General features: G+C 38.6%; 1 protein-coding gene across 1 annotated transcript; it reads right to left on the bottom strand.

The window, feature by feature from the left end:
- Positions 1-25437: 25437 nt before the first annotated feature.
- LOC137287421 (glycine N-acyltransferase-like protein 3) lies at positions 25438-49484 on the bottom strand. The gene is made up of 5 exons (XM_067819691.1): positions 49410-49484; positions 48272-48388; positions 46155-46257; positions 28526-28643; positions 25438-28283 (listed from the first exon to the last, which is right to left on the bottom strand). Exons 1-5 carry the CDS (start codon positions 49482-49484, stop codon positions 27881-27883), a joined length of 816 nt encoding a protein of 271 aa, XP_067675792.1. The 3' UTR covers positions 25438-27880.
- Positions 49485-50706: the final 1222 nt, after the last annotated feature.

The raw sequence follows: 50706 nt of genomic DNA, 5'->3' as shown, positions 1-50706 counted from the left end.
ATAGGTTTTTTAAAAGAAATTGATTTTTTGGGTGAATTTTGAATAGTATGTTTCTGTAAATAGATGTATTTTAATGATTGGTAGTTTGAATTAGTAACTTGAATTGTTGGTGGCTGTACCCTCAAAGGGGGTTGAAGTATTGTAAAATTATCGTCCTCCTGAGAGGGTACGTAAGTCCACAAACATTCACAGTAAATTTAAGTCTACCAGGTTTTTAATCGTAGTATTCATGTTGTTTTAATTTTGGCTAACCTTTCGTACAATCGCCAGCAGCTGAAGGGATGATGTAAATCCAACTAGGGTCCATGTAGGTAGCAAAGGTACTGTAAGTCCCCATGGTCCCTAGTGTGGTGATCTACCTTCACTTGTTGGCGATCTATAGTCTGTTTTTATTATGTATGGTCTAAATAGTGCTATTAGTTTTAACTTTCCATACTAGTTTTACTTAAAATTGTGATATGCTAGTTGTTTTACTGTCCTTCGTTGACAGATTTTTCCATATGCATATATTTAATTTAAATGTTCTCGTCACGATATGGCTGAGATATTGCCGATGTGACGTTAAACATTAACTCACTCACTCACTCTACGGGCAACAGATGGTCAAGGGTGGATGGACGGAAATGGCCACATAGAGATTTGCAAGATGACAGGACCTCTTGCTCCAAATGTTGTTCCTGCGTTCGTTTCTTGATAGTAGACAGCTGTCTGTAAACTGCCAAGTTGTCAGTGTCTTACTTATGGACTCAAAATGCACTGAGACATGTCGGAACCAAACTGTGAGATGCCGAAGAGTGGCACTGATGGTTAAGCTAATATTTATGATTCGGAACACTGACTACCACGAACCACTTTAACTTGAATGTGCTCTCACTCCTTATCTATGATGAGGTTAGAAAAAAAACTTCTTTGAACTTTAAATTTCGACACTTACAAAGTCAGAAAAAAATATTATTTAAAGTATCAAATAACACACCTTGTTATTACTTAAATAGTTCATTAATGTTAGCACAGTTTTACCTCACATTTTTCATTCCTACCCACATGTATTTGTTGAGCTTTACTCATGATGCAAATTTGGAATTCACATTTGACAATGGTTGATTTTGGCTAGACTTAATTTGTGTTTCTCTCTGAGTGGTACTAAAAATGTCCGGCTTATTAACAGGTCCATGTTGAGAACAGGTCAAACGCGAACTTATCGGGTGATTGACGATATAGCTTACGTTATATATTCTTATGCGTAAGTACTGCGATTTGCGTTCATTTTCATCCACGGCAAAAATATATTTATAAGAATAGTACCTGAGGTATGTAGGCGTCTTGACAGTTTGGGCGTGGGGGTGGTTTTGTACTCTGTACTCACAGCTGGGAATATATATACTTAGGTAGAGAGGGCTACATGTAAGTATTAATTTTGATAACTGTTTTTTTGCCAATCAGATTTTGCAATGCTCCGTGTTTCAAAGATGCATGTGTGGTCAATCACGTTTTCACAAAGTTTTACATTCAGCCACAGAGCCTGCCCAGATAGCTTTGGTGTTTTTCAATATTCATTTTGAGGCCTGACTCTTCATAAAATGTATTCAAAGTTTCAATAGCAGCTTTCAGGCTTGAGTCAGATCCGTCAAATAAAAGTAAGAGTATCATCTGCACAGTGGCCTAAATCATACTCTTGCTCATTCAAAGTGATGTCTTTAATGTCCTTATTTTGCTTAATAATACTACCCAGAATTTCGGCCACACATAAGAATACGTTGGGGGATACACGATGGCCTTGTCTACAACCACGATCACTTAATAACTTTGATGACAGATGGTCACTTCGTATGAAGTAATAACTGGCATTACTAGATGACACTGAGAACCATTTTCTAAACTTTGTTACGAAGCAAACTTTTTCTAGGACTAACAAAATGAAATCCGTAGAAAAAGTGTCAAAAGTTGTTTTTTTTAATCTATTAATAGTAACATGTCACATGTCTTTCTTTCCTTCTTTTCCAACAAAATATGGAATGTCCTGGTGTTGTCACTAATACATCTACCAGGGATAAAGTCTGTTTGGTTTCCATAAATACGCAATGGCTTTCGTAACTACTGGTGTTATTCCGGCAAGCCGGATGGCGTGACGCAACACAGCGCCACAAACTCGTCATAATACCCTTTTACGTAATTCATATGATTTTGTTCCAAAGCACGTTCTTGAAACAGTGCCCTGCAACGCCGCCATAGGAACAAAGGTTTCTGGCTCCGCGCGTGCGTATAAGCTCCGTTCACCTATGTCTCATCTCTACCTGCTATGTCATTGCATAAACCCACCAATGTTGAGAGTTTTCAGTAGCTGTTTACCAACAGATGCGCAAGCACCAGTTCGAAATATATTTTTCTTTTTTGACTAATACACTCATATTTATTTGTAATTGGGTGCTGAGATGATATATTTTGTGTATATTGCAGTTTTGTCCTCTAACTTAGTAAGAATTCGTTACAACGGTCACATTCTGACACATTTCATTATTCATAGTTTTGGTCAGATTAATTATTTAAATATATTTTATCTTTCGGTTTCAACGTGACTGTCAGGGCTAAATGAATTACAAATGTATATTTCATAATATACTTTCATTAGGTAATTTGTATTATTATTCAGTAAGAATATGTTACCATGGATGGGTAAACTATGTTAGTGCTGGTTTGGACAAGGTATTCTATTCATTAGGGTCTTGAACTGTCAAAATCGGAAGGTGTCACATACAGATGCTGATGCCATAAATACAAACACTGACTCCAATGTCGACGGTTGCTGCTGTTGTTTCTGATTACAGAAAAGTATTCTGATGATTCATACGTTCAGAACGTACACTGGCATAGCACACGTTTTACGTATCATACTTAGGGCCCAATGGTGCTGTGCTCATAAATATATCCAACACAAGAAGAGGGAATAGGGGTAAGAATCTGAAGGTATTTCAAACCCTCGATGGGTGACATAAGAGGCCGAATTTCAGCAGCAGTCACGAACAGCCCCAAATACTTCACCCGACATGATGAACACGCCGGGTAGGATGGTCATCATTGGTCATGATGACCCCTGAAACCCTTTATCGCCCTCGCCTTGAAAGAGCACAATACTGAAATGAAGTTACTAAATCAGGAACTATATTCCCGCAAGAACAATTTACTGATATGTGGTATGCCCCACGATAATACTTTCGAAATGGCAGCTGGAGAAACCATGGGCACTTGAAGGTTCATGATGCAGGTGAGATGTTGTTTGTCAACGTGCATTTTTTAACATTTTTTCCAGGTCCTGAATGTGTATAATCGTTTCTCATCCTTTGTACTTTGCATTTATTCTCAGTTCAACTGTTTTAACTTCATCTTGATTGATAACAATTTATACTTTGAGCCTACTACTAGAGATTCAACTAAAACGCTGTCTTGCCATCCCAATTCATTACTTTGATTTACTTCAAATTAGATACTTTTCTTAGACAATAAATGTCTACAAATATGAAGAAAATTGATTTCAGCGAACTGTAGAGGACTTGGGGGATCAAAACACAAGAACTCACGATGTGAATATTTATAGAAACCGTGTTACTGAATTATCTGTTTACAAGATCACCATTTAGCTGAAGATGACATCAGCATTGTGATAATTTAATTATTTACTGGTGACTTCAAAGTATCATAGCACCTTTCCGATCTAATGCCAGAGGCGTTAATAATGATGTAGATCTTACTATTCACAGAACCTTTGAAGATAAACATGGCAATTTCATTATTGTAGACATTACTGCTGACGACAAAAGCTTTACATTAACAAAATTGTATGGAACAAAACAATGATGATCTTAACTGCTATACCAAGCTATTTGAAAATAAATATTTCTCTTGACAATGATTCATTAATAACTGTTGGAATTTTATTTTGGACCCATCACTTGATTCAGAAAATAACACACATAGCATACGTACCCTATGCAAATATAGATAGAACTCTGTTGAAAGACTGGAGACCAATCACTCTTTTGAATGCTCTGTATAAAATACCTAGTGCATGTGTGATAAAGCCTGTGGACGTCCTTATACAGAAAACCAAACATGTTATATCCAGGGAAACTTTTAGTGAAAATAAAAGATTATTATATGACGTCATGTTTGAAAAACCAAAATATGTATTACTTATTCTGATTGATTGTGAAAAGTCAAATTTAGTCCTCAACAAATTTGGTTTCAGTCCACATATGATACGCTGGAGTAATCTACTAGCTTATCAGACAATGTCTTGCGTGATACAAAACGGACACTTATCTGACTTCTTGGAAAATGGAAGCGGTTTTAGACAGGGTGATCTCTTTTCACCATATGTATTCCTCCTTGCAGCTGAAATCTTGGGATGTATGGTAAGAAAATATGATAAATTAAAGGCATTGCTATTGATGTTAAAAATACAGGCCAATTTGTTGAGTATACCGTATTTTTTCTTGGTGGTATAGATGGGAGACACTGTGTAGCTATTGAAACTATACATATTTTGAAAAGATGTTCGGCTTGAAAATACATATAGGTATGACTAAAGCAATATGGTTTGGCTCAATGACAGACAGTGAAGAATTATGTAAAAGATGAAAATGGAAAGGTTTTTTTTCTAAATCTAAAATCTATTGGTGATTAATAGAAGAAAACGACAAGAAGAAAAAAACAGATTATTAGCAGTATGGAGAAAAAGACGTTTGACACTGAACGCAAATACTGTCACAATAAAAACATTAGTCTTCTCAAAATTAGTACATAATTTTAGCTGACTGCCCGTTCCTCCAGAAGTCTTTTTAAAAATCCCCTGACAGGACATTTTTTCAGAATCATTTGGAATAATAAAGATGAATCACAATAAAAAGATTACAGACTGAAGGGTGATTGGGTATTGTTGAAATAAAACATTTATTGATGTTTTAAACTTGTCCACTCTTAGACTCTAAAACTAGTTCTGACAATAATCCTAGTAACATACCTTATACTGATAATCTATAAAACATCTTACCTGATATTTGGAAAAATGTTATTAAAAGTACAGAATCATTCCTTCCTACAGTTTACACTTCAATATTTACCAAAGAAATATATTAAAGCTCTCAATGGAATAATGATAATTCTATGACAAACTGATTTCCAAAAGTGATAAACTTGAAGTTTATGTACAAAACCTTAAATATCCAGTGATTGTGAATTTGATTGACACAAAAAATTAAGTTCTATAGACATGGATTGAAAGATTTCTTACTTCTAGATTTTCAAGTTATTTATACCAAAAGAAATTATGGAAGAAGAACCTGACTGACGGTGATTTGGTTTGGTACATTGCATAATAATGTATTACTAAGTCAAATAATTTTCTCTGTAAAAAAGCATATGAATCTATGAAATTTTAAAATCAATTCCAAAATTCATAACTTATGAAAGGTATTACAGGAGATATTTTCTGTAGAAAAATATATTTCAAAGAGAAACAATGAAACTGAAACATTCAATCTATAATGGAATCCACTCAGCATATATCATAATTACATCTTTACAGTCATGTATCTTGCCTTTTCTGTGTTGGTTGATACTGATCAGAGTGACTGTACTGATGGAGAGTGACTGTACTAATGCATAGTGACTACTGATCAGAGTGACTGTACTGATGCAGAGTGACTGTACTAATGCAGAGTGACTGTACTGATGCAGAGTGACTACTGATCAGAGTGGCTGTACTGATGCAGAGTGACTGTACTGATCAGAGTGACTACTGATGCAGAGTGACTGTACTGATCAGAGTGACTGTACTGTTGCAGAGTGACTATTGATCAGAGTGACTGTACTGTTGCAGAGTGACTGTACTGATGCAGAGTGATTGTACTGATCAGAGTGACTACTGATCAGAGTGACTGTACTGATGCAGAGTGACTGTACTGATGCAGAGTGACTGTACTGATCAGAGTGACTGTACTGATGCAGAGTGACTGTACTGATGCAGAGTGACTGTAGTGATCAGAGTGACTGTACTGATGCAGAGTGACTGTACTGATGCAGTCAAATAATCAGCATAATCTGAATTAAATACTTTTCATTTTGTAGATATTTCAAAAATGTTTTATGCCAGATATCTGTTGTCTGGTCAGATGTGAGAGCTGAATCTGACAGAAGTCTTGACACGTGGTCATTCAAGTGATATGTACCTTAGATAAATTTGTATCATTTATATTCAGAATGTTTCTTGGACAATACTCTCATACATTCACATTTACATTACACGTTTTCATTTACATCTTTGGTCGTGTAAAGTTCAATACCATGAAAATGTTTCATTAGTGAATTTTTAAATTGAATTTAACAAATATGAAATTATGAACACATTTCTAATGTTTCTACATCTATTGCACAAGCACCATTAAAGACTCTTATCAACATGCCAAGGTTAAAGAATTGTTTGGAACGATGAATGGGTTGGCTGCAGTTTTGGGGAATCGGCAACTACTGTGTGATCCAACCGACAACATCACATGCGTTTGAATGAATGTATACGCTCCCAAAAGTATTTCTGAGAGAATGTTTTGCTATGTATATAAGGACATATGAAAATGCCCGGCATTGAAACGACGGGCAATTTATTTAAGTCGCTTGTATATACGTGCTAATCATACCTTTTCTGTTTTGTTTTCAAATCTGCCGCTTTAAATTTCGAGAGATGCACATACATTAACAGAGGGCGATGACAGAAACTGATTTTTCAAACTGATTCTAGGCATGCTCACATATACTTAGAAAACTGATATTTCAATTCACAACATGTTTTTAACTGTGTGTGAGCGCTCCAGTTTGTTGAATGCCTTATTTATGATGTTTCTATGAACATAATCGTGGTACACCTGTTGTCAGTATATTGTTGTACATTTCAGTGATAAAACAAGACGTAATTCAAATATTGCGTTAAAGTCACTCCCATACAGTTAATCGATTTTGTAACTGCGAGCTAGGTCTGTCACGTCAGAATCGTCTGTGTGCAATTTTCACGATGGAAGAAAACAGATCATTGTGACACGAACTGTCAGCGTTTCACTGTTAGTACTATAGCAGATTACAGTAACCACATTGACAATCGATCTGGTCGACCAAAGTCGACAACAGGCGCACAAGACCGTTTCATGAGAAACGTTGTTACGAAACTATGGTCAAAGTTTTTTTCTCGAATTGAGGAGTCACGGGTGTTACAGCGGTCGGGCGGAAAACTGTAATCGGCCACACAGATGGAACCGGCATGTAGGATGTCCACATGTCATCGCAACATCACTACAAGACGTCGTGGCTGTCTGGCCAATAGTCGTTGGGCAAACATTATGCTGTCGAGTTTACTTTTGAATTACTAAATATTCGCACCATTGTGCAAAAGGTATGGGAGTCTCCTCCCGTTAGCAGAAGTCAGAACAATCGTTTTATGGATGAATTTGACTTTTCGTGACAAATGACACAATAGACAGCTACGCACTGGCCAATCATCCAAAACAAAATGTGCTCTCAACATACTGATTTCTTTTAAGAGATAAAAAGAGATATATCGAGAATTGTGACAACTGAAGACCCTAACTTTGTTAGAATAGTACATTAACGATTGTACAACATGACACCAGACATATAATGGTTTTTTGTTTGGTTTAACGCCCATTTTGGCAATATTCCAGCTATATGGCGGCAGTATGTAAGTAAACACCAAACATAATATAACATTGCGGGAACATAAAGAATAAGCGTTGTTGTCCCCGTCTTACTACAGTGGTGCTGCTTATCAACCGAAGCTATTGATTTTATGACTTTAGAAAAACTAGTTATCAATTTATCAAAGGGAAGGGACATCACGTGTTGTCCGCTTCGACAAATCAAACATGAGACGCATCGTTATCGTTATATTTAATAAACATCATACTCACCAAAATAATGTATAATCTGTTGGGGTGCTTTCAAAACCGTTTGTGGGTGCTTCGTTTTTCACTATTGTCCACGCTCCGGCGCAGCGATGACTGAGCGTGACATCACTACCATAAACTGACTTGCATATCACGTGCTCTGACTACTTCCACTCCACATTTGTTGAGGGAGCCCATTCATGCGTAATTTCCATATCACATGACCGAAGGACGCTCTACTTTCCTGAATGTCAACAAGCTCGCAGGTACAAGAAAATGGATAGCTTTCAATCAGATATAGATGAGATTTTGCATTTGTGAGGTGACTTTGTTATGTTCAAACTAATCAGAGGGAAGTTCTGGACTATAGCTGTAAGTAAGAAAGTGACTCTCTGGTTTGTCTCCCTACCAGCTACAGCAAAGTTTTTATCTTTCACCTGCTTGATCCTTTTGTACGCCAGAATACAGGTTATGATACAGAATCTGTCCTGGTGATATCCTCTCTGAGCGATCACGTGATCAGCATCATAATGAATGGACGTACTGGGGTTGGGTTAAATAGATATCTTTCTCCTCCAGTCTTGACTTGTTCTTACAGGATATCAACTGTAATGACCGAGCTACAGGAGACCGGTCAAATAAATATGTATCATACACCCGACTTGAGCAGTTGTTACAGGATATCAGCCGTGATGACAGAGCTACAGGAGATATCAGCCGTTATTACTGAGCTGCAGGAGATAGGTTAAATAACTTTATATCAAACACCGGACTTGAGCAGTTGTTACAGGATATCAGCCGTTATTACTGAGATAGGTTAAATAACGTTATATCAAACACCGGACTCGAGCAGTTGTTACAGGATATCAGCCGTTATGACTTGAGCTGCAGGAGATAGGTTAAATAACTTTATATCAAACATCGGACTTGAGCAGTTGTTACAGGATATCAGCCGTTATTACTGAGTTACAGGAGATAGGTTGAATAACTTTATATCAAACACCGGACTTGAGCAGTTGTTAGAGGATATCAGCCGTTATTACCGAGCTGCGGGAGATGAGAGAAATTGATTCTTGAAATGAATAATTCGAGGCATGAACACATATACTTAGAAAACTGATTATTCAATTCACAACGTGTTGTGAATTTCGTGTGAACGCTGCCGTTTGCTGAATGCGTTTTTTATGATATTTCTATGAACATAATCGTGGTACAACTGTTCCCGGTATATTGTTGTACAATTCTGTGATAAAACAAGACGTAATTCAAATATTGTGGTAAACTCAGTTAACCGATTCTGTAACATGCGAGGTCTGTCACGTCAAAATTCTCTATGTGTAATTTTCACGTTGGAACATGATACGAACTGTCAACGTTTCACTGTTAGTAAATCCCCCTTGGTGCCACGGGGGCATATGTCTTCAACCCTCACTTTGAAGGCCAATAAAATACTAAATATTTCACGCACATAAATATACTTCGCAGTTTTGAATTCTAAGGGACATCCCCTGTTATTTGACACCATCCACTTTTATCTCAGACAAAGCTAAAGTGCTAAAAATTACCTTTCAAAATAGGCTTCATCGTAAATGTCGCCATTTTTCACACGATACAAAATCGCGATTTACAGCGTCATTTGATGTGTTTTTAAACGTGAAAATGGGATAAATACAGGGAGTACTGAATTTCAAAAATAGCATATCAATTACCACTAACATCAAGTTTTCATGTAACCAGTAATGATAATTCTGAAACGTCACCGACGAACCCAAAACCTGGTGGGTGGTTTTCGAAAATCCATCAATGAATTCTCCCCCCAAAATAGATACAATGCAATCATTTGATAATTCATAGAAAAACATGTCATTAGAAAATGTCAAAGCTTTCGTGCAGCGTGACGCCATGACTGACCCAAAATCACGCAGAACGATAACGGTTCATAAGAAAATGTCAAAGCTTCGTGCAGCGTGACGCCATGACTGACCCAAAATCACGCAGAACGATAACGGTTCATAAGAAAATGTCAAAGCTTCGTGCAGCGTGACGCCATGACTGACCCAAAATCACGCAGAACGATAACGGTTCATAAGAAAATGTCAAAGCTTTTGTGCAGCGTGACGCCATGACTGACCCAAAATCACGCAGGACGATAACGGTTCATAAGAAAATGTCAAAGCTTCGTGCAGCGTGACGCCATGACTGACCCAAAACGGTTCGGAGGACGATAACGGTTCTTATCGGTATTTCTGGTTTCTTTTGTTATTTACAATGTAAATGATAAAAACATATAAGAATACACAGATAGTCAGAATCATGCTGATTACATACATCTCATATTTATGTACAAAGGATCCCTGAATTAAGAGACGAGTCCGCCCCAAATCCTGTGTACTCTTGTCAGCGAGGTAGTGATGTCAAACGTTAACATTGTTGCACATATTAGACTATTTCTCTGAGGTGAAGGTCGATTGTACAAGAGTAAACACAATGGCCCTATCATTTCGATTGCACTTTCAGTATTATGATGTATATTTTGAGTATCGTTCAGATATATTTTCATGAAACTAATTTCAGTATCTACATATATCCTTGTTCAGCATCATACCATATGGGGATATAGGGTATGCTTTTTTATTCTATAATTTTTTTTACAGTTTGAATAATATTTACGTAGGAAATTGACACAAATAGTGTACTATACCACATTTTAAGCCTTTACATAAGTGTTAAAAGACCAAACGTAGCCATTACTGCAACATGTGCTTCAGTTCCTGTGATGTTCAATATTAAATACGTTGGGACTAATATTACATTTTCATATGAACAGGTTAATAGGCAGCGATTTCATTTAACATTATAAGTAAAACTGATAATATTAATGAAAATGATTTACACATTTTATGAAATGTATAGGTACACATATTTAAAGGAATTGTCTTGTTCATTGAATTTGTGTCGTTTATGCACAAAACAGCTATGAATATTGATTGACCAGGTGCGAGTTTGTCAAAAACGTTTTATGATCCATTATCATTGTTTTTGATAATAAAATCAATTAAAATTCGCTTAAAACATATTGTGATGGCAGGATATCTAACTCAAACGATATTTATACGAAAATTGTTTCAAAATATATAAACTAGGTCATGTCTTAATTTGGACAAACCTTACGCCCATATTCTAATAGTTCCATACTAAAAAAGCGATGATTTGTACCTTTGATTGCATACTTATGAAGATAAATAATTACATAATCATAAGAAGAAAAGTTTAAATTCTAAATCAATATTCAATAAATATTCAGGTGTTGTGAAATATTGGTTTTCATTTACTCTACATTGAAGGCAAACAGGTGCGCGTGTTGTTCACACGTAGTAAAACCGTCTAATTGTTGTTATATTCAGGACACTATTTCAGTTGTCAAGTCATGTTTTATGTTTTGTCTAAAGAGTGTTGAATTCTGATATAGAAGCAGTCAGCTGAAATTAGGTGACCAAATAAGCAAACCAGTGTCGTCTTTTTCCGACGTCACAAAATGCACAAAACATGTCATGACGTCAGGTGAAAAGTTGCATTATAATTCAATACGTTTGAAGATGTGGTTGTTACTCGGTTAATAATGACGCAAAATTTGTCAAAACACATCTGCAGAAACAAGAGAATAGTAGAATCGAAGAACTAACGTATTGTATGGGATAAAGCTATCGAAATCGCTATTACCTGCTTTCTCATATAGCATCGGCATCTTTCCTTATAAGTTGTAAAACTACCAAAAGGTATCTGCTCACGTTGGGGAACGTTGTATTGGAATAGTTGGTTCACTGTAAACAAAACATATCGAAAATATACTGACCATATCCACAACAATTTCTCACCATGTGATCTGATTTGAACTGACCTAATGTAAAGCTTAGCGGAGTTATGCCCCTTATTTTTTTTTATCCGTATGACCTCTCTCTCGTTATTTGACGTCATAAAAGAAATCCGTTTTTGACATTTATTGCAGGCCATTTTTAATGTTGAGCGTTGTTGCGACAGTGTATTTTCTGTGATTTGTATTATTATTGATTAAGCTATAGTTATTCTTGGGTCACAATGTTTGGGGTTTTGAGTGATAGTTATAATAAGTCACATTCCGTATCATCGGAGGTCGTGTTTTAGCGGCTTGCCTTTAAGGTGGCACTTTAGAGTTGCCTCCCTTTGGAGTGTTTTGACTGTTGTTAACAAGGCCGATCGCGAAGGTTCGAAACTTCGCTGGAATGCTAAAGCATTAGTGACTGTGTATATATAAGGCTGGTTGTTGTGTTGACGACACACACACGGACTTATGGAGTTGTGTCATCATTCAGCATACCTACATCTGTCTGTCTCTTTGCCAACGTTGGCCTACATAATAAGTACATTCATTCGTTGTGAAAGACTTAATAGAACTGTTTCTCACTGAAAACCAAGTCTTTGGTGAGTTGATGTCATATTTATGACCCATTACTTTAGATTTAACTCAGTTACATAGAAACCTCTATTGTGAATCTTTGTATCTTTCTCTTTGGTCAATACATAATATTCCATAGTTTAGTCTTTTCTTTGTTATATGTTGTTGGTTTTGAGGGGATTCCTATACCTTTTATCACGGTAAATTTATTAATGCGTATAACGCTGTGCATTAGCATATAAATCCATTTCATATACATTTGTGTCGTTCTCGACACCAGGCTGTATTTTCTTTGTTTACACTTCTCGTAAATATCACAAATTAAAAAAAAATCGCAGCAGAGTGTTTTTATCGGTGCACGATAAAACGGGATAAAGTTAGTGCTTTCAACGCACAACATAAATGAACAACATTTAGCAGTGTCTAATTCTCAAACCCCTGAGGTAGTCGCAGCTATGTTTATACCAACTGACAGGATATTAAATTTTCTACATTTCTGTGTAATTTCTATAGCTGTACGCAGATAAACGACAACCCAATTCTCGGACAAAGTTCACTTTTCAAACCTTATGAAAATGTGCGAGTGACAAAAAAAACCCCTCGGCATCCAGTGGGATATTGCAGATTATAATCACGATATCGACAATTGATCTGGTGGACCAGATTCTACAACAGGCTCACAGGATCGGCTCATCGGAAAAGTGGTTCCGAAACTGTGGTCAAAGTTCTTCTCGAATTGAGGAGCTTTACTGAGTTACAGGTGTTACAGCGGTCGGACGGAAATCTGTAATCGGCCACACAGATGGAACCGGCATGTAGGACGTACACATGTCATCACAACATTACAACAAGAGGTCGTTGCTGTCAAGAGCGTCAGTGTCTGACCAATAGACGTTGGGCAAACATTATGCTGTCGAGTTTACTTTTGAATTACTAAAAAATCGCAACAGATCTGTTGTGCAAAAGGTATGGGAGTCTCCTCCCGTTAGCAGAAGTCAGAACAATCGTTTTATGGATGAATTTGACTTTTCGTGATAAATGACGCAGTAGACAGCTACGCACTGGCCAATCATCCAAAACAAAATGTGCTCTCAACATACTGATTTCTTTTAAGAGATAAAAAGAGATATATCGAGAATTGTGACAACTGAAGACCCTAACTTTGTTAGAATAGTACATTAACGATTGTACAACATGACACCAGACATATAATGGTTTTTTGTTTGGTTTAACGCCCATCTTGGCAATATTCCAGCTATATGGCGGCAGTATGTAAGTAAACACCAAACATAATATAACATTGCGGGAACATAAAGAATAAGCGTCTCCTCCCGTTAGCAGAAGTCAGAACAATCGTTTTATGGATGAATTTGACTTTTCGTGATAAATGACGCAGTAGACAGTTACACACTGGCCAATCATCCAAAAAAATATGTGCTCTCAAAATACTGATCTCTTTTAAGTGATAATGTTTCAAGAATTGTGACAACTTATTACTGAACACCCTAACTATGTTAGAATAGTACGTTAAAGCACGTTCAACATGACACGAGATATAAGATGGATTTTGTTTTGGTTTAACAAAGGGAAGCGACAGTCACACACACACACACACGCACGTATGCGCGCACACACATATGCGTTGTCCGCTCCGACAAATCAGTGAGTGAGTGAGTGAGTGAGTTTAGTTTTACGCCGCACTCAGCAATATTCCAGCTATAGGGCGGCGGTCTGTAAATAATCGAGTCTGGACCAGACAATCCAGTGATCAAAAACATTAGCATCGATCTGCGCAATTGGGAACCGAAGACATGTGCCAACCAAGTCAGCGAGCATGACCACCCGATCCCGTTAGTCGCCTCTTACAAGCTGAGTCGCCATTTATGGCAAGCATGGGTTGCTGAAGGCCTATTCTACCCCGGGACCTTCACGGGGCCTGACAAATCAAATCCGAGACGTACTGTTATTATATATTTCATCAGTTTATCAGAGGGAAGCGACAGTTGCATACACACATGCGCACGCATGCACACACACAAGTGTGTGTTGCACGTTTTGCCAAATCAATTCGAGATGCATTGTTATCGTTATACTTCCGGAACATCACGCTCACCAAAATAATGTATATTCCATTGGGGTGTTTTCCATATTACTTCAAACACCGTTTGTGGGTGCTTCGTTTTCACCAGAATATAGGTTATGATACAGGATCTGTCCTGGAGATATCTCCCCTGAGGGATCAGGTTGACCAGGCACCAGGAAGCGTGGCCATACCGAATCTAGGTACCGAGGTCGGGTTAAATAAATAGTTTTCATACACCAGACTTGAGCAGTTGTTAGAGGATATCAGCCCTGATGATCGAGCTACAGGATATAGGTTAAATAAATATATATCATACACAGGACTTGAGCAGTTGTTACAGGATATCAGCCGTGATGACAGAGCTACTGGAGTTGGGTTGAGCAGTTGTTACAAATGTTGATTTTGTTTTAAAAGTTAAAAACAGTGACTCTAAACAGAATTTTATTTCAACCTTTCTTTAGAACAACTAATTAACTATTATTAGTTAATTTAGGCATGGATGAAAATATAACAATTTAATTCTTCAGAAAAAAGATGCATTTCACGTAAATATGAATACATTTGAGAACTGACTTTCGTGATTACGTGATGCACATAACTGCGTTGTTCAGCTTTCTTGACAGCTAATGCCATCCAACATGTCTTTGATAGCTTTTCAATACGTCATAAAAATTGGAGGGTAATGTTGTTTAAAAGGTTTCTCTTTTGTGTTTTGTTTTCAAGTTATGAAATTTAAGAGGTACACACTCTAAAAGATGGCGATGAGAGAAATTGATTGTTGAAATGAATAATTCTGGGCATGTACACATATACTTAGAAAAATGATTATTCCATTCACAGCGTGTCGTGGAAACGCTCCCGTTTACAGAATGCGTTATTTATGATCTTTCTATTAAAACGTTCAGGATGCACTTGCTGTCGGTATATCGAAGCATATTTCATTTCACAAAACGTAATTCAAACACTGACTTAAACACAGTTTAACATTTTGTTTAAAAAATTTGGAGGTCTGCCACGTCAGGAACGGCTAAGTGCAATCTTGAAATAAGACAGCGCGTTGTGATATGAACTGTCAGCGTTTCACAGTAAGTAAATTGCAGATTACAATCACGGTATCGACAATCGATCCGGTTGACCAAAAGCGATTAAAGACGCACAAGAACAGCGGGAAGTGGGAGTGGCCATAGTGGTTAAAGTGTTGACTCGTCACGCCGAAGACCTGGGTTCGATTCCCAACATTGTACAATGGTGTCCTCATCCGCCGTGATATGGAGGAACTATTGCAAAAAGCGGCGTAAAAGCACAGATACTGACCTACTCAGCAGATACGTGGCTACAGAACCCTCTCAGATTGGAAATAATCTTCACAGAGATAAAGGTGTTAGAGTGAGACAGACAATTTGTCATCGGCTACACAGCTGGCACCAGCATGTACGACGTCTTCATGCTATCGCAACACTACAAGACGTTGTTGGTATCGAGAATGGCAGCGTCTGACGAATAGGCGTTAGTCAAACGTTATGTTTCGGAAGAATCAAACTTGACTTTGGAATATTAATTCCTTACCAGGCACAGATGTGTCACATACGGAAAGAAAGCTTCCATGTCGTTGGTGTGCACGGTCGTTTTATGGATGATTTTGACTTTTAGTGAGTGAGTGAGTTAAGTTTTAACGTCACATCGGCAATATTTCAGCCATATTGCTACGAGAACATTTAATTGTTTTACATATTAAATTATGGTAAATTATAAAAACTTGTCAACGAAGGACAGTAAAACCGACCAGAATGTCACAATATCAAGAAATAAAATTAGCAAATGTCTCTAAAATAGAATTTCAGATGAGGACAATACGATATTAATAGGGGCTGAAGCCGCCAACCTGTGAAAACAGACCATCACTCTAAGGACCATAAGGAACTACAGTGCGTTGGCTACTTGCATGGATCCTAGCTGGATTGATATCATCCACAAGAAAAAAAATGGTGATTTACAAAAATTTACAAAATGTAAATGTCATATTTACAAACATTTACAACGATTGTAAAGGTGATGTTTACAAGGCTTGTAAACTTTTGTAAATTTAGGAAGGATTTTACCACTACTTTCAATTTTGCCATTTCTCAAGAATCCCCATGACTCTGTATACTTACTAATTTATTATTTTTTTGTTCTGTTACAGTTCTTACTGTTGATATGCATAATAGATCTTGCATGTGACATATTTATTCATGAAAACTGAATGGAATAATGGAAAGGAATAAGCCATAATTTGTATTTGTCCATTTGTGCTTTATATCAATGCAACTGCGTCTGGTGCATGAAATCATGAAAGTTGATGTGTACGGCCGGCATTGATCTATATACCAAGTACTTGTGACTGTTAAAACAGATGTGTTGCCTTTGTTCGAGATCATCATCCCAAGCTCATTCCGGTGATTTTACCACTCTACTCCGTGGGAACTATATGCATTCTCTAAATAACACCTGTCACTAGACCTTTTATGTTGGTGCTCATTAACGGTGTTATGCAATTGGCGTATTCAAGAATCATTTACAAGAAGTATGTTACAGAATATTTAAATGGTGCATGCCGGTCTATCATTTGTTTGTTTATGTTCGGCGTACATAATTTTTAGTTTATCATTCATACATAAAACATAACTTACATAACTGTACACTCTGTTTTGCAATTTGGTAACTTTCGCAAATATAAGAAATTCTTAAAGTGCTACACAATAATACATCATCAGTGTCAACAGTGATAGTTCACTTTGTACACAACTGACTCAACAAGATGGGAAAAAACTTTTCCATACTCTGTCATGGTCTTCCTTTCTGCTTGAAGATGTTTTTTGTCTTTAGTCTATGGTTACTTCGGTGAGCATCCTTAATTTTACTATCAAGACACCAAAAATAATTATCTCACTAATAACATTCTCATAAATGCTCTATATTAATACAATTAGTTTGTATGTGTGGAATGCACTTTACAAAGGTAAATAAACCAAAGTTCTAATACAAGATTATCATATGACAAACCACAAGGTTAATTCTTCAATCATATTTAGTATCAAATCTAAGAGAAGAAGTGACGAAGAGGTAGGCAGATCTTAAGATGGACAGATTATTATGATCAGTTAATTCACTATTTCCATATAAGATTGTCTTCAAGCTTTACCCATGTTTGTAATTTAAATTTATATACATATGTGACAACACATGCTGCATTTAAATTTTGTATTGTATGTTGTATGGTATCGGTGTCGATATAAACTGTAAAGCTGTTCACAATCAATAAAAAACAAACACAATAATTAAGCACAAAAAATGAGATGTGTAAATCATTCCCTCTGCTGGTGATGGTTGTGTGGGATTAGTTAAACGACCAAACCCATTTGAGCATGCCTTATAATCCTCTTACTCTTAAAATAAACAACTTCAGTCCAAAGAGGATATCACTAGTGGGATTATTTGGCTGATTTGAGTTAGTGTTTTGACAACGCTTAGTCTTGATGAACAATAGTCTATTTCAACAACATGGTCAATTGGTAAAATTCATATTAAAGTGACATACCTTTATTTACATGTTTCACAAACCGTTGTGTACACGTGCACTGTCCATGGTATTTCTTGGTTGGAGAAGTTACAGAGAGGAAGAGTAAGTCAAAGTAATTTGATGACCTTTTGAGATCTAAATACATATATGAACACTCGTTTGGAAAATGCAGTTGATCATTGCACACCATCATACGGACATATTTGCTGTCATGAATTTGAGACTTTACATCTACAAAGCCGTTCAGAATGTCTATCAGCGATATTTCTTCAGAGGGCACATTCAGCTCAGGTGAGTATATTGCAGATGACGCAAGTATATTATTTGTAAAATCAGTAAGGCAATCCTGATGACGCCATGTGTTCCTTCAGCAGAATGGTTGTTGAGAAATCTTACACTCAAGACTACCATATCATTTAGCAGGGAGCTCAATACACAGAGTCGTAGAGTATCCCTGCCATTCAGTAAGTGTTTAGTATATTGAATCACGATATGAGAACAACAACCGGACTAATTGGCTGATCAAAGGTTTACTACATGTCATAAATATCCTTCCTGGGACTTAATCAGGCTATGGGGGTGGAATATATTCCCCAGGTAACACCAGCTGTTTTTTTTGTGGTTGAGGATTACCTGTTGCATGTAATTTCAATTATAATGTATAATTAGTATAAGACTGATTTTGGACGTATTCTTACAGACGTAAAACGTTCTGTTTTATGTTTTAAGACATAGGTTTCATCAAAAACAACAATGACGGAGCAATACAGACTAATCCCAGTATTCATGCATATACGTATTTTGGGTTCCAATATCACACGTCATTATATGGATGGAATAGTGACCTTAATAGATATATCCTTTTCAAAATCGCTGTGGCATTTCAAAATCAAATTTAACACAAATATATTTTAAAAACTAAATTGATTGTTTATCTCTTTGTAAATGTTTGTAAAGTTTTCAGACAGGAAATTCTTATACGATGTTGTATTAGCAGTAATTCGACTTTATTTAAGACTTTAGTTGTAATACCTGCTAGTCATTTTGTTAGGTTTTTCAAAATGCTAATTGCATTTTTCCCATGAATGTACTTTCACAGACAACTGTGAGGCAGGCTCTATGGAATGCTGAGTCTGTAAGAGGAATGACCCTAAATCCACAACAGATGTAAGAATATAATTTAATATGATTTAAATACAGTAACTGCAAGAGTTTCAATGCATTAAACCATTCAACAAGTAAAACTTCTGGTGTTTCTACAATACCCTCGACATGAATTTATCTTCATTGTGCTGGCAATAAATTTTGAATTGTATTTTTTCATGTTGGAAACAGGACAGAATAAGGACGCTAAGGCAGCTCTCCCTGTTATTCCGCACGCTGAGTTTCAAGGTATTGCAGTTCTGCTTAATGTTCTGTCCTATATGCATCAGTGCACAACAAAAATGAGCACAACCTACTGTCATATAAATAAGAATGCTCATTTCTTGAGCTCCAAACGTGACTTTTGTTGCACAATAAAATTATGCAACAAAATGTGATGTTCATGGGCGATTTTGTTCAACCGTTTGAATCGGTTGCATATGTTTGGTGACGACTTCTTGTTATAATTCTGTAATCACTCTATAATATACGTCAGTTTTATTGAAACATAAAGTTTATGTCAGGGTATTGTATCTTGTTTGTTGCAGTGGCTATGACAAGATGTTTGCAGACAAAAAAGGAAACCGTCTCAAGAAAGAAAAACAACCAAAACAAACACAGTGATGTCATGAGAAAATGTTCCAGGAAAAACTACAGTAAGTAAACATGAAAACCAATTTAACTAGCTTTCGGGAATCAAGAATTAGATGAAACTGTTTTAAGAGGATGCACTGCGTAACTTAGCTTACCATCAATTAACAAGGAAGAAGGCATGTTAATTGATGAATCTCAACTGAGATGATATGAAGGCATTAGGCCTTGTTAATTAATGAACCCTTACTGGCATGACTTGCTCATCAATGAACAAGGGATTAGGCCTTGTTATGTGTTGAGGCTTTGTTCAAGGCTGGGAGATACAGTAACAATTACCCCACAGTATTAATCCTAGTCTGTCGTACAGACCCTGAAGTATATATAGCCAAGAAAGCCCACGCAAGTCTAGAAAATGTGGCAAGTCTACATTTCCTTAGCTTCAGAAAATGAAGAAAGTCTCAGGGCTCCATTTCATTATTTTTTCACTATGAACGTTTTTTCAGTAAAATATGTTCATTTCAGAGACTAGCTATTAGTCTATATTAATCCGTGTGATCTTTCAAAGGAGAAAAAAGGTTGTACCACACAACATCTGTGTTCTAATGCACTAAATACACAAGTATCAATAATACTTGCTATGAGATTAACCATTGATTCTATTTTCACATTGGTTTACCATTCACTTAATGCAAGTATAATCATATTGACTGTTTTCTTCAGAAATCGAGTCGAAGGGATGCGACAGGCAGACCTCCCCAGCCATAAGAAAGCAAAATATGAACCAGTATTAAAGAATGCACAACTACCCCATTGTTTTTTACTGTATATTTGATAATAATGTGTAATTTATTTTCCGTAAATTTGTAAATGGAATGTTTTTGTATGAAATTTAATCTTCCTCTTTCTTGTTGTAATCTGTAAATAAACATCTAGTGTAAGCTTGACACTGTCTATTTGTTTTGGGGTAATTTAATTCGCATGAAAGACATGAGTATTATAAAAGTGAAACAAATTCCGCATTATAGAATACCATTTCCATCAACACTGCAGTATTGACCACGGAGCACTATCAAGCGAACATCAAATTTATTTCAATGTTATGATAATTCCTTGTTCACGCGTCATGAAACAAATTCAGCACATTACAACTTTCACCACCTAAACAACCCACTCCTCGGCGCATTATCGCGATGATGACACTGCAAGATGTCAAACCAGCCTACATCTCAGCAGAAACAATTTCAAAATGTTTTTTTATCCAATATTTTATCCAAGAAAGATGCAGTAGAGTTGCGGGGGAAATGAAAGCAGTGTGACTCGCCACACCTCAAATATGGTTCCTATGCCATATGAATAAAATGACAATGCACAAAGCCGAATGAAGGCCATTCTGTGTATTTTACAGGCACAAGGTGGATAAGAACTTACTAGTACTGATCACGAGATAAAAAACCCCAAAACATATGAAATATCAACATGTCAAATATTCCACCACTATAAATACTAGTAACGTATATTCCATTATATCAGTTCTGCTGTTTGTAAGAAAATAAATACAATTACAAGCGTACAATCGCGATTCAGAAGTGCAATATGTTGTACCAGGGAGCCTATATAGAGTATTGTAGAGTATCCCTGGTTGTACTTGGACTTTCGACCCTCGTAAGGAAGCCCGCGGGAGACCAAACCCAGTCATAGCTGGTGGATGTGCTCTCAAGTGTAACGACGGCAACCGATTTTCTGCTTCATTTGCTTATACGCCGAGCGCTCATAAGGTGGGGCACATAGTGTGTTCAGAAAGATGTATTTGATGGGCATTTTAGAAGTATGGCGAGTCACAAGAAAGTAAGATTCTTTGTGGATATCAACTTTTTGTATTTTATATGATGCATCGTTTCAGTATGGATTGATATACCGTTGTTAAACAAAATCAAATACACTATGTTGTTATCCATAAAGAATGTATGTAGAGATGTTGGGTTTTGTAAATCTCTGAATTTGCGTTCGATCCAATCAAAAATCATCTCAGTAGAGATGGTGAACTACTGGAAACTGTCATTCGTCCAAGTACAAAGCAGGACTTGAAACTGACAAGCGTTTGCACCAGTTTCCGTGAGATCCAGTCATCCATGAAAAATGGATGTAGTTTGTTTGCAACCCAGAGACATAAAAAACATGTAATATGTACAAGTATCACACCTGCTTTATTGCATAATGTGGCTGAGACAGGACTCGGGTGCATGAGTCATCAATCAATTTATTTTGTTTATGGCGTATAGCCTGATAGGTGTTAAGTTTAAATGGCATGTGGTCAATGATTGAAGCTGTGTATTGCATATTGTCTTTAGCAGACAGGCAGCCATACATATAGGTGTCAATAAACCAGACATTAAGCTTTCTCTGTGATACAGGCTGCTTCTTACAATCAACATGTTTTTTATGTAACAAGTAGATTATTTACTTGTTTGTGTACACAACCAAGATTAGACTACTGCTCACGACCTCATACTCCAGGCATGCATACTGTTTCAAGCTCCGCGAACCTATTCACTGCGCATGCGTTATGGGCGCAGCACAACTGTTGAAACAACTTCTTCGGCCAGCGCTGGGGGAAATTTAGTGAATCGCTTGAACTCCGAATTCGCGGATTTTTTTTCCATCGCGGTTTTTTCTTTATAGGTTGAATTGGCATTTTCTATGATTTGTTTCGGTAACTGCATACCGAAAGGTATCAGAATCTGCAATGTTGTGTTTTCCTTTTTTATGTGACCTTTTAGAAAGTTTCGTTCCATGAGATAACCTGTCAAAATAATACAACATATCAATAATGCCCTATGCTCCAGGGTGGGCAGTTCTCTCTGGAGGTCTTGATGTTTCTTTTTCTTTGGGACAGTGTCTGGCCAGCACTATGTTGCACCATGTTCAGTTTATTAATTTGCGTCCCCAGTCCAACATGAAATTCATCACCTCGAAAACGTTGGGATGGCTTTTTCAAACAAGTTACTTCAACCTCCCATGCCAACCTCTTACCTGTTATTTGTCCAGGGCACATTTCTGTCATGGAGTTCCATTCCTGAAGGTTGTTGTTTATTATGTTAAATATAGCAGTATGTGTTAACTGCAACTAGCCCGTGTACAACAGGTGTAGTCCCACGAAGCCTAAAATTATTCAGTTAGGTACAGTTCACTCGGCTTATTGGACTTCATGCCTCAATGATTTTATGGGATTATGGTGGATTGTTGCTTGGCTGACCACAGAAAGGAAGAATCAACAGAAACAACAGAAATCAAATATGATTGTAAAGTATTTCAAAAGGTGACCTATCCCATCTGTATCACTGGTACTATTGGTAAAGGTTGGATCGACCACATGATTCATAGCAACATATACTGTCATGTGTTATGTTATCACAACACAATCTCTATCATTTAGCATATTATCACAGGTGACAGGGTGATATTGTTTATGGTATTGTTATTCACTGTTCCCAAACACAAAATAAGTGGGATACTGAGTCAGAATTCTTTTCCAAACAGCTTGCGCATATTGAAAGAAACACCCATGCATCTTCACTCCACCGAACACTGTGGTAAGAGCATCAGTATCCTACCCCTAACAGAGTGACCACTCTCCACTGAACAGTGGTCTGTCCCACTCTCATTTCACGCTCCAATTACCTCATTAATTGAGGTCAAACTGTCATTAGCCTTTTGGGATTTATTAGGTGTGAATTTGAGGCCTTGCGGACCGTTTTACCATCACCCACCAGTTATCTCCCCTTGTGGATCTTTACAAGTTGTAAATGTCTTGTAAACATCATCTTTCCAAGCTTGTAAATGTCTTGTAAACATCATCTTTACAAGAGATTTACAAGCTTGTAAAGGTGAACTTTTTTCCAGTGATCCCTTCAGCCATTAGTGATTGTTCTAATAGTTAGCCATAATAAAATCTAAATTTATCAAACCTGTGTGGACACATGAGGATTCAAACTCAGAGAATAGTGACATGTATCCAACATGCATGCCCGTGCCACGTTCCATGACGTCAGTGGTTTCGTCCTTGAGAAGTGCAATACATTGTTTCGCGTGCATTCAGGGAAAGAGAAACAGAGCAAGTGATCATGAATGCCACACAATACTGTCTCTGTGGAAAGCTCAATCCCTGCCCTTGCGATCGTTAAAAAAGTTAAACGGTTATTGAAACGCATAGCATTCCAAGGCTAACGCCATGAGGTCATTGGGATGGTTCATGTGGGAATGTCTCAACGACAAGTGGCTGCACATTTTCACTGCCACTGGAACACCATTTCTGCACTGGTGAGACTTTACCAGAAAATGACGTCATCGATGGGCCATGTTTTGGACGTCCACGTGTAACAACGCCAAGACAGGGCAGATAGATAAGGGTGATCCATCTTCGCCACAGGTTTCAAACTGTAGTGATGACTGCCCGGGCCATCCGTGGATTTTGACGTATTTCCAACACAGTTCGACCAAGTTCACGTCATCACGGGATCAGATCACGATGTCCTGGCTTACGATATATCCTGACACAACGTCATCGACAAGCTCGCCGAACGTGGTGCCGAAATCATGCCCGCAGACCGTTGTTTTGGTGGAGAAATGTTGTTATTACAAATGGGTCCAGGTTTAACATTTCCCAAAGTGATTGACGTCAACGTGCCTATAGACGCGTGGGAGAACCTTATGCACAGGCCTGTGTTTTGGAGCGGAATCGCTTAAGTGGTTGTTCCGTGATGATTTGGAGGGGGAAAACAGCACGCCAAAGAACTCCTTGGTGATTGTTCAGGGCAACTTAACTTACAGGGATCAGATTCTTCGACCTGTGGCAATTCCTTTTCTGCAACGTCATGACCCTGGGTTAACATTCAAGGACAATGCCCGCCCTCATATGGCAAGGGTTGCTAGGGATTTCTTGCAACACCACAACATTGACTCACTGCCTTGGCCTGCAAATTTACCGGATCTCTCCCCGATAGAGATTGTTTGGGACGAGATGGATCGACGTCTACACTGTCCTCATCCGCCAGATAACGTCCTTGACTTTTGTAACAGAACTTGAGAGAACTTAGCGTGGCATCCCGCAAGCCTTCCTTGCACGTTTCGAAGGCACTGCTGTTCTCAATGCCAATGGCGGATATACCCGTTATTGAGCTTGTGACATTTCCGTTTGATCTCTGTCCCGCTTGTGGACTCATGCCGTCATTGTGATTAACTTTTCAACTGAAATTCTCCCGACTTGTTATGGTCTCATGATCCTTCCATTAAAGTTTATACGAACTTTCGACATTGTTATCGTACCTATCAACAGGGATAATATTTTGACAATGCACAGTTTCTCAATGTGACTAGTATATATTGTAAAGACAATCTGATACGACCGAGTTTTAAAGATGGCTCAGACTGTCAATGGGAGAGGTTCTGAATGATCCTGGACAGAGCGTTAGACCCTGGTGATGGACAGAATCAAGTTGTTTTCGGTTGCTTTTACAGGCGCCATAAACATGTTTCGATCGGACCAGTGATCTGTACAAATGAAGGAGGGTAGTTTGGTCCCCTCCCGACTTTGAATTAGAAACAACCTTTAACAAGTCGTTTTTGACGTGATGGATGGACAGTAGGGCGCTCATCTCATTGAAGATATAAAATATCGAGAATCTGACCACACATTTTATTTAATACCCTTTCTTCGTATGGTACATATACGTTCTTTCAACGTGACATCATGTCTAACATAACACGCAAGAACATATAGAATCCATTGTGTTCCGGCTTAATATATTGTGCTGCATAGGAATCTGTATAATATACACACTGAATAAAGCATTGCTACACCAATGTGTTTTAAACCAACTTATATTCGTATCACACGAGGGGCGTTCAAAAAGTAGTCAGCCTTATCAAGAAATTGATACAAATGCAGATGTTATTATTCTATATTAACATGTTAACCTTAAGTAAATTGGTTTTGCCATATTCCAGCCTCACGATCTCCATGTTTGACTTTTTATCCTGGTATCCACACGAAAAGCAAAATCTCCAATTAATACATCCCACACTTCAGGAAACAAAATATGCAAGGAAAACATTATGTTTGAGATAGGTAGGAGTCGGCCTAAGATAAAGTTTAGATATCAAGGTGCATATCAAATCAATTTGAAACTACAGTCAAATTGTGACTCCCCTTTAATGTTTACTGAAAGAGCTTGTGTTGAAGACAATACCCAGCGAACTTGCAGATGACGTAATATGGACATGTCTAATTTAATGTGTTCACTTATTCATGCATGGTGACAAAGGTTCAGACTAAATGCCGAATGGTCACATAAGTGTCAGCTCTCAATATATTGCAAACTGGGCCAACTTGAATAACTGGACATAATGCTTTTGAAAGACTGAAGTTGGGTGCTCCTGTCTAAATATAAATCAAGCAGTCCAAATCTTTGACTCTTGATTATGACGGTTATTTATACAATACTATACTGAACATACTTTGTATGATATTATCTGAGAGTATATCATAATCCAAGAGGTACCGAATGACAGATCCGTTCTCATTTTCTGCAAGGTATTAAAGAAATACCTTATTACCTTATACTCCAATGTGCTGTGATGACTAATTTCTCGTTAACCGCACTACCAACAAATTTTGGATATGGCTTTCTAATGATTCCTTCAACATAAACTGGAAGCTTTTCAAACATTGGACACCGAGAAAACACGAGGTTGACTACGTTTGCAACTTCCCTCGCAATTAACTGTACACATGCACGTGCTACGATCAAAGGTGAGCATCACATGCAATACATATACACATGCACACATGTGAATGTTGAATCCTTTACAATGCTGAAAGCAGATATTTAGTTATGACATCAAACTCGCTAAGCAGGCTCAAAATGATAACTGTGAATTTACATAGACTGCCCAGCACCTTTCCAGTGGGTGCCCTACCTTGGCAGAACAGTATATCTTAAACGACAAGATGACATGGCTCATTGTTTCTGCAATCTTCGTCGCCATTGATGTAGCTTTGACTCCGAGGTCCGTTCATGGTGCGACCCTGAACATCTCCAGGGTGTCATGGATAAAGACGCTTGACCTGAGAAGAATTCCAGCCCAAAAATCTGATCTTGTCCTTTTTGATAAAACCAATGAATTGAATTTATTTATATCATTGAATTTTCTGTCCCTTTTGACAGCAATGTGATTGGCAAGATTCAGGAAAATCATGCTAGATATTCCGACCTCTCCTTCGAAATGTCCAAGAACACCATGGTCAGGTTCCCCATTGTTTTCGGTGCCCTTGGTTTGGTACCACTTGAACTCCTGGCACAGATCAAGAGAGCGCCCGGGTTTTCTACCGAGAACACAGCCTTAAACATACTCTGGGAAGCCTCCAGTGCTGGGGACTATTTTCCGAAAAGTTCTTGGTGCGTTGGACTAGGCAGTGTTTCCTGGGAAAAGTCCCATTCGCTGCCGAGGTGGCAAAGGGCAAATGATGAGCCATAACCATACCAACCTGACCGTGCCAGGACCACCCGAATCCTCACAGTTGCATTTTTTTATCTTCATCTGTAAAACATAATAATATGTCTCTCCGTATTTCTTCAATACACCGCTCAGTGTACATCATACTGTACATGTACAGATACTCCTAGCGTCTCAGGTTTTACTGACAAAGTCCTTGTGAAAGTTGTACTTCTACAAATATGACTACGCCTTGTCGTCGTTGAAGATACACGTAATTTGACCAATTTAAGAAGCATTCTTAACACAGCAAGGCTGTGCTCCGTAAGGCTATCTCAGTAAGGCCGTTGAAGATTGACTTCAAATTCATTTGTGTCTTATTATTACTAATCACGTACTCCTGGTTTATAGTTGGGTACTCCATAATGATGACCATTAAAGTCGTGATGGGACTACTTTCTTGAGTAATATTCATTGGTTAGTTTCTTTCGCTTCAGTTTCGTGCTCTGTTGAACTTTTGTGGTCTAGCGATGACCACACAGATGCCATGTGTCAATTACTGATAGTGTCAAATCTGGAAGCTCCGAGGTAGCAGCATATGTCCAGTTAAAGGTACATTGATAAGTATATAATTATTCACAAAATATCCAGTCATATCTCATATATGGAAGAACTGTGAATCCAATGCCTTCGTGCATCTTTATAGACGGTATATTTACACGCTGTATCATAACAAGCACTTCCTTCTTCTCTTGCAGGTGCTTCTGTACAAGATGAGACATGGCGACCTTTCCATAACCCTTCCCTCGGTATTTTTCGGGCACGTACAGCACCCCCAGACACCCATAATGATACGTTAGGGCGTATCCCATCACCTCCCCTTCCTGATTGTACAAACAGGTGGTAGGAAGTGTTGTTATCAGATGCCTAATGTAATCCCCAGACACGTCTCCACTGCGTAGGTCCCACGTAGAATCTACCAGAGCAGCATCATCGGCCTTCAGGGTGGACATGACACATCCCTCAGGAACAGGCCTTTGCGAACAATGATAATGAATGTAGAATACGTAAATATATTGAAGACATTGGCTCATATATATCGACCGATGTATTTGTGAGGCGTAAAACTGTAGACATGGACATTGTTTACAATATGGAAGAGAACGTGTCCGAGAACGAAACGTAAATTTTACTCCGTTTTGATACATTTTGTGCATGTGCAAAACCAAGGTTATTGTGCCTGTACTAACTCGAAATGATCTATAGCATGAATGTACCTGAGCTTCAGTGTATCTTGCGTGACAATCAGGTAGACACAGTCATATATCTCTCTGGTGAGAGTCCTGTGAAGTTGAGCTACTTCTGTCAAAACTGGTGTTAAGGTGCTGTCCACGCCTGAAACAGTTAGGGAAAGGATCATATGTGTTAAAAGATTACATGAGAAAGGAAGGATTACGTATGAGAGGAGAAGAAGAATTCAAGGAAATAAAGGATTACATGTGAGAGGAAGGATTCAAGAAAACAACGGATCACATGTGATAAAAAAGATTAGATATGGGAGGAGAGGAAGAATTCAATGATCCAAAGGATTACACGTGAGAGAAAAGATTACATATGAAAGGAGAGGAAGTATTCAAGGATACAAAGGATTATATGTGAGAGGAAGGATTACATATGAATGGAGAGGAAGTATTCAAGGATACAAAGGATTACATGTAAGAGAAAAGATTATATATGAAAGGAGAGGAAGAATTCGAGGATACAAAGGATTACATGTGAGAGGAGGGATTACGTATGAGAGGGGAGGAAGAATTCAAGGATCCAAAGGATTACACGTGAGAGAAAAGATTACATATGAAAAGAGAGGAAGACTTCAAGGAAAAAAAGGATTACATGTGAGAGGAACGATTTCGTATGAGAAACAAGGATGAATTCAAGGATGCAAAGGATTACATGTGAGAGGAAGGATTACATATGAAAGGAGAGGTAGAATTCAAGGATCCAAAGGAGTGTATGTGAGGGGAAGGATTGCGTATGAAAGGAGAGGAAGAATTCAAGGAAAAAAAGAATTACATGTGAGAGGAAAGATTCCGTATGAGAGAAAAGGATGAATTCAAGGATGCGTAGGATTACATGTGAGAGGAAGGATTGCATATGAAAGGAGAGGAAGAATTCAAGGATCCAAAGGATTGTATGTGAGGGGAAGGATTGCGTATGAGAGGAGAGGATAAATTTAAGGAAACAAAGCAATACATATGAGAGGAAGAATTACATAAGAGAGGAGAGGAAGAATTCAAGGGTCAAAAGGATATGTGAGAGGAAGGATTACATATCAGAGAATGAATTCAAGGAAACAAAGGTTTACATGTGAGAGGAAAAACGCAGAAAAGTCCACATTAGTCGTGGAAATAGCAACATAAACACAGTATCTCGCTACTTAAACATTAGAAACGGCAACTTTAAATTGCTATAACTGGGGCATAAAGCGAAAACCCTGCAACTTTGATTTTGCGCATGCGCACGTGGAAGGGGAAGTTTTGACCGCGTGAACAAACGTTATTAGAGGAAACTATGATCATTCAGAGCCGTATTTTGAGGATGGAACCTCATAAACCCATCGTTCAATAGGCTCTCTGACGTCATAGAGCACTTCCTGATTCAGTCCCACGCCAGATGTGAGTCTCTGACGCCATCAATGTATCTACTGACCTTATGGATTGACACTTCATGATGCCACTGACCTTTTGAAATGAATGCCCCACACACCTGCTCAACAATCACTTAGTAATAATCGAGTTGAATAGAACTATTTTTGGATCATCGTCGCCCACAATGTCTCCACTACCAAATGTCATTGTGGCCTGCTGCACCCCTTTCCCCTCCCCCTTATTGTACCACTCCCATTTGATTTTTGTGTGGATCTACCTCCCATATCTATGTTGATAATGTACTGAAACTGAAAATTGAGTTACCTCCCCTCCTCTGTACTCTGTCTCCGGTAGAAAGATTCAAATGTACCATTATGTACCAATGTTCAAATTATACCATTCGCAGTCTCATTTTGAGGTTTAAACCTCATAAACCCATGTGACGTCACTAATATGCATGACGTCATAGGTCAACAGTGATTACCACACTGGACTAATTAATTTGCAATTAAGCAGTTAGTTGTGCGAATGTTAATTAAGTCAAAACGAGACATAATACCGATACCGCGCTAAGTTTCGATTGGTTCTTACAGATCATTGGTTGATTTAATCATTGTTTGAACTTTTTAATGCTCTGTCATGATTAACGACCCGGGTCTTCATTAATGGAAAAAAGGATGCACAGTAATTAATCATTAGTAACATAGATGAACTGACTCCTTCCATTCGCAAACAAACCTGACCAGTTGAAGAAGCTGATGAGTTGAACTTATGTAAATATACGCATGTGTCGCGACAATCAGCTCAGATACTCGCGATAGGACGTCTCATGTTAATTCCACGCATGCTAAGGGGTAAACGTCGCCTCTGGGTTATAACGAAATGAGGCCCCGTGTGTGTCAGTTCTGCGTCAACATCACGTTGTGTTTAATGACTTAACCCTTTATACTTTTGTTCAAATCCATTTCTGTCGTCGCGTAATGCTTAGCACATTTAATATGTACATTTTAAATGGAAATTCTAAACCGTCTGATAACTGTAATGAAGTATTCTTTCCCAAAAACCATGTAAACATATGGAATTACAGAATCGAGCTCTGCGTTTGCTTATGCTATGTCGGGGAGAGGTGATACCTACTCAAACCCTACCTCGTCTTAAAACATAACAAGAAACTTCATCTGTCATTTCGTTGCTGTTCAATCATTACAATTAGGAGTCTTTGTTGGAGGTGTTTCTGATAACTTAGCAATTTTATGGACATGAAGTGTATTCATTGGAGATGGAGATAGATAGAATGGGTTTATCAATCAATCAAATCAGAATTATGTTTTATTAGACTACGTCCGACTTCGTGTTAACAACGGTATGATACTCAATCACTAGCAACTATTACCCCTATTTCGGACAAGTTCTTAGTTTGACATGCAGTAGGTGTAAATGATTGTAGATATTACAATTTTTTGTCTTGGTAGATTGACGTTTATTCATTGTATTTGGAGGTAGAGAGATTGGGTATATCAAATATTAATTAACCGTATTGGGTCAGAAGTATTTTGATTAGAATATGTCAGACTTTGTGTTTGGAACTTATGCTACTCAAACACTAGCACCTACCCGTCATCGATTTTGTGCTCATTGTTTGAGATACATTACAGACGCAATTATTGTATATATTGTATTGGTATGGTGACACTTGTAGGTAAAACCTGGTATATATACTTATGGAAAAATTTAAGGAAATGCATCAAATAGCTGTGACTTTTAATCTTTGAAACAGTAAGAGAAAAGTTCATACAGATGAAAAGGCTTATGTCAAGTGATGAAAATCGATATCGGGTGTGTGCCCCATGTCTCTGGAGAACTGTTTGGCATCGTCGTGGCGTGCTGCGAATGAGAGTACGGATGGTACCAATCGGAATTCTACGTCATTCTTCCTGGAGAGCCATTAAAAGTTCATCCAAATTGTTGGGCTGAACAGTTCTGTCCCGAACATTGCGGCCAAGAACATCCCAAAGATGTTCGATGGGGTTAAGGTCAGGACTTTTTAGCCGGCCATTGCAACACCCGGACACCTGCAGCCCTCAGTCTGTCCCGACAAACATGAGCGATGTGAGGGCGGGCATTATCATGCTGGAACTCGAACATTCGACCTGCTGTATGCGCAAAGGGGATCACAATCGGGTTACACCTGTTATCCTGCCATCAACACACGCAAGATCTGTTTTGTGGTTAAAGGTAAACCCGCCCCACACCATAACAGAGCCCCCTCCATAACGATCATGCTGTTTGATGATGCAGGCACTGTGACATTCCCCAACGCGTCTCCAAACACGAATTCGACCTTCATTATGGTCTAGTGTATACCTGCTCTCATCACTTAACATGGTGTTTCTCCATTGACGTACGGTTCTTCCTCCATGGTTCCGTGCCCACTGCAGTCTCAAGCGCTTGTGTTGCTCAGTCATGTTGATTGCAACCAATGGACGGCGGCTTTTTAGACCAGCCGAATTAAGACGATTACGCACTGTACGTGAACAAATTCTGCCGTTTGGTCTTCGCCTGAATTCCATATTGATTTTGGAAGAGGATTTTTCATATGAAATCCAAAGATATACATTACATGGTGATAAATTATCATTATAATATGTCGTATTATGTGTATAATTTAGCCTTTGTGTTGTGAACGTGTAAAAATCCCAGCGAATTGTTGTAATCGATTTGAAGAAGCATAACCATAACTGTTTTCCAGAAGCATATTCATGATATACATATACATGAAATACATATACATGATATACATATACATGATATACATATTCATGATATACATATTCATGATATACATATACATGAAATACATATACATGATATACATATTCATGATATACATATTCATGATATACATATACATGATACACATATTCATGATATACATATACATGATATACATATACATGATACACATATTCATGATATACATATTCATGATATACATATACATGATACACATATTCATGATATACATATACATGATATACATGATACACATATTCATGATATACATATACATGATATACATATACATGATACACATATTCATGATATACATATTCATGATATACATATACATGATACACATATTCATGATATACATATACATGATATACATATTCATGATATACATATACATGATATACATATACATGATACACATATTCATGATATACATATACATGATATACATATACATGATACACATATTCATGATATATGTGGATACTGTCACTAAAGTTTGAAGAATGTTATCGTAAAGAGAATGCCATACGGTGTAACACCACATAATACAGTCAGGCAGAGGTATAATTAGTCCATGTCATATAACAGGTTGAAAACAAACACCGACTTTCCGCATCCACTGGTCCGGCAATGATGCACTGGGAGGAATCGGAAATCTGAGGGAGTGTTTATCCAGATGATGAGGAACTTGTTTATCCACAGGAGGAGGAGGAGTTGATCCAGGCATCTGCTTCTAATGTCTCTGTAGATTATCTTTTCGCATAAAACTCCTGTCACAGTCTGAACAAGTGCTAGTAACCTTCATGATGGTTAAACACAAGTCTGGGATTACAGGGTCTAAAGCATTATTTTATTCCCTTCAGCCATTCCCACTCATTCATGTCAAATTGCTGTGCGATATCATTCATTCGTAAATTTGTTTTTTGTTGTTTACATAAAACAATGTAAACAACCCACAGGTATTTGAGTTCGGAGATTGTAATAATTTATTGTTATGTGTTGCGAGTATAGGAGCTGTTATTCCCATCCTTCATGTAGTCATCAAATACCTTATCTATAGGCTATTCTGCTAAACTGTCAAGCAATTCTGCTTTAGCCCCTTTGAAATACAGAGCAATCCAGTGCATTCCAACTCGTGTTTACTCTTCTCCATGTTGACGACGAGTCCCATGCTCTTGAACACGCAGTCTTGATGTGAGCATACGTAAAGTGTCTTAAGCAAACACGCCCACAATTGTAAACTCGGGTCGCATTATACGGCGCTCCGAAGGTATGCCGCTTTCATCATCTAGTGATTACTTGAAAAACACGGTGCGGGCTTGATCAGTATCGATGAGGGAATTTCTCTCGATCAAGACGACGCATTTCAGTGTGCTGGTGGGTGTCAACTTGAATTCCAGTTTGAGCCTCTAGCTTCCCGATTTTACCAGGTCCAGGTATTAGGAATTCACGCACATTTTATCAATGTCAAAGACGAACACGGCTTTCCCCAGGAGAAATTCGCTTCTGGTGATGGCATTGCCCTTGTCTTCCTTTCAAAGTCCCATGCCATGGAGCATTTTGACGTAATTGGCCACATCGTTCGCTTCGGTGGGTTACCCTGGCGTCGATGTACAACATTATCTTTTTAAGGTTTTATGCACTTGACGACTTGAAATTATAAGGATTATTGATGCAGCTCATATTCAGTCTCGAGCTCTCCACCAGTCCCACGAAGGTTGGCAATGGGATTGCTGACGTTGTCGATAGTGTGGGTGTGCTGAGAGATTGTGATGCTGGTCACCTTGACTTCGCGAATGGGTAGAGAGCATTCCTCGGTGAACAACTGCGTGGTCAACTGGGTGTTTTTCGCTTCCTCACCATATTCCAGCAGGGGTGAGAGGGCCTCGAACAATCGACTAGCATCAGTCTGCATTGCTTTGCCTTTGGCATGAAAACAGGTGCGTCTCGGGTCGGTGTAGCTGTTAGTTGCCCACATGAAACTCAACCGGGGCAGCATCGTTGATTTGGCTTAAAGGTCGCAGATTCACAAAACAATGTTTCTGTATGCTAGTCTGATAAGGGGGTAAAGTGTAGGGATTCAAGGGTTCAGTCTCCAGCTCCTCGAATTCTTTTGGGCTTAGCATTGACATGTCGAATATCTATTTCTATATGGATGGACTTTTAAATGAAGACAGTGTTTTCTTGCACGGGAGTACATTTTCCGACTTTAAATGCATTTCGGCATTGTGGGTTTCTTTCACTTTGACATGAGTATTAAGTTCAGTACCTAACGTGTAGATAGGATCCTGTCTCAAATCGATGCGTCCCAATAAAAACAGCTGAGTTTCACCCGCCAATGAACTGTCGATTACACAACACGTGTATCTGCTCATCAAAGTTCAGCTCCGTTAAAGACACCATCCAGAATCCGTCGAAGACTAACCTTTGATTTCATTTGACATGAAAACAATAGACTGTATTCTTCTTTGAGCGGTATCTTACAACATTGTTCACTTTTGCTCTTGTCCGAGGATTTACAGATTTCAAGTACTTGTTCCACGTGATATACTAGAATCATTTAAAGAAAGGTATAGTCTACCATATTGTAAAAGTTTTAAAATATACACATGCACAAACGTTAAGCGCCACCCACTATTTTTGTGATCTGCTAATTTGGATACTCAATGGTAACTATCATAACGAGATCTATGACTGTCATTGACATCATTGGTTTGTTTTGTTTGGCAACTAAACGGGTGATGACGCGGTGATGACCACCCATTTGCTTTGCAATGGCGCTGCATGACATGCCGGGATTTTTCATGCCTGCCACATGCTATCTCTCAGCCGTAGTTAACTTTCTCCTATTTTCTAACTCTAAAGTGAAAGGAGAATCGCACAACAGACCGGTGAAACTAAGTGTGTGAAACTTGATTTTCAAGATTCAGATGTAGGAAAATGGAGTGCAGAACGTTTTCCTTGTCATATCTAGGCAGTCTTAGGTTCAAAATCTATGGACAGCCAATTCAGTCATAAACTTTTCTGATCGTCAGTGGTGAAATCAAGACACTATGAAAATAGTGTATATATGTAAACATGTTACTAAAGGATAGGTGGGTTATTTGGAAATGGCTGTAATTTGATATGTAAGCACCAGTGAGTTAAACGTGGCCATCCTCTCCATGGAATACAACATTTCATTTTAGTATTGTTTCTGTAATCAGAAATGCATATACTTTTCACTACCACATTAGGTAACAATTGCATATTTGACTGATTGGAATTGTTAAATTTCCAAATTATATTATGAAAAGAAAGTATTTGAAACATAAAAAACCGATAGTGTGAAATGTTCATATTTTTCTTTATATTAGATTATACATTGTTTTTACTGGAATATTGACGTTATCAAAATGGATGACCCGTATTGGACATCTCATGTCGTAAAATTGAAAGAAGGTTTGGCGATAGCCAGCAAATATGATTTATCTGAAGACCAAAATAATGCTAAGGAAACGTAACGTCAACGTGCGTGTCACAAGCAAGTCAGTGTTTAGCATCTACAACGACATTTTCTTATGAAGGCTCAAGTTGTGATGCTATGAATGATGAAGATGAATATGACACAATTTATGGATTGGAGCAAAATGTAAGTCATGATAATAAAAAAACTTAGCCAAGCAACAAGTAGTTCTGATACTGACAGCTCTGAAAATGAGTATCGCGACAAAGATGAAATAATGATGTCAAAACTTGGGCGAATGGGCAAACCCCAGGTTCCTCATAGAACACTTTCGTCACTGTTAGAAACTCTACGAACTGACTATCCTTCTAAGGATCCACGTACATTGCTTCTTACTCCTCAGAGCTACGCTGTGAAAAACATTACAGGGGGCAGTACTTTCATTTTGGAATGTCAAGGCCTTTATCAATCAGCTATTCGATAGTGAGTGAGTGAGTGAGTGAGTGAGTTTAGTTTTACGTCGCACTTAGCAATATTCCAGCTATATGGCGACGGTCTGTAAATAATCGAGTCTGGACCAGACAATCCAGTGATCAACAACATGAGCATCGATCTGCGCAATTGGGAACCGAAGACATGTGTCAACCAAGTCAGCTAGTCTGACCACCCGATCCCGTTAGTCGCCTCTTACGACAAGCATAGTCACCTTTTATGGCAAGCATGGGTTGCTGAAGGCCTATTCTACCCCGGGACCTTCACGGGTCCTATCCGATAGAATGGAATTCAATATTCCTGGTAAGCATAAGAAATTTCAAGTCAATATTGATGGTTTACCTGTTTTAAAAGTACCTCAATGCAGTTTCTGGCCAATACTTGATAGTGTCATCCACCCCTTTCTTGGCCAACCATTTATTATAGGCCTCTTCTATGGAGCTGAAAACCTCCAAAGCTTGGTGAATATTTAAACGAATTTGTAGAAGAGATGAAGGGTCTTGAGCGTGATGGGCTACACCACATGGCCTCAACATAGAAGTTTCAGTTTCATGTTTTATATGCGATACACCAGCCAGGGCATTTGTTAAAGGAGTGAAAGGCCACAACGATTTTTATGGTTGTAATGAGTGTCTTCAAGGTGGTAAATGGTTGAACAAGATGACATTCCCAGAAACAAAGGCACCTCTTGATCTTTAGTTTGATGAAGTTCCTGATCACCACTCAGTCATATATCAATGGTTATGGTTACCCAGGTTCCGCTTGATTATATGCATTTGGTCTACCTAGGTGTTATGACAAAACTGTTGTTGTTATGGATGAAGGGTCCTGTCTCTGTAGAATGTAGAACTGGAGCAACTGCAATGATCAGACTCTCAGATACGCTAACTCTGTATTCATAATACATCCAAGGAAGATCTTTCGGGGAAATGGATAGATGGAAACCAACAGAATATTATTGACTATTCTTATTAAATAGTGTATCGGTTGCCCTAAATGACATCTGTGCAATGCCATGTACTTTGTTTCTTTTTGTTGGTATTATTTGTCTAGCAACCCCGCTACTAGTTCCAAATTATTGCCTCGTGCGTGGTTTGGTACATCTATCTCAGAATGCATAAACGTTTGGTTCCTTCGACAATTTTTCGTGTTTTCCTATTGAGAGTTTCTTAGGGAAATTAAAAAAGCTACTTCAAACACCAAAGTGCCCCCTTCAGCAGATAATACGATGTTTAGGTAAAACTCAGGTACCTCTTCACAAAGGTACACATTCTTCTGGGAAGTTGAAAAGTTTGAACATTCAGATGGACCTTTAACAATGCGCATGTCAACAGACTTCTAATCATTATTACTCTGATTTTTATTTAAAAATACCATCAAATTGCAAAAACAATCGCAAATTAAACCCGATAACAAGATAGTAGAGCAAAATTATTGATCGGTAGCATAACATAAAACTCATGAAAATGACATGACATTTTCTGCAGTGCAAACAGCAACGTATGTAACCCAAGTTTCGGTTGTTTCAGTTAAGATTTTATCATGAAGAATAATACTAAGTCTTTTTCTGACCTAAAGCATCAATTAAAACACATCAGTATCCTCCACTTGGGGATTACAAAATTCTATCTTTCTTCCTTTACTGTTTTTAGTACTACATAAACGCAACATCAGGGTAATCAATACTTATCATCATAAGCTGGCAAACGGAACATAACAGGACTGCATCCTCGATCGTTCTTTCTCATGAAGGCAGGTCCTTTTGCTTTCTGCCTTTACCGATTTTCTGTCTGAATTTCTGCTCTACTTTTACCCACTTGGAATAAGAAACAAATGAATAATGTATGTATGATACATTTCGATACATACGTTACCATATAGTTATGCTCTTATAGTTATAAAGACCCATGACTACTCCAAGTGCTACTGGAAATATATTAACTATGTCTTATAAGCTACTAAAGAACCTTTCATTTGGAGGTCAATTCTTCTATCCCATTAAACAATCAACCATTCATTTCAATATTCATATCATTCAGAGAGGAGGCCATCTATTTACGAACACATAGCTCATTGTGTAAGCCTAAGTAAATTTTAAACTTGAACTTTAAACTTTAAACCTTATGGGAGGTCGCGTCAGGTAACCTTTGATCGACCTGTGACAGCGTTTCAATAGTTTTCACTTTCACAAATCGATGCACACTACAGATCGTTATATGAACTGTTTTACAATACTGCAAACACGTGTTGTTGGTATACTGTATTGCTTGAAGTGGTACAAACAATGAAGTAATTATTGCCACGGTAACGTATGTATCGCTTCATATGTACTCATCTTCTTTATGGTGTTGAAAAGTATTTTTCCAATATTGATCTATAGTTATAGTAAAAACCTGTCGTAAATAAATTGGTTAATGTTTTGAGTATAAATCATTGATATTGTACGTACCTCAAGTCAGAAAGGTACGTTGATACACTGCCATCTAGAAAGACCTAACGTATGTATCCAAAGTTTGACGATAACGTTTCAAAACTCTAACTGTTCCAATTTGCATGGTCAGCATTCTTGTTCTTACTTGAAAGCTGCGCAATAGGCATATTGCTCTTTTAAAACTTAATCTGAAACCCAAACTGTACTTTCAAACTGACAGTATTAATTTTAGTGAATCGTCTCCGACATGGCGACAGTAACGTACGTGTCATTTTGCCAATATTGACTTTACCTGCATTGCCAATATGTGGACAGAAGACCCAAAACAGTGATTAATTGGGGCGAATATATGACTTTGTGCTTAATCCAAATAATGGGCACAATATGGGTTTGGTTTTGAACAAATGGCTGATAACATCAATTGCACCTTATTGCAAAGAACGGGCGTTAAGTAAGTGTGACTTTATATATGACAATACACAATAATATGTACTCTAAAATGTTTAATGAAATTGTAGAGTGATTGATAGAGCAGATGTATTTATGTTTACGTTCAAAGTCAATTTCCATTTCATAGGCACCACCGAAGAACCCAGTATGCGCGAGGTCATCAGACTGTGAACTGGAAAGCCACATTAAATTGTGGTTCCGGTGTGGACGGTGGAACGAGGGAAAGGACCCTGCTTCCCAAGCAGAAGAAGATCGTTGCTGCTCCTGCAGCGGACACAAACACGCAATAAACAACTTTATCTTACTTCACTGGCAATCCTGTTGTCTACTCGCCGTATTCATTCATTCAAATATTTATTTCATTACAATTCATTATAAAAGAGAGAATTAAAGTTGTTAAGATACATTTAATTCTTTGTTTTCTGTTTTCAAAAGCATACATACAACTAATTACAATATATACACACTTCAGCACTCTTGAACTTTATATATCAACACAATTGTCAGGTGTTTGTTAAAGTTCTATTTGTGTAAGATATATAATGATATGTGAACATATGTTTTACAGTATCTTTACAAATACTGATTGTCCCAACCACAAGAGATGGGTGGTAGAGAAACCCAAGATACAATTTCTTGCTTGGCCTTAATTAATGAAGAATAATATACAGATTTAAAAGTCAGGATGAAATGATTGACAAAAGCAAGGTACAGTATTAGCTACAGACTGGACCGCCATCGTTGGGCCAATGATGGGCCAATACTGGCTACGGATTGGCCTGCCATCAGTGGACCAATGCTGACCAAACATTGATAATCAGCACTGGCCCAATGCTCAAAGCCAGCCTGCTGCCATGTTACCTGGGTAACTATATTACTGTTGTCAGAAGGTTTAAAATTTCCATTTATAATGTACATATTTATTGTGCTAAGCATTGCGCGGTGGCAGAAATGTTTTCCGTACAAAAGTATAACGGATTACCTCATTAAACATAACGTGGTGTTGACGCAGAACGGAGACACACCGAACCTCATTTCGTTATAACGCACATAGACGACATTTGCCCTTTAACACACGTGGAAATAACATGATACGTCCTATCGCGAGTAACTGGGGGGATTGTCGCGACACCTGCTTATATGTGCACAAGATCAAACCATCAGCTTCGTCAGCTGGTCAGGTTTGCTTGCGAATGGAAGGCGTCAGTTTATCTATCAATCAAATGGAATTATGAGAAGAGGAATTCATTTCCAAAGCTCAGCGACATCAAGAAGATTCAATCCATTGTTGATGTAAGGTCAGTAGGTACATTGATGACGTCAGAGACTCATATCTGGTGTGGGCCTGAATCAGTAAGTGCACTATGACGTCAGAGATGGGATGAAAGGATGGGATTATGAGGTTTAAACGTAAAAATGAGGCTATGAATAACCATAATTTCCTCTAATAACGTTAATTCCCTTTTTAGAGTATATCTGTTATTTGACAGTTGTCATCATCGTGCTTCTTTAGTTTTGCTTTCCATTCGTTTGAAATGATTGAGAATACTTATTTCGACATATTCAATTCATTTTCTACGCGAGGCGACGGACGGCTACTCGGAAATTTGACAGAAGCGACGATCGTAATGCGCACGCGCAGTAGAGGTCAAAGTTGCACAGATTTTCGCTGCAGGATTTACTGTTTCAGTGGCGAGGTAATATGTTTATGTTGCTATTTCCACGATTAATGTGGACTTTTCCGCGTTTTTTCTGCACAGTGAGAAAGCTTTCTTTGCCAGTCCTGAACTAGAGGAACACGCAACAAAAGGGAAAATGTCCCCGACGTTAGGTTTCATAAATATAGATATATCGTGTCCCAGTACACAGAGCAAACTCCTGAGCTTGTTCAAATGTCAATACTCCTTTACCCAAGATACATCAGTGCGATGATGCTTTTCACGACTGGAGTGAGTTTAGTTTTACGCCACTTTTAGCAATATTCTAAGGATATCACGGAAGGGGACACCAGAAATGGTCTTCACACATTGTACCCATGTGGGGAATCGAACACGGGTCTTCAGCATGACGAGTGAACGCATGAACCACAAGGATATCACACATTGTGGCCCCATTTAACGACTGGGAAACAAGACCGATGACAACGTTCTGGTGACGGATTATTTCGATCTCAGTGTAAAAACATTGCACATAAAAACATTAATATTTTTGTTTGGTGTACATGAACACTCTTGATCAGAACGAGTTTTATGCATTGCAGTTGAACATTAAATCCCTCGTAACGAGGTCACAGCACGTCGCGAGACCACAGAAGTTAGCGCGCGCAAAGGGACCCGGGAACCACCTTAATATCGGAAGTAGCGTCTTTCCTGACTTACAGACCTTATGCCTTCCCTGGAAGTCTGTAACTTGTGTACATCAACAACCTTAAATTAACAGAGTCACTATATATATTTCTTACATTCAAACCGCTTTTCCTTGGACCAGTCCAGCTGCTGTAGCAGGTCTCTCAAGGCGTCGACGTCCGTGGCGTATAGGTCCACAATCGGCCGCAGATACTTCAACTGTCAGAGTGGACATGCACGTTAATTCCACTGGCAGCTACGTCTTGTCATTTATTCAACAGGAAGTACAACAATCTATCAGTCGTTTTGTCATGTGTTATATTATGTATAATGAGTTTTGTGTAAAATATACCATAACCGTTGTATTGTGTTGGTTGTTTTTGCCCAAATCTGTAAATCCCTAAAATGTGTCAAACATTTTGTCACAATAAATTTGATTGAGTAGATTTGGCTTTTCACCGCATTCGACAATATTCAAGCAACATGACATTCCACCCATGAGGGGAATCGAACCCGAGCCTTGAGCGTGACGAGCGGACGCGAAACCATTAGGCTACCCATGCGCTTCCAATAAGTAGAGGGATTCCTTGAAATGGAGTGCGTGGCTACATTTTGCCTGTGTCCTGTATCAGAAAAAATAAATTTTGAATGTGTCTCTGTTGACGTAAAACCATATGTCCAATCTTTCAAAATAGAATTCCTACAATGATAGCCCTAAGGCTATTTCGTACAAGGGCACCTAGTGCTAAGACGGTCAAAGGGGATCTAGTCACAAGGTGATCATAAATCCCATACCTTAACATACATCACCTACAATGGTAGTGCTGAGGTTATTTGTACAAGGTGATCTGGTGACAAGGTGATCATAAATCCCAAGTGCTACTGGTAATATATTAACTATGTCTTATAAGCTACTAAAGAACCTTTCATTTGGAGGTCAATTCTTCTATCCCATTAAACAATCAACCATTCATTTCAGTATTCATAACATTCAGAGAGGAGGCCATCTATTTACCAACACATAGCTCATTGTGTAAGCCTAAGTAAATTTTAAACTTGAACTTTAAACTTTAAACCTTATGGGAGGTCGCGTCAGGTAACCTTTGATCGACCTGTGACAGCGTTTCAATAGTTTTCACTTTCATAAATCTATGCACACTACAGATCGTGATATGAGCTGATTTGCAATACTGCAAACACGTGTTGTTGGTATACTGTTTTGCATGAAGTGGTATAAAAATGAAGTAATTATTGCCACGGTAACGTATGTATCGCTTCATATGTACTCATCTTCGTTATGGTGTTGAAAAGTATTCTTCCAATATTGAACTATAGTTATAGTAAAAACCTGTCGTAAATAAATTGGTTAGTGTTTTGAGTATAAATCATTGATATTGTACGTACCTCAAGTCAGAAAGGTACGTTGATACACTGCCATCTAGAAAGACATAACGTATGTATCCAAAGTTTGACGATAACGTTTCAAAACTCTAACTGTTCCAATTTGCATGGTCAGCATTCTTGTTCTTACTTGAAAGCTGCGCAAAAGGCATATTGCTCTTTTAAAACTTAATCTGAAACCCAAACTGTACTTTCAAACTGACAGTATTAATTTTAGTGAATCGTCTCCGACATGGCGACAGTAACGTACGTGTCATTTTGCCAATATTGACTTTACCTGCATTGCCAATATGTGGACAGAAGACCCAAAACAGTGATTAATTGGGGCGAATATATGACTTTGTGCTTAATCCAAATAATGGGCACAATATGGGTTTGGTTTTGAACAAATGGCTGATAACATCAATTGCACCTTATTGCAAAGAACGGGCGTTAAGTAAGTGTGACTTTATATATGACAATACACAATAATATGTACTCTAAAATGTTTAATGAAATTGTAGAGTGATTGATAGAGCAGATGTATTTATGTTTACGTTCAAAGTCAATTTCCATTTCATAGGCACCACCGAAGAACCCAGTATGCGCGAGGTCATCAGACTGTGAACTGGAAAGCCACATTAAATTGTGGTTCCGGTGTGGACGGTGGAACGAGGGAAAGGACCCTGCTTCCCAAGCAGAAGAAGATCGTTGCTGCTCCTGCAGCGGACACAAACACGCAATAAACAACTTTATCTTACTTCACTGGCAATCCTGTTGTCTACTCGCCGTATTCATTCATTCAAATATTTATTTCATTACAATTCATTGTAAAAGAGAGAATTAAAGTTGTTAAGATACATTTAATTCTTTGTTTTCTGTTTTCAAAAGCATACATACAACTAATTACAATATATACACACTTCAGCACTCCTGAACTTTATATATCAACACAATTGTCAGGTGTTTGTTAAAGTTCTATTTGTGTAAGATATATAATGATATGTGAACATATGTTTTACAGTATCTTTACAAATACTGATTGTCCCAACCACAAGAGATGGGTGGTAGAGAAACCCAAGATACAATTTCTTGCTTGGCCTTAATTAATGAAGAATAATATATACAGATTTAAAAGTCAGGATGAAATGATTGACAAAAGCAAGGTACAGTATTAGCTACAGACTGGACCGCCATCGTTGGGCCAATGATGGGCCAATACTGGCTACGGATTGGCCTGCCATCAGTGGACCAATGCTGACCAAACATTGATAATCAGCACTGGCCCAATGCTCAAAGCCAGCCTGCTGCCATGTTACCTGGGTAACTATATTACTGTTGTCAGAAGGTTTAAAATTTCCATTTATAATGTACATATTTATTGTGCTAAGCATTGCGCGGTGGCAGAAATGTTTTCCGTACAAAAGTATAACGGATTACCTCATTAAACATAACGTGGTGTTGACGCAGAACGGAGACACACCGAACCTCATTTCGTTATAACGCACATAGGCGACATTTGCCCTTTAACACACGTGGAAATAACATGATACGTCCTATCGCGAGTAACTGGGGGGATTGTCGCGACACCTGCTTATATGTGCACAAGATCAAACCATCAGCTTCGTCAGCTGGTCAGGTTTGCTTGCGAATGGAAGGCGTCAGTTTATCTATCAATCAAATGGAATTATGAGAAGAGGAATTCATTTCCAAAGCTCAGCGACATCAGGAAGATTCAATCCATTGTTGATATAAGGTCAGTAGGTACATTGATGACGTCAGAGACTCATATCTGGTGTGGGCCTGAATCAGTAAGTGCACTATGACGTCAGAGATGGGATGAAAGGATGGGATTATGAGGTTTAAACGTAAAAATGAGGCTATGAATAACCATAATTTCCTCTAATAACGTTAATTCCCTTTTTAGAGTATATCTGTTATTTGACAGTTGTCATCATCGTGCTTCTTTAGTTTTGCTTTCCATTCGTTTGAAATGATTGAGAATACTTATTTCGACATATTCAATTCATTTTCTACGCGAGGCGACGGACGGCTACTCGGAAATTTGACAGAAGCGACGATCGTAATGCGCACGCGCAGTAGAGGTCAAAGTTGCACAGATTTTCGCTGCAGGATTTACTGTTTCAGTGGCGAGGTAATATGTTTATGTTGCTATTTCCACGATTAATGTGGACTTTTCCGCGTTTTTTCTGCACAGTGAGAAAGCTTTCTTTGCCAGTCCTGAACTAGAGGAACACGCAACAAAAGGGAAAATGTCCCCGACGTTAGGTTTCATAAATATAGATATATCGTGTCCCAGTACACAGAGCAAACTCCTGAGCTTGTTCAAATGTCAATACTCCTTTACCCAAGATACATCAGTGCGATGATGCTTTTCACGACTGGAGTGAGTTTAGTTTTACGCCACTTTTAGCAATATTCTAAGGATATCACGGAAGGGGACACCAGAAATGGTCTTCACACATTGTACCCATGTGGGGAATCGAACACGGGTCTTCAGCATGACGAGTGAACGCATGAACCACAAGGATATCACACATTGTGGCCCCATTTAACGACTGGGAAACAAGACCGATGACAACGTTCTGGTGACGGATTATTTCGATCTCAGTGTAAAAACATTGCACATAAAAACATTAATATTTTTGTTTGGTGTACATGAACACTCTTGATCAGAACGAGTTTTATGCATTGCAGTTGAACATTAAATCCCTCGTAACGAGGTCACAGCACGTCGCGAGACCACAGAAGTTAGCGCGCGCAAAGGGACCCGGGAACCACCTTAATATCGGAAGTAGCGTCTTTCCTGACTTACAGACCTTATGCCTTCCCTGGAAGTCTGTAACTTGTGTACATCAACAACCTTAAATTAACAGAGTCACTATATATATTTCTTACATTCAAACCGCTTTTCCTTGGACCAGTCCAGCTGCTGTAGCAGGTCTCTCAAGGCGTCGACGTCCGTGGCGTATAGGTCCACAATCGGCCGCAGATACTTCAACTGTCAGAGTGGACATGCACGTTAATTCCACTGGCAGCTACGTCTTGTCATTTATTCAACAGGAAGTACAACAATCTATCAGTCGTTTTGTCATGTGTTATATTATGTATAATGAGTTTTGTGTAAAATATACCATAACCGTTGTATTGTGTTGGTTGTTTTTGCCCAAATCTGTAAATCCCTAAAATGTGTCAAACATTTTGTCACAATAAATTTGATTGAGTAGATTTGGCTTTTCACCGCATTCGACAATATTCAAGCAACATGACATTCCACCCATGAGGGGAATCGAACCCGAGCCTTGAGCGTGACGAGCGGACGCGAAACCATTAGGCTACCCATGCGCTTCCAATAAGTAGAGGGATTCCTTGAAATGGAGTGCGTGGCTACATTTTGCCTGTGTCCTGTATCAGAAAAAATAAATTTTGAATGTGTCTCTGTTGACGTAAAACCATATGTCCAATCTTTCAAAATAGAATTCCTACAATGATAGCCCTAAGGCTATTTCGTACAAGGGCACCTAGTGCTAAGACGGTCAAAGGGGATCTAGTCACAAGGTGATCATAAATCCCATACCTTAACATACATCACCTACAATGGTAGTGCTAAGGTTATTTGTACAAGGTGATCTGGTGACAAGGTGATCATAAATCCCATACCTTAATATACATCACCTACAAAGGTAGTGCTGAGGTTATTTGTACAAGGGGATCTAGTCACAAGGTGACCATAAATCCCATACCTTAATATACATCACCTACAATGGTAGTGCTAAGGTTATTTGTACAAGGGGATCTGGTGACAAGGTGATCATAAATCCCATACCTTAATATACATCACCTACAATGGTAGTGCTGAGGCTATTTGTACAAGGGGGATCTAGTGACAAGGTGATCATAAATTCCATACCTCAATATACATCACCTACAATGGTAGTGCTGAGGTTATTTGTACAAGGGGATCTGGTGACAAGGTGATCATAAATTCCATACCTATAATACATCTCCTACAATGGTAGTGCTAAGGCTATTTGTACAAGGGGATCTAGTGACAAGGTGATCATAAATCCCATACCTTAATATACATCACCTACAATGGTAGTGCTAAGGTTATTTGTACAAGGGGATCTGGTGACAAGGTGATCATAAATCCCATACCTTAATATACATCACCTACTTTGTCTCTTTCTGTGTATGACCCGTGAAGGTCCCGGGGTAGAATAGGCCTTCAGCAACCCATGCTTGCTATAAAAGGCGACTCAGCTTGTCGTAAGAGGCGACTAACGGGATCGGGTGGTCAGGCTCGCTGACTTGGTTGACGCGTGTCATCGGTTCCCAATTGCGCAGATCGATGCTCATGTTGTTGATCACTGGATTGTCTGGTCCAGACTCGATTATATACAGACCACCGCCATATAGCTGTAATATTGCTGAGTGCGGCGTAAAACTAAACTCACTCACTCACTCACTTTCTGTGTATAACTCGAACACTTAATTTTGAAATTACCGGCAAGACGTTAGTCATTACGTTTCATTATACACTGAAATCCACACATTTTGTGACAAGACTTTCCGCAACTATGCATGATGCCAACGTTCATTCGTGATTTACTGGCGTGAGTGTGTGAGAGGGTGAGTGAGTAACGTTTTACGCCGCTTTTAACAATACTCAAGCTACAACTTGGCAGGGGAACTGGCTTCACATATTGTGGAGAATCGAACCCGGGTCTTTAGCGTGAGGACTGAACACTTTAACTACTAGGCTACTTAACTTACTATGGAGACGTTTTGTGTACCGAATCGAATAATGATAAAAACTGGGTGTCTTTAGTCACGTTAATGAACTCAAACAGTATTCTTTTCACTTTTTCACTCTTAGAAACACATGTGATGATTAATTTTTTTCACATGTAAATTTAAGTTGTATTCCACTTTAATGAAGGCATGTTACGTCGTGTTGTTGCTCCGCTTTAATATTTTCGTTCATAATTCAGGCCACACCAGCGAATAAATACCTTTATGTCACCCTGCTTCGCCTGAACTACCATCGCTCTGTAATCCGGCCACCTGTCCACTAGGAACTCTTGATCACGTATACGGTGTTCCAGAGTGGCTTCTATATCTCCCGCAACCTGAAAAGAGAACCAGGAAGGTTTATTTGTTTGTTTGTTTATAATGAGATTTACGCCACATAGGCATTATAGTGCCGCATAGCCATTAGACCAAACCTACGCACATAAATATATGTAGTGATTGTAAATATATTTCAGATGATGGCATTATATTCATATATAACAGTGACCCGTGAAGGTCCCGGGGTAGAAAAGGTCTTCAGTAACCCATGATTGCCATAAAATGCGTCAATGCTTGTCGTAAATTCGACTAACAGGATCGGTGGTCAGGCTGGCTGACTTGGTAGACACATGTCATCGGTTCCTAAATGCGCAGATCGATGCTCATGCTGTTGATCACTGCATTGGTCGATTATTGACAGACCGCCGTGATATATAGCTGTAATATTGCTGAGTGCGGCGTAAAACTAAACTCAATCAAATATAACAGTCTTTGCATTAACATGAATTTTTCGAGATGACATAACAGCGTTGTAGTTTTTAAATTTAAGGGCCAAACGACGACAAGCAGATAGTTTGTGATTCACTTCGCTGGCTGATGCCCTCTGGATAATTCACTATGGAATGAAAGGAGCTTTCACATAAATTCGTATATGATTGGAAATCTACATCCTAACTAAGCACAAAAAAGGACCCAAATGACAAAGTGAACGAGATAGATGAAGTGTAAACTGTGTGAAATGATCGCTTATATTAAAAAGAAAATTACTGTCTATAATATTTACATAGAGAAATCATTGTACTTTTCAGTATGTAATTTGAAAGTGCGTTAAATGAATTCTGATTTTAGATTTGATTTTTTATAACGTCACTCTCAAATAAACTGGACACAGCGCACAAGGTATCTCAATGGGGTTGTCAGAGAGTTAATATTGTCGTCCCAGGTGCTGACCTAACTTTCCTAATGCAGAACAACGCCACAACTCACATATGTCACGGTGACACTAGTTACGGATACGGTTGCTTTTAGCACTAAGTACTATCTTCTGTCCACCTGGACTTGCGCATACAAAAGCCTTACCTTGATCCACCTGTGACATGTCTTCAATTGCTGCAGAACTTGTGCGAGCTGAGTTTCTGTGAGTGTGACCGCCATTATTATTGACATGCGCAGTGTGTTTGTATGGCGGATATCTCGTTTTAACGCGGTTTCAGCTTGTATTTGTATTGATACAGGCGCGGTTATCAAAGCCTATGTGAACAGAGGCTAACATGCAGTGTGCATCGTACCATACGCCTCGTGGGGCTGGTTGGCAAAGAACGTATCCCGCCGACATTATTTCATACAAGAGGGGAATGTGTCGTGTCTGTAGCTGCACCGATTCAGTACATCTCGTAGCAGACGAAGCAAACGGACATAGTTACTTCCCTTCACCATTTGGCATTCGTTATAAAAGGTTAATGTGGTATATGTGTAGGATATACTATAATCCGAGTGCATTATTGAAAAAAGTAAGCCAGCCTCCTGCGGGAAATTCCCATGGGTACAGGGCTCACTTTTCAATAACGCCTACGGGTCATGTTATATCGAACTTATAAACCGACCGAAGATGCAAACTTTAGAAATACTTTCAATATTTGGCATTCACTGATGAAATCAACTGGGATGAGACTGGCAGCCGGTGCCTCGTCTTTCATGCGCTATGAACGTGTTTCATACGCGCTACCCGTGCCCAGCACGTGTTTCACAGCGATCGTAGCCTAGTGGATAAAACCGCGAAGCCAACAAGTGAAGGGTTAGGGTTCGAAAGCGGGTGTCGGCACTCCATTTTACCATCATAATCAGTGATGGCAAGATCATGTCGTGTCAATCTTCATAAGAAATAATGATTCAAAGTTCCGGAGCAGAGGTCAGACATCAATATCGGTTTATAATTTCGCATCCAACACAGGCACGGTCTGTGCTCGATGTCAGTTGATCAGCGTGCACCCAGTTATTGTCCAGGCTTCCTGAGTTGTTTATGGGATTAGGAACAGAGACTCTATTAATTTTAAAATCTTGAAGATCTGGATTACAGCTAGTCTTCAGCAGCCCATGTTTGTCGTATGAGGCGACTTAAGGGAATAGTATGGACATGATTGACACATGACATCGGTTCGCAAAAGTGTAGATCGATGTTCACGATGTTGATCACTGAATGGTATGGTCTGATTATTTACAGATCGCAGCCATATAGCTGGGATATTGTTGAGTGTCTCGTTAGACAACAAATAAACCACCCGTTAAGGTCCCGGGGTAGAATAGGCCTTCAGCAACCCATGCTTGCTATAAAAGGCGACTGTGCTTGTCGTAAGAGGCGACTAACGGGATCGGGTGG

Source organism: Haliotis asinina, chromosome 6 (assembly GCF_037392515.1).
Source record: "Haliotis asinina isolate JCU_RB_2024 chromosome 6, JCU_Hal_asi_v2, whole genome shotgun sequence".
NCBI classification, from domain to species: domain Eukaryota; kingdom Metazoa; phylum Mollusca; class Gastropoda; order Lepetellida; family Haliotidae; genus Haliotis; species Haliotis asinina.
The sequence above is the reverse complement of the archived record's forward strand: the minus strand, read 5'-3'. Positions and strand labels throughout refer to the sequence as shown.

Bases quoted from the DNA above. Each gene is read 5' to 3' on its own strand.
- LOC137287421 (XM_067819691.1), bottom strand. From the start codon at position 49,484: ATGGCGGTCACACTCACAGAAACTCAGCTCGCACAAGTTCTGCAGCAA. The intron at 28,644-46,154 runs GTAAGAAATATA...TAACTGTTTCAG, and splicing joins CAAGGAAAAGCGGTTTGAAT to GCGTGGACAGCACCTTAACA. The intron at 28,284-28,525 runs GTACATTCATGC...TTGTTCGCAAAG, and splicing joins CAAGATACACTGAAGCTCAG to GCCTGTTCCTGAGGGATGTG.